This window comes from Myodes glareolus, chromosome 19 (genome assembly GCF_982192425.1).
Source record: "Myodes glareolus chromosome 19, mMyoGla1.1, whole genome shotgun sequence".
Classification (NCBI taxonomy): domain Eukaryota; kingdom Metazoa; phylum Chordata; class Mammalia; order Rodentia; family Cricetidae; genus Myodes; species Myodes glareolus.
In genome coordinates, this window is record NC_142044.1 from 37,047,558 (window position 1) to 37,108,505 (window position 60,948).

At 43.1% G+C, this 60,948-nt stretch overlaps 2 protein-coding genes across 3 annotated transcripts; both read left to right on the forward strand.

Annotated features, from left to right (window-relative positions):
* The first annotated feature begins 25,063 nt into the window (after window positions 1-25,063).
* Window positions 25,064-29,667, forward strand: Gml (glycosylphosphatidylinositol anchored molecule like). The gene is made up of 3 exons (XM_087898686.1): window positions 25,064-25,229; window positions 26,366-26,464; window positions 29,226-29,667. Exons 1-3 carry the CDS (start codon window positions 25,064-25,066, stop codon window positions 29,513-29,515), a joined length of 555 nt encoding a protein of 184 aa, XP_087754812.1. The 3' UTR covers window positions 29,516-29,667.
* Window positions 29,668-56,479: 26,812 nt separating this feature from the next.
* Window positions 56,480-59,382, forward strand: LOC146891055 (lymphocyte antigen 6K-like). 2 transcript variants are annotated; one of them, XM_087898710.1, is made up of 5 exons: window positions 56,480-56,623; window positions 56,926-57,008; window positions 57,803-57,904; window positions 58,986-59,028; window positions 59,131-59,382. In XM_087898710.1, the coding sequence occupies exons 2-5, from the start codon at window positions 56,945-56,947 to the stop codon at window positions 59,291-59,293; spliced, it is 372 nt and encodes a 123-aa protein (XP_087754836.1). In that variant the 5' UTR covers window positions 56,480-56,623; window positions 56,926-56,944; the 3' UTR covers window positions 59,294-59,382. The 2 variants fall into 2 exon arrangements, with proteins under 2 accessions (XP_087754836.1, XP_087754835.1); XM_087898709.1 differs by having other exon boundaries at window positions 58,986-59,382.
* Window positions 59,383-60,948: the final 1,566 nt, after the last annotated feature.

The window sequence follows — 60,948 nt, forward strand, 5'->3', positions numbered from 1 at the left end:
AGTATTCCTAGGAATCTCCCACTTTTTGTCTAATAAAAAGAAAGGTTTTAGCTTTAACATAGTAAAACTATATATAACAAAACAATTGTTGAATAAGAATTGCGGCTCCAATATCCAGTCCAAATGGCAAATTTAGAGAATAAGTATTAGTTTATATTATCTTGTGAGTCTAAACTTTTATGCCTAGTTTACTTTTTATCATAACTAAGGAAAGCTTTAAGTCTAATTATTTAGGTTTTAACTCCAAGAAAGAACCCAGAAGGGTGTAATGTTACCTAGCAATAGGGCCATCTGTCTGCCTAAGCACTTACCCAAAGTTGTTTAGTAAGATTCAGATATCTAACCTTGGCCTACAGGCCTCGTATATCTGAGAGACATTTTTGAATAACAGGGAATTTTGAAGGACTGGCCTACCTTGTCCTGAATATATTTGGCAGAAGATTTGTGTGTGTGTGTGTTGTTCTGATCCAGTTTGGACAGTATATTGTCAGTTGAGACAAGAGCAGTTTTTTTACCCAGATGGCCAGTTTTTGCCAGAGAGAAAGAAATGTCCACAGGGAGGTTTTTTGATGCCCACCATCTTCTTTTGAAATAAATTGTTGGCTGTCAGGTCAAATGTGTTTCTCTGTCATGAAATGACTTAGGTTATTATGCATATCCAATGCCACAGTCTGTTGGTCTTTGAAGTGTTTGAAGATCATTTATCTATCAAAATATATGTGTTTAACCTTGAAAGTATACCTAATAAGACTTCAAGTTTATTATAAATGACTGACTACTAATCTGTTATTTTTAATTATATATTACATTTTAAATGAGTTGTATAAACACAATACCCCAAACAAGAGTAGTAACATACATATCATGTAACACAACTAACTTTAAATTGTATCAATAAACCAAAATACAGACCAATTTAAAATATTTTGAGATTAATAGTTGTTTTTGGACTAAAGTAGATTTAATAACCTACCCATTTTTTTCTATCGTTCCTATTTTGTATCCCCCTTTTCCTTTAGAAAGAGATCTTTCAATTTAGTACTTTTCTTTCTTTTTTTTAGTTCTTTTTTTTTAGTACTTTTTCTATGACCAATAACAACTTGTAACCACCCCCTTTAATGAAAACAAATATCCATAACTCATGTTTTGGTAGTGTGGGCATTATTTTCTCTAGACTGCTTCCTGTTGTCTGGAGGCACTGGCATCATTGGGGGAACCTTGAGAAAATCAGGAAAATTATTAAGTCTTGGCTGGAGTAGTCTGTGAGGTTGGACCATCTCATCAGTAGCCTTGAAACTGTTCTGGATGCAGAATTCTGAGGAAACTGCAAGAGAGGTGATTTGAGATGTTGGGTCATCTGGGCCATTTATTTTTATTTCTGTTTGATCCCCTTGATCTAAAAATATATGAACTTTAAAGGTTACAACACTATCTGTGTTAACTCAAGTATAGACTGTATGTTGTACATAAGTTGGCCAAAGATGATTTTTTTGTTATTTGTTTGAGCAGGTAAAATATATGTAATGTGTTTTGTAGTTTTTCTAGGCTTATTTCTTTATATCTTTGGCCAAGATTTTACAGGGGGTTTTCCATGGTCAAACCTGATCCATATCAACCTGGAATGAATCCACAGCCTCTCATTTCACATTGAAATAAAAGCATAACCTATTCCCCAAAGCAATACCCCTTTTGACTTGCATTTTGAAGTCAAGATATTCTTAAAATACATAGGTTGGTTTAGTCTAACAGCTTCCATAATACAAAGTCTCAAAGACAACAAACAACACACAGGATCCAAACTCCTTGTGTACTTCCCATCTTTGCATGGCTTATTCCATTTTTAAATACTTTATTCATTTTAAAGGCTTCTCTTTATTTTTAAAACTATTTATTTTTAAACTATTTTTAAATCTATGACTGTATATACCAGCTGAACAGATTAAGCGCAGAATCAATCTATCTTGTTGTCTACAAGAAACACCTTCGTTTTAATGGTAAGTATGACCTTAGAGTGAGAAAATGAATAAAAGTACATCCATCAAATGGTATCATAAAGCAAACAGGTACCGTTATCCCAATACTTTACAAAATAGACTTCAAACTACAACAATCCCAAAGAGATAAAGAGGGACCAAGGGGACAGTTAAGGAAGAAGACATTGCTATCCTAAACACGCATGCACCACACTCTGTTTCCAATTTCATAAAAAGTATACTACTGGAGTTAAAGACACAGACCAACATCAGATAAAAACAAGAGGTGACTGCAGTACCTCACTTTCTTCAGTAGACAGGTCTTCTGGTCAAAACCTAAACAGAAAAATCATTAGAACTAAATGGCATTATACATTATATACATGATTATACAACAAATGGATTTAACAGATATATTCCACACACACACACACACACACACACACACACACACACACCCACACACACACCAAACCACCACTACCTCCCCCCAAATGCATTCTACTCAGCAGTACATGAAACTTCTCGAAAACAGACTACATCTTAGGACACAGAAGAAATCTGAACAAGCTCAGAAAGGCTGAAATGACACCAAGTATCCCACTTGGCCACACAGTAATGACACTGAAAACTGACAGCAAACGAATCTCTATTAGATATACAAACTCATGAAGATTAGACAACTCATTACTGAGTGATTACTGTGTCAAAGAAGAAATCAAGAAAGAAATAAAGACTTTTTTTTTCCTAGAACTAAATGAGAAAAAGAAGAACAAAACCTCTGGGACACATTAGAAACAGTCTTATGAGGACACGCCTTTGCTTTTTCCTGTAAAATCATCCCTCCAAATCGATTTTATATAAACAAAATGTTTTTATATAAACAAAAATTATATAAACAAATGTGATACTAGCGTCTACTCTAGCTGCTGATGTACCTAAATGTAGTAGCAGATGCTACTGCTACTCTGGCCACAAGTGCATGCCCAGAAGAGTCTTTCCCCTCCCACAGGTAGGACAGGAGGCCCACAGAGACACTGTCGGTGCCAGGATTTTACACTTGCAGAACTGAGTTTACATGAAAGCAGATACTGGTGACTACCCCTCCAACAGGTGTACCTTGGAAACACTATGTCACTTCAAAGGAATTTTACATATGAATGTATGTGTATGTGAGTGCTATATATTCAATATGTTAATGAAACCAGTTATCAAAGACCAAGCTTCATGTAAGTCCAATCTCAGGTGATATGCAGAACATAAAAATCTGTAGCGACAGGAAGTGCAGTAGTACTGGCTGTAGAGTAAGCACAGGGGTCATGAATGGTTGTAAAGAGAGATCTGACATGTGGTTTCAATTTCGGGGTATTAGCACCTTGGCTTTGAAATGCGTTTTGTGATGCTACCTATTGTAATGCTACCTTTTATTTGAAGTGTTTGATTCTTCTCTGAGTTCTCCTGAAGTATTCAGAGCCGTTGCAAAAACTTAGTTATGAGAGGATGTGGAAAACCAAGATGTTTCACAGCTGAGTATTGCTTGGGTAAATGAATCTTTCAAACAGCTTCAGATAAGAGGATTTGGTACGGAGAAACTGACTTGCTGAGAGGTGTGTAAATTGTATAACAGTAAAGAAGGATTTTTTTCTTTTTCTTTCCTCCTCCTCCTCCTCTCTCTCTCTCTCTCTCTCTCTTTCCTTCTTTTCCCATCTTTCTTTCTTTCTTTCTTTCTTTCTTTCTTTCTTTCTTTCTTTCTCTTTCTCTCTTTCTTCTAGGTCCAAAGGGTAGTCAGTTCACCAGTAGCCACACACCCTGCTGTTTTTCTAAATCTAAACTTCGTCTTTTTGTGACCATTCTCTTCCACAGACCCGTGAAACAGAACACTGATACTTGGCACACAGCATTGTGAGGCTTGGAGAAGGAAGGGATCCAGGGACTCCAGAACTGAAGGTATAAAGGATGCTCTTGGGTAAGAGGACTTCAGGATTGACAGGAACATGGGGAATTTAAATTTCTCATATCAGGAGAGGCAATAAATGGCTCCTGGAAAAAAAAAGAATAAATCAAGATAAAACACCCTTCTCTGTAGAAAAAGGGGGCATGCTAGATCAAGAAAAAAGGAATATTACTGGCAGAAAAAGGCAAAGTGTTTGTGTTCAGATTAGTTGAAAACCTACAGAAAAGATAGGTCTGAAGTGATTTAAAGAACTAATGGTGGTATGTGACATGTATTGACTCTATGTAAGACAGAATTTAAACAACTGGGCTACTCAGAATAGAATTATTTCAAAGGATTGGAAGGAATTAATGGTAGCTGGGACTCAGAACACTCTGGTTACAAACTGCCTGTCAACTCTTTCAGTCAAGGGCCCACCAGTGCAGTGTGTCAGGAGAGACCAGAGCAGGGTGTCAGGAGAGACCAGAGCAGAGTGTCAGTGACTGAATTCCAAAGAGAGAAGGAGGGGTTTCACTGATTCAGCATGACCTAGCACAACCAGCCCAGAACTCAGAATTTTCTTGTTGTTTCCTTAATTTGAGTTTAAATGCTTCTGTTTCTCCCTCAGAGTGCAACTAGCTCATTATCAATGGTCCGTTCCTGGGAGAAAGAGAAAATGGAAACAAGTCCAACTTCTAATACAAAAGAAATCTCAATCAGGGCCCAAAGTTCTAAGCTACTGCTGTTTAGATTCCCAGAGGTGTTAGTCATTCATCACATGGAGGACATTCTCTTCTCCTGATCATCTAGCTGAGGCTTAAACTAACGCTTAGCTCTCAGAGAAATAACCTAGAGGAACCAAATTTATAATTTTCATTGTATCCCTGGTATGCTCTTAACTACTTATCATTACTGAGGATTTGGCTCTTCTCTTTAAGTTGCTTCCTGGAGACTCTTGATTAAATTCTATCAAAATGTAACACCTGAAACAGAACGGGTTATTGACTTATTGGGTAATGTGACTGCTAAGGCAAAAGTTCATGGAAGTAATCTCTCACTCACACACCTTTTTACAAAAGAAAAATGGGCTAGGAGTATTTTTTTTTTTTTTAGAGTATCAGGGACATTCAATTAACCAGGGTCATTTCTTCATCACTAACTCCTGCCTTTAATTCTTCCCAGCATGAAATATTCATCTTCACATCAGGGACACTATTGGAATGCTGTCTTTGGCACCCCAGCATTTGGCACAGTAAGCATTAGGCTCTTATGTACTTCTTTGAAATAATATCTGAGAAATGTAGACAGAGACAATGTCTATGGCTTTCAATACTCAAGTGCAGCATAAGCAGGCATTAGACACATTTTCTCTCTATTTTACTTGATAATATGTTTAATTTCATGAACAGAACCACAGGATCAGGGCTGGGATGCAGCTCGGAGGCAGAGTGTTTGCTTGCCTGGCATGTTCAAGGCCCGGGTCAGTCCTCAGCATTGAAAGAGTTACAGTTCCTAACTAAACCTAGCTGTGGATAAGTCTTTCCCACAGGCTCGTGTAGAACACTTGGTCTCCAGCTGGTGGCGCTGTTTGGGAGGTTATGACACCTTTAGGAAGTGGAGCCTGGATGGAGGAAGTGTTTCACTGAGGTTTGGGCTTAATTATGCAAAAAATCCATCTAATGGAAGAAAGATTTACTTTGGCTTGTTTTCAGAGATTTCAGCCCAACATTGGTAGCTCCATTACTTTGAGCCTGAGCTGAGACAGAGTCTCAGGAAGGGGAGCATGTGACCCAGGAGGCTGTGTAGCTGAAAGTAGTCAAGACACAGAGGGAAAGAGAGAGAATGTTTTCTTTGAAGCACATAATATCAACATAATTGAGTTTTATACATTCTGGGTAAGATGACAGACTAGAAGACTCCTCTGTGCGATTCACTAAAGGAGAAGAGTTGGAATAGGAATAAAGCAGATTCTTCTACAGAGAACCAGAGGGAAAACATTGAGAGTTGTAAAGACGGTGATAAGACACCCAAAAAGTGTAGAGGAAAAACCAGAAACACACGGAAGTAAGCCAAGGACAGCAAAGGACAAGTTTCGTGACAGGAGCAAAGGAGAGTAAGGAAGGCGTCCATCTCGTCCAGCAGTGCACCAGCAAACTCCCTGATACTATCGGCGGGACAGAAGAGAATAGATGACAATCCAACCAATCAGAAAACAGCCACAAATTTATAAGATTCAGGTCAGGTGTGGTGGCACAAGCTTTTAATCCCAGCACTCAGGAGGCAGAGGCAGGAGGATCTCTGTGAGTTTGAGGCCAGCCTGGTTTACATAACTAGCTCCAGGACAGCTAGGGCTACAAGAGAGATAGAAGAAGAAAAAAAGAAGAAGAGGAGGAGGAGGAGGAGGGAGGAGGAGGAGGAGTGGAGGAAGAGGAGGAGGAGAAAGAAAAAGAGGAAGAAGCAGCAGCACACCTTATTGGCGAAGACAGTTGCAAATGAGAGTCAAATGTTGAAAATAATTTTTTGAGACAACAAATGCCTCAAATAAACTGGTGTATTATTTTGATAGTGAATGAAATCAGTCATAAGCAAAAAATTGAAAATATAAAGAAGGTCACTAAATAACAACAAGAGAAAAATTCATGAAGAAGACCTACCAATTATAAATATGTACAATACCAAAATTTGAGTTAGTAACTGCAAAAAACAAATACTAGTGAGCACACAGACCAGGCATTGATACAAAAGCAGGTTGCCTTGCCTTTAACGGCTCACACCCATCTTTAGATAGGTCACAAGCTCAAAATCGAACCAAGACACTTCATGATTAAACTCACCACAAATCATATATATTCAGAATATTCTATGCTACAGATGCAAAATACATGCTCTTCCCTACAGTCCACATTAACATTAGCACTGTTTGACATCTGCACTTAAATCCACATTGTAGAAAAAGCACCTAACAGGTGTCTGTAAAATAGCTGAAGTAGACTCATGCCTTTGGGTGACAGCAAAAGTTATGGCTTTTGAAATCTTAGTATAACAATAGCATAAAAAGAGAAACATTTTGATAGACCTTAAATCACTTTCTTCAGCCTTTATGACCAGCATTTCTGTCTCTAGCAGGAAGTTTTTTTTTCCATTTAACATATTAAATGCCTTGGTCAGCAGATCTCCGAAGAGTTTTTTTTGTTTGTTTGTTTTTTGTTTTTTGTTTTTTGTTTTTTTTTTTTTTTTCATTTTTCGAGACAGGGTTTCTCTGTAGTTTTTGGTGCCTGTCCTGGAACTAGCTCTTGTAGACCAGGTTGGCCTCGAACTCACAGGGATTCGCCTGCCTCTGCCTCCCGAGTGCTGGGATTAAAGGCGTGCGCCACCACCGCCCAGCTCTCCAAAGAGTTTTGAAGGCCATCTATTAAGCATACCTGATTTTAAGTAAACTTTACTTCTTTTCATCTATTTGCCTGAGCCTTAAACATGAAAACATATACAGGAGGATAAATGATGCTTATTTCTGTAAATAAATTACATTTGTGCTTAGTGTGTCTGTAAGTTTAGTTCTGAACACATTAAAGAATTTGGTCATGCAAAAGGTGATAACTAATTTAAATATTCTGATTATATTTTTATCATTCTATTACTAACAACATGTTAGAAGGTTTTATAAGACTAGGACTTGAATTTTTATCCCTGTTAACTTAGCTTTTAAAACATTAACAGCTTTTGAACTGAAACTCTTGCTGCATCATAAGATAGAAACATCCCAGTTTCTCGTGATTAGTGTTTGGTGCTCATAGCGAGGGTACTAACTCTTTAGCCTTTTACTTTCCTTAAGATTACATGCTAAAAAGACATCATAATATACAACATTTAAAAATCTTAATGTGACACATAATATTCTTAAATAATCTTAAATGTTTAAAGAAAATATCAAGTTTCTAAATTTCAATCTTCTGTGAAGCTTCAAAACTTTATTTTTTAAAAAGGTTTAAAATCTCTCAATTGTGGGCTGTGCAATATGAAAAATTAAGTCCCTTTGGTTTATGTATTTGTTTGTTTGTTGATAATCTTCAAGAGAGATGAAATAGGGCACAGCCACAATCTAGACAAGTAAAAATCTAACTCCCAACAGTGTACATGACTCAAAGCTCAATATCAGGGATTCACCCACGGTCTTCTGGGCTCCTTCAAGGGGCCTGGGTAGCCTCTCTGTCCCTGCCCTTGGCAGCACATATAGCCTGTCTGCTGGCACCAGTGGGCTCCATTTCATCGTGACTGTTGTTTCTGATGGCCATAACTAGGCACCGGCATCCACAAAACTGCTGGGGTTCCTCTCCTGGGCTCTCTTTAGGAACTCCAGCCCTGCCTCACAGTGCCACATCTCAGTTCTGCCTACGACACCCCATTTAAAACCGTAAATTTTAACTGTGAACAAAGCTGGGGAACAGAAGAAGACATAAACCACATTTTACATGGGGATCAGTTTAAAGACCTACAATTTTGCTAACTCTGTCCCCTTAAGGTGGTCTCCTCAAATCTTAAGTGGGTCAATAGATGTCAGCCCTTCAAAATATCATCATCTTGGTCAAAGAGACCTCTAGACATGCCCTATGCTCAACCTCCTCACTGCCCAAAGTAAAGGAAGCTATACAGCAATGTGACCACCTGCTTCCAGAGTGCAGGTTGAGCCACCCACTAATTATGTGACCCCAGGTCATGCATGTGTCTCAGAGAAACCACAGGAAGAAGCTGGGATTCACTGTCTTCCCTCCTAAGTGGGCATCTGCTAAGTGTAAGTGGTTATTATTCCCTCAACCTCCAGAGGTAACTGCATGTCTGCCCACTCTGAGGTCCCTGTTCCATTTCAAAGTTTTGCTTCTTGCTCTAATTGTGAAACAACACACAAGCCTCACCCTTAGTCTTGTTAATGATATTCTGCAGTTTAGTTTGATCACTTAAAGGTTTGTTTTTATTGTGTGTGCGCGAATGCATCTTATGCATGTAGGACCCACAGGAGTCAGAAGGGCGAGTGGTATCTCCTGGAGCTAGAGCTATAAATGGATGTAAGCTGCCATGTGGGCACGTGGAATTGAACCTATGTCCTCTGCAAAAACAACCAGTGCCCTTAGGCCCCTTCTGCCCCGCACCTTCATTTCCAGTCTCTCCCCCTCCCACTTTGTCTCTCCCTTATTTCAAAGTGCTTTGATAGGGGAGTTCAGCCAATCACATTCTGTCCGTGGGGCATGTTGCCCTAAGGCAAAAGTTTACCAATAAACCTGGCTGGCGGGTGCACTTCCCTGCTCTCTCTGGCCTGGCTTCGGCATTCAGGACGGTTGGGATTCTGGTGTAAGTTTTCCTTCTGTTTTATTAAAGCTGTATCTTTCGTAAGCTAGTCTGACAGACCATTGATTACCAGTCGCACCGCGTCATCAATGCTTTAATCTCAACAACCCCACAGAGTGAAAATCTTTCTGATTTCTCCCAAATTTTATCTCAATAAAAGGCAAAAGGAGTCAAAGATTATTCTTTTACACGGGGAGCGAGGTTTAGCTTGATGCTCGTTTGTTTTTTGGTCCATTTGAGAATCTGACAGACAGGGCTCACAGCTTTCTATGATAGGTCCCCATCTCCAGCTCTTCACCCACCACACACTACAGGCAAATTGAACACAATACCCAAAAATTAATGAGAAAAGAATTTAAGGAGACCAAGAGCATCTTGACAGGACATACACAATTCCGCATGCGGATTCTTTGTCTTTATGACAAACATTAGATTTCATTATTGTATAAATCAATTAGATACCCAGAAGTATTATTTTAGGATGGATTCTATTAATAAGCAGGTCAAAAGTATTTACACAAGATTTCTCAGAACTGGGGAAAGGATAAAATATTTTACATGGTTTGGGGCAGCCTGCTCACAATGACTTTACAACACCTATCCCGGATTCTGTAGCAATTCCTCAGTTGTCCAGTGCATTCCTGTAAACAGGAGGGCATGAGGTGTGGAAAAAACAAAACAAGATTTGGGGAAGTGAGAGTCAGAGAGACAACACGCACACAAAGGCATGCTGAAGTAAAGGGAAGAGAGGGAAAGGGTTTGGTCTGCAAGAGAGGAGGGTTTGGGAGAGAGAAAATATAGATGGTACTTACAGTAGAATACCTCCAGTGATGTGATCTTTATCGCGCCCAAACAGATGTGTGAGGACTTGCATCATTATCTCACATGGAAACAAAGCAGGTTTCTATCAGGCGCATCAGAAATCCTGGCAGATCCTGACAGAAATATGTGCTATTCCTGAGATGAGATTTTTCAATATTGCAAGATACATGAATGCAGGATTTGGGAAAAGAGGGGGGGCAGAGGTGCTTTCCTCTTGGTAGGCTTGATTTTTGACCTTATTCTCTGCAGTCTCGCTTTAGATCACACTGCACTATGAGGAGCCCGTCCCTGTGGCCTGGGCCTGGAGCTGGACCGGCAATCACCCACACACTCCACCCCACGCTAAGGGCTCGCTGCTCCGCACAGCCCTCACTGCTCCAGCTCCCCTCACTCCAGGATGCTCAAGGCTTCCATGCCTTCTCTCTCCATTCGCCCTGACTCCAGCGTCCCTTTCTCTCAAAGGTCTCTGAAATGTATGGTTCAAGGAAAGAGCGTATTTGTCCGCAACTGAGCAAGGCTCAGGCAGCCTGCACTCCAGAGCAGGGAGTGGGCAATATTTGCTCTGAACTATGGTAACACAGTGTGTAAGACCCCCAAAGCAAACTCCACCTTTCCCTGGGAAGACAGCCGAGGCCTGGAGCCCTCGGTAGGAAATCCCCCATGAGAGACTCTTCCTTATCTCCAGAGAAAATGGTTCTTTTCATGTCTTCTGAGTCTCCTTCTTTACAGCCGTAAATGTCCACACTGCATTCTCTTTCTTGGCCTTCTCTACACAATTTACTTGCTGTGAAGATACTTTTAGGGGAAAACTCTTGTATTAATACACCTTTAACTCTACAACAGAGCAAACCCAGTGGTCTTGCTGCCTGCCATCGTCAGAAGGCAAGCTGAGCACCCCAAGTGTTTCTGTCTGCAAGCTTGTCCTGTCAGCATGTATCCCTTGAGTCTGAGCTGAAGGATAACACAATTGTGTCCTTCAGTTTTCCTTCTTGAGCTCTGATCCTAAACTGGGCATGCTCAGAAATGTGTTACTGCGTGAGCTGAAGAACATGCCCACACTCAAGAGCTTTCACTCATGAATATGCAGAGACTCGACTGCATAAATTCTGTCCACTTCCTTTGTCTGAAGAAGACCTTATACTCCAGTCCCCGGCGGGAGATGAGAAATCTTAGACTTTTAATTATTTTTCTGATCTGCATTGTCTTATATTTCCTGACTTGACTGTCTACACGCTGATGAAGTTGGCCCACTATCTTTGCATTTTGGTACTATCTACACAGACAATGTAGAGAGTGTGTACTGCTAACCTCTCCCTCCCGACACCATTCCCAGGCTCTGGTACCTTCTTAGCTTCCACGTGTAAGTGAGAACACAGGGGATTTGTCTTTCTGTGTTTAGAACAGAGAATGTGTACTGAATGCTCAGTGTGTGCCAGGGACTATTCTGGAACTTTCATTCATTATAAGTAGCCATGGGAGCGAGATGTTTCTAGTTTCCTTCTGTGGAAATGGAGAAATGGGATTACAGAGCAATTGAGGCTGCACCTGATTTTACACAGCCTGTAAGCCGTGGGTGTGTGGTCCCCATGGCTCATCCCTACATAGTGCTAGGGAGGACTCACTGTGCGCTGTGCATGGGATAGAAGAGTATGTATGTGTCACCAGGTGGATGATGCACTGTGGTCACAGGTGGGGGCCATTCAGGAACAAAATTCACGATGCAGAATTCTGAAGCGCATCTCTTCCTCTGCCTGTTCACCCTGTTCAGCCCAGGGACTCGGTTCTCAGAGATGCTATGGCATAGTTTCCAACAACGAGACGTCCCTGGTTCTGAAATCTTGGCTCTGTGTGGTTTGGACTTTGCTTGCCTTCTCTGTGCCTGGTTCCTCACATGGGGAAGACCTGGCAGCACTTCCCTCCTAAGTCCACACAGTGATTGACTGGGATGGTGTGGAATCAAATTCTAGTCGCTCAGAATTGCATTGCACATCACCGCTCTTTCTTTTAGTTTTTCCCATTTGTTTATTTGTTTAGTTTATAAAAGTTTAATTAGTTATGTACTGCCCACATCTTCATGAGAGTTTATGCAGCACTGAATGTATAGTTCAGGCTGGCTTCAAACTCACATAAGTCCTGCCTGGGTTTTAAAGCATATGCCACTACGTAGGCCCCAGGCAGTACCTTCTACACACAGTGCGTGTGTGTGTGTGTGTGTGTGTGTGTGTTTGTATCTCTGTGTGTGTGTGTCTGTGTGTGTATCTGTGTGTGTATCTTTGTGTGTGTCTCTTAGTGTGTCTATTATGTGTGTCTGTTTGTGTATGTGTGTATCTTTGTGTGTGTCTGTGTGTGTCTGTGTGTGTGTATGTGTCTGTGTGTATCTCTGTGTGTGTGTCTCTGTGTGTGTGTTTATGTTTGTTTTTGTATATGTCTCTGTGTGTGTGTGTCTGTGTGTGTTTGTATGTGTGTGTCTGTGTGTGTCTCTATGTGTGTGTGTGTCTGTGTGTTGTCTGTGTGTGTCTGTGTGTGTCTCTGTGTGTGTGTATGTGTGTTGTCTGTGTGTGTCTCTCTGTGTATATGTGTGTCTGTGTGTGCTTACACATTTCTTGTTTTTTTTTCCCACATCACAATTCTTCTCTAGTTTTCTGGGAGTTTTTGTTTATTCTTTTAATGTTTTGAGGTATTTTGCCTGTATGCATGTCTGGACACCAAGGGAATTCCTGGTGTCCATGGAGACTGGAAGAGCATGCTCAATTCTCTGGAACTAGACTTACAGAGAGGTATGAGCTGCCATGTAGGTGCTGGGAATACTCCGACATCATGGAAGTGTAGGCTTTGCTCTTAATCCCTGAGCTGTCTGCAGCCCCTGCTATTATTTCTTCATCTCTTTTTCAGTCATCAAATGTTTCTGAATTCAGGTCCTTCCTACATGTTATGCACTTGGTGCCACTTCTAGAGCACAGATAACATCTACTGGATTAGTTCTTGCCACCGTGAGAGTTTTCTCAGTGTTGCCTCCTTTTCTTTGTCTCTCTCTCTCTCTTTCTCCCTCTCTCTCATACTCTCTCTTTCTCTGTGCGTGTCTGTGTGTGTGTGTGTGTGTGTGTATGTTTGTATGTGTGTTTGGTTTTGAGGCAAACTCTCATGCTGTAGGCTTATTGGCCAGGAACTCACTGTGTGATGAGATTGGTCTTGAACTCCTGGAAATCCTCCTGCCCCAGCCTCCTACATGCTGAGAATACAGGTGTGAGCTACCACATTTGGTTTACAGGACACTTTAAGTGACTCTGAGATAAGTTTCGCACCTATCCTATTCCGAGTTAGTCTCATAGGACTGGTTCATCTAAAGGGGAGCAGTGAGAAAATTGAAGGAGCACACAGGTGAGCCAGGGATACAGCTCCGTAGTAGAGCAGTATGTGAAGACCTGGATTAGCTTCCCCATTAGAACACACATGCTCTTACACGGGCACTCATAGATAACTGCACAGGCAACTTCAAACACCATTACTATTTTCATATTTACTCACATAATTACTTTCCCTATGAACAAATAGATATTAAAATGGCAAAATATAAAAATGTCAAGATCCCATTGCTAGATAAGTCCTAGGTCCTAGGGAGAGTCTACTGCTGTTATTCTGCTAAGTGGAAAGTGTTTGAAAATGACTCCTAATAGCGTATTCCTGTGCCCATAGATTAGTGTGTTTTTCAGTCTTCATCAGAGAAACTCCCTAGTTGGTCACCATTCAGAGAATAACTGACCTGTTTTAAGCACTGAATGGGTGCCTGTCATACCCCTCCCTGCAGGCTCAGGAGTCATCCAGGAAGAAGGGGTGGAGAGACCACAAGAGCAAGAGGTTGTAGATGCCTACAGTGTTCTCTAGACACAGCAGGGCGCATGTGAACTCACAGCGATTCTCACAGCATGCACAAGGCCACAGCAGGGCGCGTGTGAACTCACAGCGATTCTCACAGTGTGCAGAAAGGCCTGTGCAAGCTCCAGCCTGACAAATCCCAGGATGGAGATGGGGAGATGGACACAAAGTCGAGCCCTTACCTGAGGAGCTCGTAGCATTTGGTTGTTGCTGTTAGAGGGAGGGTCAGTTTCCTAAGTATATGACCCCTGGCAGGTCTGCCACTTTCTAGGTCCCACACCCTAGAGTATTTTAGCAACACAAAATAATTTACTCTTACCTGATGGGAAAGAGGAAAGACAGACCGAGAGAGACAGAGAAAGCATAAAGTTGGATGGTGTGGGAAGTGGGGATGGATTTGGGGAGGTTTGGGGGACGTGAGAATATGTTAAAAATACATTATCTGGAATTTTTAAAGAATTAGTAAAAATATTATTAAAAACTCAATAATCAATGCAGACCTTAAGCAGCTGAAGAGCTAAATCTCATCTACATCCCTTACTTTGGGGACTCGGGGAGATGAGGGCCCTGACGTATGGATCCACAACCACCGAGAGCAATGGTTCTCGACCTTCCCAATGCTGTGACCTTTAGTACAGTTCCTCATCTCTTGGGGACCCCAACCCTCAAATTATTTTCAGTGCTACTCCATAACTGTAATTCTGGTACTGTTGTGAATCTTAATATCTGACACACAGATGGTCTTACAGGACCTGTCAAAGAGTCATCAGACCCCAAAAGGGTTATGACACACGGGTTGGGAACTGCCCAGCTAGAGGCTGATTCCTTATCCTCTGGTGTTGCCTCTCTTCTGTTGCATCTTGGGTGATTGAAGGCAGGGTTTCAGAGGAACTTCTCATCACTGAGGGTGCTTTACCCGTCCCAGGACTGGACAATGAATTAATTTCGGGGAAGGGCATTATAATGCACAGTGATTCACTATTGGCTCCAAATGGATGTCTTGGTCGCTGGGATACTGGCAATGAAGCACATGGTCAGAGTGAACCCTCGTTTAGAGGAGTCAGAAGCCACCACTGCAGAACCCTCTACAGACAAAGTCCAATGAGTCGGTGAAGAAGTCATTGAGAGCAGAGGCCGGGGAGAAGGGGCGGAGGACGGTGGGCGCAGGGGCTGGTTGTGTCTCACAGGGCGAGGGGGCGGGGAGATGGGCGGAGGATGGTGGGCGCAGGGGCCGGCTGTGTCTTGTAGAGTAAGGGGAAAAGGCCCTGCAGACCTGGAATCGAGGATGAGTGGTGATGTCTAGACTTTTGACCAAAGCAAAACTCTCATTTAGAAATGAAACAGCTGAGGATGTGTAGCAGGTCTTGACAAGGGCAGCACAGAGTTAGCTGACGAGTCCCCACTGCACATGTGTGTTTGGAGTGATGAGATGGGCAGTAATAGCTGGGTGGTACAAGAGAAAAGATAGAGCTTCCTTTCTGTGGTGGGCCAGAGAAATCCCACAGCTTTGTGGGATACCTACAGGTATATACACATTTCTTCTCCAGAACACTAGATCATATGCTCTTTCTTTAGACTTGAATCCTCACCTGGTTAGTTTTGGGTTTACAGCCCTTGTAGCAATTGGAAGTATTCTGGGATATAAGCAAAGAGGTAAGCCAAAACTTTCCTCCTTTCCCACCCTCCTTCCCTCTCTCTCCCTTCCTCTCTCCCTGCCTCACTTCCCGATACAGTGTCTCATGTAGCACAGGCTGACTTCAAACTCACTGATCTGCCAAGTGCTGGGATTGGAGGTGGGCACCACCATGTCCTGCACAAATTCAACAAAGTTCCTTAGAGGGGGAGTCGGTGACTGTAGTGGGGAGTCGTTGGCTATAGTGGGGAGTTTGTGGCTCTAGTGGGGATTCATTGGCTATAGTGGGGAATCAGTGGCTGTAGTGGGGAGGTTGTGGCTGTAGTGGGGAGTTGGGGAGTTTGTGGCTGTAGTGGGGAATTGGGGAGTTGGTGGCTGTAGTGGGGATTCATTGGCTATAGTAGGGAGTTGGTGGCCATAGTATAGAGTTGGTAGCTGTATTCAGATTTGGTGACTGTAGTGGGGAGTTACCAACTGTAATAGAGAGTCAGTAGCTTTAGTGGGGAGTTGGTGGCTGTAGTCGGGAGGTGATTGCTGTACTGGTGTCTCCTGAAGATATGTGGGCAGGACAAGAAACTGTAGATGTCTTTGTTGTGACTGCGAACCAGCATGCCTTGGTAAAGATTCGTGGAAAGGAGCGAGTTATTTGGGACCAAGCATGGTAGATCCTTCTGCACTTCTGTCTTTCACAAAACTAATTTCACCAGCAATTATGAAGTGCATAAATAATTAACCTTCTTCACGGCAACTTATTCCTCCTGCTTACATAAAAAGAAAACATTTATTTAAGGATACTTAATTGTAAACAAAGAGGCTGGGGAAGCTAGAGTCTTGCCTGAAAATGTTCTCTTTCATAATGTAAGTATTAGTATTATTTTAGGTTTTGTAATAATCTATTATAGACGTACTTTTGTAAGAAAATAAGAATAGATCACTCAGCTTTTGAGGGGCAAATCATAATTTTCCAACCTCATTAAAAATAATAAGGATATAAAGTACTTAGTTCCTTAGGACTTACGGTTATAATTATTTAAGTTTTTCTGAACTTCATAGTCAAACTTTTATTGTATTGTAGATAAATTCTTATTTTATATTAATTTTTTGATTTTTTTATTGATTTTATTGAGCTATGCATTTTTCTCTGCTCCCTTTCTGACTGCTTCTCCTCTCCCCTTCAACCTTCTCCCATGGTCCCCATGCTCAAATTTACTCAGAAGATCTTTGTCTACTTCCCATGTAGATGAGAACCATGTATATCTTTCTTAGGGTCCTCATTGTTTTCTAGGTTCTCTGGGATTGTGATTTGTAGGCTTTTTTTCCCTTTATGTCTAAAAGCCACTTGTGTGTGAGTACATATGATACTTATCTTTGTGGATCTGAGTTACCTCAATCAATATGATGTTTTATAGCTCTATCTATTTGCCTGTAAGTTTCAAGACGTTATTTTTTTTCTCTGCTGTGTAGTTCTCCATTGTGTACATGTACCACATTTTCCTTATTCATTCTTCGATCGAGGGGCATTTAGGTTGTTTCCAGGTTCTGGCTATGACAAACAAAGCTGCTATGAACATAGTTGAGCACATGTCCTTGTGGCACAATTGAGCATCCTTTGGATATATACCCAAAGTGGTATTGCTAGGTGTTGAGGAAGGTTGTTTCCTAATTTTCTGTTACGGTAGTGGGACTGAGTTACATTCAATTGAATTATTGTCTCTGAATATCTCTAAACAACCCAGGCTGATGCTAGAACTTAGGTCACCCTCTGAAAACTGACAATTAGGGCCCCATTACCAAGGACAACTTCCATACAGTTCACTGGATGTAGTTATGTTGAGCTGGTGAGGATTTGGAGCCTTCACCCCTACATTCTAGTGTCTTTGGCACCAAAAGGTACCCTGCAGGCTATGAAAAGAGAGACCTGGACACCAACCCAGTCACAAAAGCCTCAGTGTACAACCTGTCCTGCCTGCAAGATGTGCTGGAGCAATGGTGGCACAGAACTTGTGGGAGTGGCCAAGCAATGACTGGTGTACCCTGAAGCACCACAAGAGGGAGCCCCTGTAGGGACAGTGCTGGATGGCCAGAAGCCAGAAACTGGACAGCCCAGAGACCTATGGCACAGACAAACAAACACAACTGGCAAAGACATGATAAGATTCCTAATTCCTAATGCTGTGTTATACTCATAGATCAGTGTCTTCTCTAACTGTCACCAAAGAGGATTCCTCCTGCAGCCAATGGCAGTGGGCAGACTGTTGCTCCTGCAGCCACTGGCAGTGGGTAGACTGGTACAAGGCCAGATATGAATAGAAGAGAGAGTCTAAACTGGAGTTCTCCATCGCGTCCCACCCTCTAGAGATCAGGAAACACCAGAGAAGAGGAGGAGTAAAGACTTTTGGAGTCAGAAGGCATGGAGGACACAAAGAGAACATAGAGCCCACTGAATCACAAGGGCTCACAGAGACAGAAGTAGCAAACATGGGGCCTACAATGGTCTGCTCCATGTCCTCTGTGTGTTATGGCTGTTAGTTTGGTGAATTTTCTGGGACTCCTAACAGTCAGAGAGGGAGTATCTCTGACTTTTTATAATGCTTTTGGGACTTTTTTTCTCCTATTGAGTTCCCTAGTCCACTCCTGATATGGGGACTTTTGTCTTGCTTATTGTTTCCTATTTTGTCCTGTTTGGCTGTTGTCTCTTAGAGACCTGTTCTTTTCTGAAGAAGAGGCAGAGGAAGAGTGGATCTGGAGGGACTGTTGGGGAGCTAGGGGGAGTGGAGAGAGGGTAATCTGTAGTTGGGATGGATTGTATGAGAGAAGAATCTATTTTCAGTTAAAGAGAGAAAGGGAGAAAGAGAAGTGGATTGTTCAAAAGGAACCTTCTTGCTTGCTTGTATACCTCTACTAATCAAGCACACACACACACACACACACACACACACACACACACACTTCATGCTGTAGTACTTGATTCTACAGAAACACATAAGCATTGAAACCACTGAAATGTCAGATAGGCCCCCAGCTAGCATGCTTTCTTTAAAGTAATGTTGAAAATCTGAAACTAGAATTCCAGAGACAATGCCTCCCTTTCTGCCACTCTCCTTGCCCCCACCATCCAAACATAAAGCAAAATAAGACAAAGACATCTATCTGATGCTGTTTGTGTGGCTAGATACCCTCTGTGAGATTGTTTAAATGAGTTTTAAAATGGGGTGTGATGAAAGCATTCCCATAAAACTCATTCTGAAATAAATTCTCATTGTTAACTACTTAAGAGGGTATAAATGTAACCTGACTATGGTTTTGTGGAAGTCAGACTTCAGGGAATAAGACCATGAGTTAGGACCCTTGTCCCAAGGGACTGGTGGCTTTACAAGAGATCTAAGCTAGAATGAAAGGAAGAGAGAGAGAGAGAGAGAGAGAGAGAGAGAGAGAGAGAGAGAGAAACTGGGCCTGTTGAGATTGAAACCCCAAAGACCGCCTCCAGTGACACACTTCCTCCAACAAGGTCATACCTCCTCATCCCTATCCAGAAACACCACTCCTAAAGACATCACACGTATCCATCATACATCACACGCATCCATTCTCATACTGGATTATCTGGGGCCTGAGCAAATGGAAATGAAGAAAATGACCAGTTATCGAAAGACAAATTTTAAAATATCATAAAAATATCATGTTAATACTAAAGGTTTATGTTATGCAGAGGTGGCACTTGCTTTTAATCCAAGCAATTGGGAGGCAGAACCAGGTAGATTTCTATGAGTTCAAGTTCAGCCTGGTCTACAGAACAACTTCCAGTACACTTAAGGCTACACAAAGAAGCCATGTCTCAAAAGAAAACAAGGCAAAATAAACAAAAATTTCAACAAAAAGAAATAGTAATGGCTTAAATTCTTTTTTTTCCATTACCTGGCAACAAGCCAAAGAAGTAAAAATTTGCCCTCCTTGTTCTTTGTATAATCATGTTCCTTTACTTGCAGAGAGTAATCCTAAAGGTACACAAAAAATAAAAACTGGTAAATGGATGTATTTCATTTACCAAAATTTAAGAAATTAAAATTTATCCATCATACCAGTGATACATACCCTGGATTTCAATGGACATCTGCTTTTGAGTTCTGTAAAAAGGTTGATTCTATAATTACACAGTTACTAGAAGCAATGGCTATAGTGGGAATAGCAATACAAATTAAAACTGAAATGTTCTTACTTAAGTTTTCAAAAATAAAACAATATTTCTGCATGTTATAACATAAAACACATTACAGAAATACTGCATCATTCTACAGGACATCAATTGTTGATAGACCAAATTGTATTCTAAGGAGATCCTTTTTAAATAGAAGGAAGAAATGAGGATCCCAGGATAGGCTGCATAATGCTTTACTAATTTAAGAAAAATTAAATGCTAATTAAACAGGGACAACAGTTGCTGAAAGGCATTGGATTGTGGACTAAACTGCAGAATTGATTAAGCCTTTGTATTACAAGGATGTTTTAACATCATATTGGAAACCAGGGAAGGTGGTATGTTGGGGCCAAGGGTATGCTTGTTTCTTCAGGAGACAAAAAGACAAAAAGGATATCATAAAAACTGACAAAATCTGACGTGAGCAAGAGAAGTCTCTTATATGGCTGACATGACTCTGGGGAAGAAGAGATGCAAAAGCCTTTAAAATGAATGGCTGATCCTCCCACCTGGGGACAACTTACGCATTTGTGTGACAAGGGGACACCATAGTTCAACTTGCATTGCCGAGGAATTTTTAAAGGAACTTTGTTCTTTGCTATGGTGTCTGTGGTAACTGCACAGGTTACGGGTACCAATCATACATATTGGGCCTATAGTCCTAATCCTCCATTTAACATAGGAGTAAGTTGGAGAAATATGGATATCCTTGGGGTAGTTAATGAATTTTCTTGGCTATCTGGTCCTTATGACAACCAAGAACCTGCTAAGTCTATGGAGGAGGGTAAGAAAATCATAAACTATTCTGTGGAAGTACAAGAAATTCCTCTATTTATGGGTATAGGAATTCAAAGTCTAAACAGAACGTTTCCAACATGTACAGGTAGGAATATTTATCCAGGGACCAATACAGATACAGATACTTAAATAGGGCAACAGGTCCTATGTAATTGTCTATCTCCGTTCAAACATGGATTTGTTGCAACTGTATTTATTTATTACAGAACAATGATAGCAATGTTTATCATCTGAAGAATGAAAAAAAATGCGGGTTGGATTTTTCCTCAAGAGTCCTTTTCACCATCCTACTCCCATCCTCCCTCCTCTCACAGCTGCTTCCCAGTGCAGTCTCGGTTCTGACACCTCAGTACTCGCCTCTCTTTGGTCCACTTTGCCCCGCAGCACTCCATCCCTCTCGTGGTGTGCCTGTCTCCAAATGTCTGTTGCTGCCCTTCTATCAGAGTTCAGTATCTCTTGGTGAACTTGCCCTCAGGGTTGGACCCTCTCTTGACTCTCTTGGAGTGTTTCCCTCCGGACTTAGATCCACTCTTGTACTTACTTCAGTGTTCGGAACAATTCAGGGGTTCCAATTGTGGCACTCCTTTTCTTGGCACATCCCTCAGGACTTTCAGGCAGTTCTCACTTGCAGCTTGGACTTCCTTTGCTTGGGACTTCCTTTGATACCATATTTTAGGGATTCACCTCTCTTGACATGTGTCCCTTAGTTCTCAGAGCCTCTCTGGGTATCCTCCCCTCACAAGATTGGAACCTTGAGGGAAAACACAGAGAGAGTCGGAACCGTGAGGGAAGGGCACAAATTCAGGGTCAGAGGTCTACGGAAGTGAGCAAAAAGACCGTTGGAGAGCTGAGGGGTTAGAAGACGGCTTCAGAACTGTGAGGCAAGGGCTTCAAGAAAGTTGGAAATCTGAAGGAGAGGTGCCAACAAAGAAATTGGGACACAAAGGCAGGTCCCAAAACTACGTTATAGCCTCGAGGAAGGAGCCCCAAGAGAGAATTTAAAAGAGAGACTTAAAGGAAGTGCAGAAAGAGATGGTTGGAACCCAGAGGCAAGGTTGACAAAGAATGACATGAAATCTGAGGGAAGGGAGCATGCTACCCCGAAGTAGGGACATCAGGGGAGGGTTAGAGCCTAGATAGAGGGTGTGCCAAGGGAGATTGGGCAGCCGTGAAGAAGAGGTGCCAAGACAAACTTGGATCCCTAGGGAAGGGATCCAGGAGAGGTTTTAGGTACTCACAGAGTTAACCAAGAGAGTTGGAGCCCTAAAAGAAGGGCTCCAAAGAGGTTTCAGAGTCCTGAGGAAGGGCATAAAGAGAGGTTGAGAGAGAGTTGTAGTTTTTAAGTAAGTGCACCAAGACATGCTTTGAGTCCTGAGGGATAAAGAGAGAGAGGAAGAGGATCCGAGGCTTGATAGAGGGGGTACCAAGTAACAGAGTTCTGAGGCTACAGAAGAGAGGATCAGGACCCTGAGGGAAGTGTATCTAGAGAGTTCAGCCTTAAGGAAGGACACCAAAGACTTTTGAAATCCTGAGAGTGGGTCAAAGCCTTCAGAGAGGGGTGGCTAGGGATCCTCAATGCCATGAGGGAGCAGTTGCTATGTCAAGAAAGGGGGAGTCCTGAAAGTGTGGCACTAAGAGAGTCAGATTCCTGAGGGAGTAACTGAAAGAGAGGATAGGAGCCTTGAGATAGAATTGTCAAGGGAGCTTCAGAGCCATAGGGAGAGGGACAAAGACAGGATAGATCAGAAGGTGAGACTGAGAGGTGGTAAAAACAAAAAGGGAAGGGGAGACATACACACAGAGGGAGAGAGAGAGAGAGAGAGAGAGAGAGAGAGAGAGAGAGAGAGAGAGAGAGAGAGAGAGAATGTAGGGCGGTAAGAACCTTAAATACATCAAGAGATGGTTGGAACCCTTAAAAAAAAAGGTTGATGATGATGAGATTTGTGGGGGTCAGAATCTTCAGTGAAGTCCAACAAGTCAATCAGAGCAAAACAGGAGGTACACCAAGAGATATTTAGAGCCCTGAGAAAGGTAAAACAGATGTTGGAAGCTCTGGGGGAGAGGTACCAAGGGAAAGTTGGGGCCTTGGAGGAAGTGGTCCCAGAAAATTTGAGAACTGAAGAAAGGCCTGAGAAAGGCTTGGAACCCTGAGAAAGCTCCAGGATCCTCTAAAAGGACACCCAGAGAGGTTGACAGAGATACACCAAGAAATGGGTGGAGCCCTAAGAAAGAGATGAAAAGGGAGGTGGGAGCCCCTAGGAAATAGTACCAAGTGTCAACACCATGAAAAGGTCAGAGTGAGGGAATCAGGAGTGAGAAATACCTAAAGAAATCCAGAGCACAGAGGATAGGGTGCCTAAGGCTGGAATTCAGAAGTAGTGCCACGAAACAGGAGCTGCAGCCCTGGATGGAATGAGATCAGAACTCAGAGAGAAAGGTGCAAAGAGAGGGTCAGATCCCTTACTAAATTGATCCTAGAGAGTTTCTGAGCTCTGACGGAAGGGTACCAGGAGAAGTTTGGAGACCAAAAAGAATCTTGACAAATGTGTGTGTAGAGAAGTTCCATTAGAAGAGAGGGTTGGAATCCAAAGGAAGTGCACCAAGGGAGAACTGGAATTCTGAAGGAGGGGCCCCAAAAGAGCTTCAGAGTCTGAGAGTAAAGTTCCAAGAGAGGTATTGATAGCTAAATAAGGGGTCCAAGATGGTTAGAGCTCTGGGGACAGAGGAACCTGGGGATTCAGAGCATTGAGACAGGATAGGAGCTCTGAGGAAAGGACCTAAAGTGAGTGTGAGATCATTGAGAAACGGGTGTCAGGAGAGTTTGGGAGACTTCTTGGGAAGGTGCCCTTTGAGATTCAGAACCTGGAGGAGGGTCACAAAGAGAGATGAGGATGAAGAGGGCCAAGAAAGGCTCAGAGCCCTGAGGATGCTAATAGGATGGACACTTAGAGGGAAGCAGGCCAATAGACGTTCCGAAGCCAGAGGGAAGGCCATGAAGAGTAGGAGGCTAGGAGGAAGGCACCAGGAGTTGCTTAGAGCCCTTAAAATGGGCTCCAGGAGAGGCTCCAAGCCCAGCAAGAAGGGCGCCAAAGAGGGCTGGATTGCAGAAAGAGGGGCACCAAGAAAGCATTAGAATCAAAGGTAAGGATCCTAGGCAGTGAGGGAAAGTGAGAGAGAGAGAGAGAGAGAGAGAGAGAGAGAGAGAGAGAGAGAGAGGGGTAGATAGATAGATAGATAGATAGATAGATAGATAGATAGATAGATACGTATGTACGTACATAGATAGATAGATAGATACGTATGTACGTACATAGATAGATAGATAGATAGATAGATAGATACATACATACATACATACATACATACATACATACATAGATGCATAGATACATAATACATAGATAGATAGATACATAGATACATAGAGAAAGAGAGAGTTGGATCCAGGAGGGAAGGACACCAAGAGAGGGTGGGGGTGCTGAGGTAGTGGTGCTAAGATTTGGTCAGAGAATTGAAAGAAAGATCCCATTATGTTCAAGGACTAAGAATAGGGCACCAAGAGATGATCAGAGAAGATCAGAGCCTCAGAGCAGAGCTGCAATAGGAAAGTCTGGAGAAGAGGCACACAGATAGAGGGCCTGGGGCAGGAGCGCCTAGAGAGTGCCAGAGTCTGAGGAATGGCAGTCATAGAGGTTCAGAGCCCTGCAGGAGGAATGCCAAGTGAGGGGTTTCAATCTTGGTTGAACCACTCAGAATAATGATCAGAGCTGTGACTGAGGAATGGCACTCCAGAGCGTGTAACCTGAAGGAAGAAATGAAGGTACAGAGACGCTAGTGTGGGGACAGTCTTCAGGATGGTCTCCAGAAAGAGGATGTCACTCATCTTCCTCAGGAAAGGCCTTCTAGAATGTTCCCCGAGTACAGACATGTCAGTGGGGCCAGCGGCTTGAGAGGTGCTAACAGAGCTTGAGTAACTAACCTGGAACATTCCAGAAGGGCACATTAGATTCCAATTAAGCAGTCAAGTTCCAGCTATGAGATGAGGAGATCAAGCCCAGTGGGACAGTTCTATAAGGAAAACACAGGGGATTCAGCAGGATGATTCTAGAATGGGGGAGCAGGAAGATGAGAAAAGGTTTCTAACAAGGGTAGGGAAACCTTAAATCCACTGTTAGCATAGAAGGGCAGGTTAGGAGAGGAGGATGTGGACTATGCCCATGGGAGGAAAATTGTCTAGAAGGGGGAAGATGGCAGAACCATCAGGACAGTTTCAGAAGTGGGAAGCAAGATCCATATATGCAGTAGAGCAGGGTGGAGTAGGCAAGAGCCTGAAGTTCCTGGGGAAGGAGCATTAGGGTAGGCTGCTGATGCTGAGGCCGTGACCATGGATGCCTCCTCTGTGCATTGATGCTGGGGACATGGACCTGGGTCAAGGATTCTTGCCCTCTCTGATGGTAGTGGACCTCTTCATTTTCAGATCTGCCTGCCTGTTGGAGATGATGCTCACCTTCTTCTTGCTAATTCTCCTGGGGTTCCCAAGTGTGAACACCGTTGTCAACAGTTCCCGTGGATTGGACAACAGTATCAGCGGGTTAGAGAAAAGTACCAGCAGGTTGGACAACAGTACCAGCGGGTTGGACAGTGCCATCCAACCTAGGCAAGGTAAGTTTGCACTCAAAACTCGCAGTGTGTTGGATGGAAAGATACTCAATTTAGAGCTGACTGGGGTTTGAAGGAGATGTTTCGAATTGGACTAGCCAGAAGCAGGTGGCAGACACCTTTACTCACTGAGATCTTATTGGCCGCCTTGTTGGTTTGAGACAAGGTTTCTTTCTCTAGTTCAAACTCCCAGAGATGTCCCTTCCTCAGTCTCAAAATCCTGAGATTATGTGTGACCCAGGACACTGAGCTGCTGCCGCTGTTGCTAATTTAACAAAGGGCCACAATCAAATTACTAAGGAAGAACTCGAGAGCCTGGACATTCCTTATCATGCACTGGGTAAATTGTATTTCTGCAAACATTAGTGTTGCTGGGCACTGGTGGTAGACACCTTTCATCCCAGCACTCTGGAGGCAGAAGCAAGTTCAGAGCCAGCATGATGCACAGAGAGAGATTCAGGACAGTCATGACTATACAGAGAAGCCCTGTCTCAGAAGAACAAAACAAAAATTAAAACAAAAGGGCATTAGTGTCTACACCAGGCAGCTATTTACTACACATGGATCATGAGGTTACAATTACCCTTTTCTGTTTCTAACAGCAAAAACAAGGAGGGAAATTAGTTAGATCTTTATTTTGCCTCATAATAAAGTTTATTTCATCATACACTAACCTGGTTTTAATATGTAAGCATAATTAGATGGGTATCCTGAGATTCAATAGAGTTGGGAAGACTGAAGGCTCCCACAGAGAGCTACTGACCAGGAAAGCCAAGGGAGCAAGTGTCCATAGCACGTCAGAGCAGGGAGAGCAGGTGCTGAGTCCAGAGAAGCCCTGGAGGATTGTGGTGTCCTGGGCGGCCACTGTTCCACAGAGGGATGGACAGCTTTGAAGAGCTCAGCTGTTTGACATGTGACCAGCCTTTTAGGAAAAGAAAAGATTCTTGAAGGGACTGCTGCTATCCTGGGAGCTGGTCTGTCTCTGCCTTAGTCTAGGCCAGGTTCTGAACTCTGCAACCCTGGGGTGGCTTGGGTAGAGAACTGCACTGGGAAGCAGCCATGGGAGGAGGGAGGATGGGAGTAGGATGGCGGAAAGGCTTCTTGGGGAAAAACCCAACTGTAGTTTTTTCTTTCTTCAGGGATGCATTGCTATTTTTGTACCACCAAAAATACTTTCAAATGCCTTGAACAAAAAACATGTGAAAAGGACCATAGATTCTGTTTGACAATTGCCACACGTAAGTATTTACATTCTGAGCACAGGGTGAATAGTCCCTCTAAACACTCTTGGGGGTCAGGGACAGTCTGTTGTCTCTGCAGCCAGACCCAGCACTCTTCAGGCAGCTCCTTGAACTGAAATCCTGTTCACAGGCACTAGGTTTGGCCCACTTATAGGGTAATGTGCGAGGGCTGTTCAAGGAGCCAAGAGCCTGTGGTTGACGGTAGGCTGACAGTCTACACACCCTGAGTATCCAGGGAATGAGACTGCTGTGGCCCCTCCAGGTCTTTGTCCCCAGGTGTCTCTCTATTCATAGGGGCAGACACCCTGGCTTGGCTTTTGCGAATCTTTGTGGTCATGTTGGTTTCTGACCCTGTGTATTCACATCCTCTATTGGTTACTTTTCTATTGCTCTGGTAAAACAGCCTGAGCAAAACAGCTTCCAAAATAAGGCATTCGATTGGGTTTATGACATCAGAGGGTGGGAGTCTTTAATGGTGGAGGAAAGGCATGGTGGCAGGGACAGCTGAGAGCTCACAGCTGGATCTGCAAACAGGAGACAGAGAGAGCTAACAGTCAAAGGTGCTAGTGTTTGGAAATCCCAAAACCTATCCCGCCCCAGTGACATAGTCCAATATGGCCACACATTCTAGTCCTTTCCAAATGATACTACAAACTGGCTACCAGGTATTCAAACATAGGAGCCTAGGGAGGCCAATCTCATTCACACTACCACACACATGAGCTAGCCAGATTCAAGCACTTAGGTGCCCATTTCCTCAGGGTGATGTCTGCCATCAAATATGCAAATGCTTGAGCTGGATCAGGGTACACAGCAGGCAAAATACATATTACTTAAGGAAGCAGTGATCTTTTGTGGAGGAGAAAGGATAGACTGCAAAGAAGATGTAGCAATCTTCAGGCCTGTACATCCAGTAACACAAGATGAAAATAACCACTGGCTGGGGAATGTGCAAGGAAAGGGGAAGCATTTCTAAAATGTAGGCAGTCAGGAGGCTCTGAAGTTCCCACTTTAATCCTACCTGCCATGGTGTCTAGACTGGACAGCACAAAGGCTAAAGTCATCACGGGTCTACATGGGGGATGGAAGAACTTGGCCTGGGAAGGAACAGACAGCAATGGTTCTGATAACACACTGCTGTTGTGTCCCAACAGTGGTTTATTCCGGAACAGGGGAGAGACTGGACTTAAGCTCTAGGCTTTACTTTGCCAATATCAGCACCAGGCAACCTGATAATACTACTAATAGATTGAAATCACCATATGAGAGCAAGGAGAAAATGGCCTAATGCACACATTTTCCAAGGTTCCTGCATGGGTTCATTTAATTAATGGAGTGTGTGATGTTGAGCATTGACAAGGTCCTCATAAATGACGCTCTGTGGAGTTATTTCTCCATCACAGTGCAATTAACCTGTGAATCATAGTGAGGGAAGGGACTGCCATGTCCTTGACAGGAAGGAACTTTGCATGCAGGCCAGTAGACAGGCAACCCACCCTGCAATGAGGAAATATTGTGTGTTGGAGGACTCATGAAGAGAGGACTCATCAAAAACGAGTCGAGATCCCTGACAGAGAGCTGAAGTTCAACTATGGATTGACACAGATTTATGTGGGAGGGGACTACTTGGGTTGTGATCACGAGGTCCTTCTGACGTCAGGGCTGTGGATGCTAAAGCAGTCAGGGTGAGTTCCACAGTGGAGGACCTACATAATGGCTGCAGACTGCCAGGGAACAAGCAGCAGCAAGGCCTCCAGCCTTCAGCCCAGGACTTCCAGCAGGGTGTTGCCAGTGGGGCTCACTTCACACAGCTCTATGTGGTTGAACACAGTGGTGATGACAGTCTTGTTCTCTATGGAGCCTTGCTTGAATGGACCATCTGATCCATGCTGGAGAACTTGTCATCAAGGGCTCCTGAATTTTTACAATGATTCCCAAGTGTAGGAAAGACAGGTCGAGGGTTGGGAAGGAGTTCATCCTGGAGTCATGAATGTGGGCACTCTTTTGTGTCCTTAGTCCTCCCTGGAGTCACAAAGAACATAGCTTCTGGTCACTGTTTCATTTAGACCTTGGTTACTCTTAGGGTAATATTTGAACCAGAACCTGAACAGGACATTTTATCTGCATGGATGAGTGTCCTGAGACTAAATTGTCAACTGGGGAGGGACAGTGACAGATGTAAAGATGGTAGAAACACAGACAGGTAAGTGCGATTGTTACTGGAACAATCAGGCCCTCTGTGTTTTTCTGTCAAAAATTCTCGATACTTTCTTGTGGAATAATCTTTATGTGCAATGTGAAGTAGTGTCTCACTGAATAGTTGGGTTTTGATTCTACTGCATGTGCTAGCTTTGTGGGAGCCTAGTCTGTTTCGAAGCTCTCGTTCCTAGACCTGGATGGAGCGGGGAGGACCTTGGACTTCCCACATGGCAGGGAACCCTGACTGCTCTTTGGACTGGAAAGTGAGAGGGAGGGAGGGAGGGGAGAGGGAGGGAAATGGGAGGAGGTGGAAATTTTTAATAAAAAATAAAAATTTGCTGGAAAAAAAAGCTAATGACCATTGCTAGGCAGAATTTTCAGGACTTAGAGGATGCTAGAAAGTAGATGGATGGACTCACCAGTCAGACTAGGAGGAAGCATGACTTGAAGGATATGCGGTAACAAACCACATGCTCTGTGGCTGGGTGTGTCTGACTGTTAATTTGGATTTACAATGAAGACCTGAAGGTGATAATTCTCCACTTGGCATCTTTTCTAGGTGTGAGCTCTCGGGAACTCTTAGTTTTCAAACATTGCGTTTTCAACTGCCCGTTTCTACAAAGTCCAGCTCCAATGATTATTAGAAGACTTGCAAGCACCAATAGTTTCTACTATACTAACTGCTGCACAGGCATATTTTGCAATGATGGAGGACCTGCTAATATAGAGAGGGACTTGCTACCCCCTCATGTGGTTGAGGAAGTTGAAGTTGCAAGAGCTGTATGTCTGGAGGAGTTCAACCTTCTCCTGAGCCTTGCCTTAATCCTCTCCAGCAGCATACTGACCTGAGAAAGCCTCCTTGGTCTGTACTTACCTTCCCACAGTTGCAATCAACTTTGCTCTTTGTCGTCCTTGTTAAGCAGAGATAATTTTCAGGGCATCTGTTCGGCCCATTCATAGCTTGTTGTAAGAAAGAAATAAAGATTTGTGGGTTGAAAATGCCCCTGGCCATTGTTTTCTTGTTATATGGGACTACTCAGCCTGGGTACTCTACTCAGACAAGCCCCTCCCTCTTCTATATCCTTAAGAGTTCCTTCATGGGATCACAGTTTGACAGTTTGGCACCCTTTCAACACTGTAGTCTGAATACTCATCTCACTAGGTAGGTCCAAGGAACTGGGCAGCCCTGGTTTATGAATGTTTTGAACAAAAGACTGAAGTGTTCTGATGTCAGTCAGTATGTAGGCTGTTATGTCAGGTCCCAGCTAAGTAGCTGTTCTCTAAGCTTTCAGAGGTTACATTTAAAGTTTACTAGAATTAACACAGATATGAAGAGTACAGTGCTCACGAATGATGCTATGTTTATTAGACTGCCATTGTACAGACCTTTCCAGTAACAAATAAAGCACACATGCTACAAAGGGGCCACCGGATTTCATTTAAAAGACAAAATGGCCTTACCATCATTGGTGCTTACCTTTCCTTCCCAGGCTCTATGCAGGCAGAAGACACTTGCTAATTTTCACAAGCTACTCTGAACTGAATTGCCAAATAGAATAGAGGACCCTACGTGCAGTTCCATGTGGTTGAATAGGTTCATTAAGAGTAGAACCGGTTTTGGCAATTCCTTTTGAAGTAAATCTGTGCCATCTCAATTCTGAGTGAGAATATTTTCCTTGAGGGAAGCCTTACAGGCTGCAATCAATGATGTCTTCATGAGAGATATTAGTAAGTGTTCTGGGGGTCTACTCTTACATTGTTGCCAATGTGCCCAGTCAGATTCCTTGTTGGTAACTGATACTTGCAAAATGGCAGATATTTAGAACTAGTGGCATCAATGTCCTGTCCTCTAAAAGCAGATGTATGAAGCACATAAAACTTATTATGATAATCCTGGGTAGACTCAACTGCAGATAACAACATGCAAAAAGCTCTGTTTAGACTTTGAATTCCTACACCCACAAATAGAGGAACTCCTTGTACTTCCACAGAATAATTAATGATTTTCTTACCCTCCTCCATAGACTTAGCAGGTTCTTGGTTGTCATAAGGACCAGATAGCCAAGAAAATTCATTAACTACCCCAAGGATATCCATATTTCTCCAACTTACTCCTATGTTAAATGGAGGATTAGGACTATAGGCCCAATATGTATGATTGGTACCCGTAACCTGTGCAGTTACCACAGACACCATAGCAAAGAACAAAGTTCCTTTAAAAATTCCTCGGCAATGCAAGTTGAACTATGGTGTCCCCTTGTCACACAAATGCGTAAGTTGTCCCCAGGTGGGAGGATCAGCCATTCATTTTAAAGGCTTTTGCATCTCTTCTTCCCCAGAGTCATGTCAGCCATATAAGAGACTTCTCTTGCTCACGTCAGATTTTGTCAGTTTTTATGATATCCTTTTTGTCTTTTTGTCTCCTGAAGAAACAAGCATACCCTTGGCCCCAACATACCACCTTCCCTGGTTTCCAATATGATGTTAAAACATCCTTGTAATACAAAGGCTTAATCAATTCTGCAGTTTAGTCCACAATCCAATGCCTTTCAGCAACTGTTGTCCCTGTTTAATTAGCATTTAATTTTTCTTAAATTAGTAAAGCATTATGTAGCCTATCCTGGGATCCTCATTTCTTCCTTCTATTTAAAAAGGATCTCCTTAGAATACAATTTGGTCTATCAACAATTGATGTCCTGTAGAATGATGCAGTATTTCTGCAATGTGTTTTATGTTATAACATGCAGAAATATTGTTTTATTTTTGAAAACTTAAGTAAGAACATTTCAGTTTTAATTTGTATTGCTATTCCCACTATAGCCATTGCTTCTAGTAACTGTGTAATTATAGAATCAACCTTTTTACAGAACTCAAAAGCAGATGTCCATTGAAATCCAGGGTATGTATCACTGGTATGATGGATAAATTTTAATTTCTTAAATTTTGGTAAATGAAATACATCCATTTACCAGTTTTTATTTTTTGTGTACCTTTAGGATTACTCTCTGCAAGTAAAGGAACATGATTATACAAAGAACAAGGAGGGCAAATTTTTACTTCTTTGGCTTGTTGCCAGGTAATGGAAAAAAAAGAATTTAAGCCATTACTATTTCTTTTTGTTGAAATTTTTGTTTATTTTGCCTTGTTTTCTTTTGAGACATGGCTTCTTTGTGTAGCCTTAAGTGTACTGGAAGTTGTTCTGTAGACCAGGCTGAACTTGAACTCATAGAAATCTACCTGGTTCTGCCTCCCAATTGCTTGGATTAAAAGCAAGTGCCACCTCTGCATAACATAAACCTTTAGTATTAACATGATATTTTTATGATATTTTAAAATTTGTCTTTCGATAACTGGTCATTTTCTTCATTTCCATTTGCTCAGGCCCCAGATAATCCAGTATGAGAATGGATGCGTGTGATGTATGATGGATACGTGTGATGTCTTTAGGAGTGGTGTTTCTGGATAGGGATGAGGAGGTATGACCTTGTTGGAGGAAGTGTGTCACTGGAGGCGGTCTTTGGGGTTTCAATCTCAACAGGCCCAGTTTCTCTCTCTCTCTCTCTCTCTCTCTCTCTCTCTCTCTCTCTCTCTCTTCCTTTCATTCTAGCTTAGATCTCTTGTAAAGCCACCAGTCCCTTGGGACAAGGGTCCTAACTCATGGTCTTATTCCCTGAAGTCTGACTTCCACAAAACCATAGTCAGGTTACATTTATACCCTCTTAAGTAGTTAACAATGAGAATTTATTTCAGAATGAGTTTTATGGGAATGCTTTCATCACACCCCATTTTAAAACTCATTTAAACAATCTCACAGAGGGTATCTAGCCACACAAACAGCATCAGATAGATGTCTTTGTCTTATTTTGCTTTATGTTTGGATGGTGGGGGCAAGGAGAGTGGCAGAAAGGGAGGCATTGTCTCTGGAATTCTAGTTTCAGATTTTCAACATTACTTTAAAGAAAGCATGCTAGCTGGGGGCCTATCTGACATTTCAGTGGTTTCAATGCTTATGTGTTTCTGTAGAATCAAGTACTACAGCATGAAGTGTGTGTGTGTGTGTGTGTGTGTGTGTGTGTGTGTGCTTGATTAGTAGAGGTATACAAGCAAGCAAGAAGGTTCCTTTTGAACAATCCACTTCTCTTTCTCCCTTTCTCTCTTTAACTGAAAATAGATTCTTCTCTCATACAATCCATCCCAACTACAGATTACCCTCTCTCCACTCCCCCTAGCTCCCCAACAGTCCCTCCAGATCCACTCTTCCTCTGCCTCTTCTTCAGAAAAGAACAGGTCTCTAAGAGACAACAGCCAAACAGGACAAAATAGGAAACAATAAGCAAGACAAAAGTCCCCATATCAGGAGTGGACTAGGGAACTCAATAGGAGAAAAAAAGTCCCAAAAGCATTATAAAAAGTCAGAGATACTCCCTCTCTGACTGTTAGGAGTCCCAGAAAATTCACCAAACTAACAGCCATAACACACAGAGGACATGGAGCAGACCATTGTAGGCCCCATGTTTGCTACTTCTGTCTCTGTGAGCCCTTGTGATTCAGTGGGCTCTATGTTCTCTTTGTGTCCTCCATGCCTTCTGACTCCAAAAGTCTTTACTCCTCCTCTTCTCTGGTGTTTCCTGATCTCTAGAGGGTGGGACGCGATGGAGAACTCCAGTTTAGACTCTCTCTTCTATTCATATCTGGCCTTGTACCAGTCTACCCACTGCCAGTGGCTGCAGGAGCAACAGTCTGCCCACTGCCATTGGCTGCAGGAGGAATCCTCTTTGGTGACAGTTAGAGAAGACACTGATCTATGAGTATAACACAGCATTAGGAATTAGGAATCTTATCATGTCTTTGCCAGTTGTGTTTGTTTGTCTGTGCCATAGGTCTCTGGGCTGTCCAGTTTCTGGCTTCTGGCCATCCAGCACTGTCCCTACAGGGGCTCCCTCTTGTGGTGCTTCAGGGTACACCAGTCATTGCTTGGCCACTCCCACAAGTTCTGTGCCACCATTGCTCCAGCACATCTTGCAGGCAGGACAGGTTGTACACTGAGGCTTTTGTGACTGGGTTGGTGTCCAGGTCTCTCTTTTCATAGCCTGCAGGGTACCTTTTGGTGCCAAAGACACTAGAATGTAGGGGTGAAGGCTCCAAATCCTCACCAGCTCAACATAACTACATCCAGTGAACTGTATGGAAGTTGTCCTTGGTAATGGGGCCCTAATTGTCAGTTTTCAGAGGGTGACCTAAGTTCTAGCATCAGCCTGGGTTGTTTAGAGATATTCAGAGACAATAATTCAATTGAATGTAACTCAGTCCCACTACCGTAACAGAAAATTAGGAAACAACCTTCCTCAACACCTAGCAATACCACTTTGGGTATATATCCAAAGGATGCTCAATTGTGCCACAAGGACATGTGCTCAACTATGTTCATAGCAGCTTTGTTTGTCATAGCCAGAACCTGGAAACAACCTAAATGCCCCTCGATCGAAGAATGAATAAGGAAAATGTGGTACATGTACACAATGGAGAACTACACAGCAGAGAAAAAAAATAACGTCTTGAAACTTACAGGCAAATAGATAGAGCTATAAAACATCATATTGATTGAGGTAACTCAGATCCACAAAGATAAGTATCATATGTACTCACACACAAGTGGCTTTTAGACATAAAGGGAAAAAAAGCCTACAAATCACAATCCCAGAGAACCTAGAAAACAATGAGGACCCTAAGAAAGATATACATGGTTCTCATCTACATGGGAAGTAGACAAAGATCTTCTGAGTAAATTTGAGCATGGGGACCATGGGAGAAGGTTGAAGGGGAGAGGAGAAGCAGTCAGAAAGGGAGCAGAGAAAAATGCATAGCTCAATAAAATCAATAAAAAAATCAAAAAATTAATATAAAATAAGAATTTATCTACAATACAATAAAAGTTTGACTATGAAGTTCAGAAAAACTTAAATAATTATAACCGTAAGTCCTAAGGAACTAAGTACTTTATATCCTTATTATTTTTAATGAGGTTGGAAAATTATGATTTGCCCCTCAAAAGCTGAGTGATCTATTCTTATTTTCTTACAAAAGTACGTCTATAATAGATTATTACAAAACCTAAAATAATACTAATACTTACATTATGAAAGAGAACATTTTCAGGCAAGACTCTAGCTTCCCCAGCCTCTTTGTTTACAATTAAGTATCCTTAAATAAATGTTTTCTTTTTATGTAAGCAGGAGGAATAAGTTGCCGTGAAGAAGGTTAATTATTTATGCACTTCATAATTGCTGGTGAAATTAGTTTTGTGAAAGACAGAAGTGCAGAAGGATCTACCATGCTTGGTCCCAAATAACTCGCTCCTTTCCACGAATCTTTACCAAGGCATGCTGGTTCGCAGTCACAACAAAGACATCTACAGTTTCTTGTCCTGCCCACATATCTTCAGGAGACACCAGTACAGCAATCACCTCCCGACTACAGCCACCAACTCCCCACTAAAGCTACTGACTCTCTATTACAGTTGGTAACTCCCCACTACAGTCACCAAATCTGAATACAGCTACCAACTCTATACTATGGCCACCAACTCCCTACTATAGCCAATGAATCCCCACTACAGCCACCAACTCCCCAATTCCCCACTACAGCCACAAACTCCCCAACTCCCCACTACAGCCACAACCTCCCCACTACAGCCACTGATTCCCCACTATAGCCAATGAATCCCCACTAGAGCCACAAACTCCCCACTATAGCCAACGACTCCCCACTACAGTCACCGACTCCCCCTCTAAGGAACTTTGTTGAATTTGTGCAGGACATGGTGGTGCCCACCTCCAATCCCAGCACTTGGCAGATCAGTGAGTTTGAAGTCAGCCTGTGCTACATGAGACACTGTATCGGGAAGTGAGGCAGGGAGAGAGGAAGGGAGAGAGAGGGAAGGAGGGTGGGAAAGGAGGAAAGTTTTGGCTTACCTCTTTGCTTATATCCCAGAATACTTCCAATTGCTACAAGGGCTGTAAACCCAAAACTAACCAGGTGAGGATTCAAGTCTAAAGAAAGAGCATATGATCTAGTGTTCTGGAGAAGAAATGTGTATATACCTGTAGGTATCCCACAAAGCTGTGGGATTTCTCTGGCCCACCACAGAAAGGAAGCTCTATCTTTTCTCTTGTACCACCCAGCTATTACTGCCCATCTCATCACTCCAAACACACATGTGCAGTGGGGACTCGTCAGCTAACTCTGTGCTGCCCTTGTCAAGACCTGCTACACATCCTCAGCTGTTTCATTTCTAAATGAGAGTTTTGCTTTGGTCAAAAGTCTAGACATCACCACTCATCCTCGATTCCAGGTCTGCAGGGCCTTTTCCCCTTACTCTACAAGACACAGCCGGCCCCTGCGCCCACCATCCTCCGCCCATCTCCCCGCCCCCTCGCCCTGTGAGACACAACCAGCCCCTGCGCCCACCGTCCTCCGCCCCTTCTCCCCGGCCTCTGCTCTCAATGACTTCTTCACCGACTCATTGGACTTTGTCTGTAGAGGGTTCTGCAGTGGTGGCTTCTGACTCCTCTAAACGAGGGTTCACTCTGACCATGTGCTTCATTGCCAGTATCCCAGCGACCAAGACATCCATTTGGAGCCAATAGTGAATCACTGTGCATTATAATGCCCTTCCCCGAAATTAATTCATTGTCCAGTCCTGGGACGGGTAAAGCACCCTCAGTGATGAGAAGTTCCTCTGAAACCCTGCCTTCAATCACCCAAGATGCAACAGAAGAGAGGCAACACCAGAGGATAAGGAATCAGCCTCTAGCTGGGCAGTTCCCAACCCGTGTGTCATAACCCTTTTGGGGTCTGATGACTCTTTGACAGGTCCTGTAAGACCATCTGCGTGTCAGATATTAAGATTCACAACAGTACCAGAATTACAGTTATGGAGTAGCACTGAAAATAATTTGAGGGTTGGGGTCCCCAAGAGATGAGGAACTGTACTAAAGGTCACAGCATTGGGAAGGTCGAGAACCATTGCTCTCGGTGGTTGTGGATCCATACGTCAGGGCCCTCATCTCCCCGAGTCCCCAAAGTAAGGGATGTAGATGAGATTTAGCTCTTCAGCTGCTTAAGGTCTGCATTGATTATTGAGTTTTTAATAATATTTTTACTAATTCTTTAAAAATTCCAGATAATGTATTTTTAACATATTCTCACGTCCCCCAAACCTCCCCAAATCCATCCCCACTTCCCACACCATCCAACTTTATGCTTTCTCTGTCTCTCTCGGTCTGTCTTTCCTCTTTCCCATCAGGTAAGAGTAAATTATTTTGTGTTGCTAAAATACTCTAGGGTGTGGGACCTAGAAAGTGGCAGACCTGCCAGGGGTCATATACTTAGGAAACTGACCCTCCCTCTAACAGCAACAACCAAATGCTACGAGCTCCTCAGGTAAGGGCTCGACTTTGTGTCCATCTCCCCATCTCCATCCTGGGATTTGTCAGGCTGGAGCTTGCACAGGCCTTTCTGCACACTGTGAGAATCGCTGTGAGTTCACACGCGCCCTGCTGTGGCCTTGTGCATGCTGTGAGAATCGCTGTGAGTTCACATGCGCCCTGCTGTGTCTAGAGAACACTGTAGGCATCTACAACCTCTTGCTCTTGTGGTCTCTCCACCCCTTCTTCCTGGATGACTCCTGAGCCTGCAGGGAGGGGTATGACAGGCACCCATTCAGTGCTTAAAACAGGTCAGTTATTCTCTGAATGGTGACCAACTAGGGAGTTTCTCTGATGAAGACTGAAAAACACACTAATCTATGGGCACAGGAATACGCTATTAGGAGTCATTTTCAAACACTTTCCACTTAGCAGAATAACAGCAGTAGACTCTCCCTAGGACCTAGGACTTATCTAGCAATGGGATCTTGACATTTTTATATTTTGCCATTTTAATATCTATTTGTTCATAGGGAAAGTAATTATGTGAGTAAATATGAAAATAGTAATGGTGTTTGAAGTTGCCTGTGCAGTTATCTATGAGTGCCCGTGTAAGAGCATGTGTGTTCTAATGGGGAAGCTAATCCAGGTCTTCACATACTGCTCTACTACGGAGCTGTATCCCTGGCTCACCTGTGTGCTCCTTCAATTTTCTCACTGCTCCCCTTTAGATGAACCAGTCCTATGAGACTAACTCGGAATAGGATAGGTGCGAAACTTATCTCAGAGTCACTTAAAGTGTCCTGTAAACCAAATGTGGTAGCTCACACCTGTATTCTCAGCATGTAGGAGGCTGGGGCAGGAGGATTTCCAGGAGTTCAAGACCAATCTCATCACACAGTGAGTTCCTGGCCAATAAGCCTACAGCATGAGAGTTTGCCTCAAAACCAAACACACATACAAACATACACACACACACACACACACACACAGACACGCACAGAGAAAGAGAGAGTATGAGAGAGAGGGAGAAAGAGAGAGAGAGAGACAAAGAAAAGGAGGCAACACTGAGAAAACTCTCACGGTGGCAAGAACTAATCCAGTAGATGTTATCTGTGCTCTAGAAGTGGCACCAAGTGCATAACATGTAGGAAGGACCTGAATTCAGAAACATTTGATGACTGAAAAAGAGATGAAGAAATAATAGCAGGGGCTGCAGACAGCTCAGGGATTAAGAGCAAAGCCTACACTTCCATGATGTCGGAGTATTCCCAGCACCTACATGGCAGCTCATACCTCTCTGTAAGTCTAGTTCCAGAGAATTGAGCATGCTCTTCCAGTCTCCATGGACACCAGGAATTCCCTTGGTGTCCAGACATGCATACAGGCAAAATACCTCAAAACATTAAAAGAATAAACAAAAACTCCCAGAAAACTAGAGAAGAATTGTGATGTGGGAAAAAAAAACAAGAAATGTGTAAGCACACACAGACACACATATACACAGAGAGACACACACAGACAACACACATACACACACACAGAGACACACACAGACACACACAGACAACACACAGACACACACACACATAGAGACACACACAGACACACACATACAAACACAGACACACACACACAGAGACATATACAAAAACAAACATAAACACACACACAGAGACACACACACAGAGATACACACAGACACATACACACACACAGACACACACAGACACACACAAAGATACACACATACACAAACAGACACACATAATAGACACACTAAGAGACACACACAAAGATACACACACAGATACACACACAGACACACACACACAGAGATACAAACACACACACACACACACACACACACACACACACACACACGCACTGTGTGTAGAAGGTACTGCCTGGGGCCTACGTAGTGGCATATGCTTTAAAACCCAGGCAGGACTTATGTGAGTTTGAAGCCAGCCTGAACTATACATTCAGTGCTGCATAAACTCTCATGAAGATGTGGGCAGTACATAACTAATTAAACTTTTATAAACTAAACAAATAAACAAATGGGAAAAACTAAAAGAAAGAGCGGTGATGTGCAATGCAATTCTGAGCGACTAGAATTTGATTCCACACCATCCCAGTCAATCACTGTGTGGACTTAGGAGGGAAGTGCTGCCAGGTCTTCCCCATGTGAGGAACCAGGCACAGAGAAGGCAAGCAAAGTCCAAACCACACAGAGCCAAGATTTCAGAACCAGGGACGTCTCGTTGTTGGAAACTATGCCATAGCATCTCTGAGAACCGAGTCCCTGGGCTGAACAGGGTGAACAGGCAGAGGAAGAGATGCGCTTCAGAATTCTGCATCGTGAATTTTGTTCCTGAATGGCCCCCACCTGTGACCACAGTGCATCATCCACCTGGTGACACATACATACTCTTCTATCCCATGCACAGCGCACAGTGAGTCCTCCCTAGCACTATGTAGGGATGAGCCATGGGGACCACACACCCACGGCTTACAGGCTGTGTAAAATCAGGTGCAGCCTCAATTGCTCTGTAATCCCATTTCTCCATTTCCACAGAAGGAAACTAGAAACATCTCGCTCCCATGGCTACTTATAATGAATGAAAGTTCCAGAATAGTCCCTGGCACACACTGAGCATTCAGTACACATTCTCTGTTCTAAACACAGAAAGACAAATCCCCTGTGTTCTCACTTACACGTGGAAGCTAAGAAGGTACCAGAGCCTGGGAATGGTGTCGGGAGGGAGAGGTTAGCAGTACACACTCTCTACATTGTCTGTGTAGATAGTACCAAAATGCAAAGATAGTGGGCCAACTTCATCAGCGTGTAGACAGTCAAGTCAGGAAATATAAGACAATGCAGATCAGAAAAATAATTAAAAGTCTAAGATTTCTCATCTCCCGCCGGGGACTGGAGTATAAGGTCTTCTTCAGACAAAGGAAGTGGACAGAATTTATGCAGTCGAGTCTCTGCATATTCATGAGTGAAAGCTCTTGAGTGTGGGCATGTTCTTCAGCTCACGCAGTAACACATTTCTGAGCATGCCCAGTTTAGGATCAGAGCTCAAGAAGGAAAACTGAAGGACACAATTGTGTTATCCTTCAGCTCAGACTCAAGGGATACATGCTGACAGGACAAGCTTGCAGACAGAAACACTTGGGGTGCTCAGCTTGCCTTCTGACGATGGCAGGCAGCAAGACCACTGGGTTTGCTCTGTTGTAGAGTTAAAGGTGTATTAATACAAGAGTTTTCCCCTAAAAGTATCTTCACAGCAAGTAAATTGTGTAGAGAAGGCCAAGAAAGAGAATGCAGTGTGGACATTTACGGCTGTAAAGAAGGAGACTCAGAAGACATGAAAAGAACCATTTTCTCTGGAGATAAGGAAGAGTCTCTCATGGGGGATTTCCTACCGAGGGCTCCAGGCCTCGGCTGTCTTCCCAGGGAAAGGTGGAGTTTGCTTTGGGGGTCTTACACACTGTGTTACCATAGTTCAGAGCAAATATTGCCCACTCCCTGCTCTGGAGTGCAGGCTGCCTGAGCCTTGCTCAGTTGCGGACAAATACGCTCTTTCCTTGAACCATACATTTCAGAGACCTTTGAGAGAAAGGGACGCTGGAGTCAGGGCGAATGGAGAGAGAAGGCATGGAAGCCTTGAGCATCCTGGAGTGAGGGGAGCTGGAGCAGTGAGGGCTGTGCGGAGCAGCGAGCCCTTAGCGTGGGGTGGAGTGTGTGGGTGATTGCCGGTCCAGCTCCAGGCCCAGGCCACAGGGACGGGCTCCTCATAGTGCAGTGTGATCTAAAGCGAGACTGCAGAGAATAAGGTCAAAAATCAAGCCTACCAAGAGGAAAGCACCTCTGCCCCCCCTCTTTTCCCAAATCCTGCATTCATGTATCTTGCAATATTGAAAAATCTCATCTCAGGAATAGCACATATTTCTGTCAGGATCTGCCAGGATTTCTGATGCGCCTGATAGAAACCTGCTTTGTTTCCATGTGAGATAATGATGCAAGTCCTCACACATCTGTTTGGGCGCGATAAAGATCACATCACTGGAGGTATTCTACTGTAAGTACCATCTATATTTTCTCTCTCCCAAACCCTCCTCTCTTGCAGACCAAACCCTTTCCCTCTCTTCCCTTTACTTCAGCATGCCTTTGTGTGCGTGTTGTCTCTCTGACTCTCACTTCCCCAAATCTTGTTTTGTTTTTTCCACACCTCATGCCCTCCTGTTTACAGGAATGCACTGGACAACTGAGGAATTGCTACAGAATCCGGGATAGGTGTTGTAAAGTCATTGTGAGCAGGCTGCCCCAAACCATGTAAAATATTTTATCCTTTCCCCAGTTCTGAGAAATCTTGTGTAAATACTTTTGACCTGCTTATTAATAGAATCCATCCTAAAATAATACTTCTGGGTATCTAATTGATTTATACAATAATGAAATCTAATGTTTGTCATAAAGACAAAGAATCCGCATGCGGAATTGTGTATGTCCTGTCAAGATGCTCTTGGTCTCCTTAAATTCTTTTCTCATTAATTTTTGGGTATTGTGTTCAATTTGCCTGTAGTGTGTGGTGGGTGAAGAGCTGGAGATGGGGACCTATCATAGAAAGCTGTGAGCCCTGTCTGTCAGATTCTCAAATGGACCAAAAAACAAACGAGCATCAAGCTAAACCTCGCTCCCCGTGTAAAAGAATAATCTTTGACTCCTTTTGCCTTTTATTGAGATAAAATTTGGGAGAAATCAGAAAGATTTTCACTCTGTGGGGTTGTTGAGATTAAAGCATTGATGACGCGGTGCGACTGGTAATCAATGGTCTGTCAGACTAGCTTACGAAAGATACAGCTTTAATAAAACAGAAGGAAAACTTACACCAGAATCCCAACCGTCCTGAATGCCGAAGCCAGGCCAGAGAGAGCAGGGAAGTGCACCCGCCAGCCAGGTTTATTGGTAAACTTTTGCCTTAGGGCAACATGCCCCACGGACAGAATGTGATTGGCTGAACTCCCCTATCAAAGCACTTTGAAATAAGGGAGAGACAAAGTGGGAGGGGGAGAGACTGGAAATGAAGGTGCGGGGCAGAAGGGGCCTAAGGGCACTGGTTGTTTTTGCAGAGGACATAGGTTCAATTCCACGTGCCCACATGGCAGCTTACATCCATTTATAGCTCTAGCTCCAGGAGATACCACTCGCCCTTCTGACTCCTGTGGGTCCTACATGCATAAGATGCATTCGCGCACACACAATAAAAACAAACCTTTAAGTGATCAAACTAAACTGCAGAATATCATTAACAAGACTAAGGGTGAGGCTTGTGTGTTGTTTCACAATTAGAGCAAGAAGCAAAACTTTGAAATGGAACAGGGACCTCAGAGTGGGCAGACATGCAGTTACCTCTGGAGGTTGAGGGAATAATAACCACTTACACTTAGCAGATGCCCACTTAGGAGGGAAGACAGTGAATCCCAGCTTCTTCCTGTGGTTTCTCTGAGACACATGCATGACCTGGGGTCACATAATTAGTGGGTGGCTCAACCTGCACTCTGGAAGCAGGTGGTCACATTGCTGTATAGCTTCCTTTACTTTGGGCAGTGAGGAGGTTGAGCATAGGGCATGTCTAGAGGTCTCTTTGACCAAGATGATGATATTTTGAAGGGCTGACATCTATTGACCCACTTAAGATTTGAGGAGACCACCTTAAGGGGACAGAGTTAGCAAAATTGTAGGTCTTTAAACTGATCCCCATGTAAAATGTGGTTTATGTCTTCTTCTGTTCCCCAGCTTTGTTCACAGTTAAAATTTACGGTTTTAAATGGGGTGTCGTAGGCAGAACTGAGATGTGGCACTGTGAGGCAGGGCTGGAGTTCCTAAAGAGAGCCCAGGAGAGGAACCCCAGCAGTTTTGTGGATGCCGGTGCCTAGTTATGGCCATCAGAAACAACAGTCACGATGAAATGGAGCCCACTGGTGCCAGCAGACAGGCTATATGTGCTGCCAAGGGCAGGGACAGAGAGGCTACCCAGGCCCCTTGAAGGAGCCCAGAAGACCGTGGGTGAATCCCTGATATTGAGCTTTGAGTCATGTACACTGTTGGGAGTTAGATTTTTACTTGTCTAGATTGTGGCTGTGCCCTATTTCATCTCTCTTGAAGATTATCAACAAACAAACAAATACATAAACCAAAGGGACTTAATTTTTCATATTGCACAGCCCACAATTGAGAGATTTTAAACCTTTTTAAAAAATAAAGTTTTGAAGCTTCACAGAAGATTGAAATTTAGAAACTTGATATTTTCTTTAAACATTTAAGATTATTTAAGAATATTATGTGTCACATTAAGATTTTTAAATGTTGTATATTATGATGTCTTTTTAGCATGTAATCTTAAGGAAAGTAAAAGGCTAAAGAGTTAGTACCCTCGCTATGAGCACCAAACACTAATCACGAGAAACTGGGATGTTTCTATCTTATGATGCAGCAAGAGTTTCAGTTCAAAAGCTGTTAATGTTTTAAAAGCTAAGTTAACAGGGATAAAAATTCAAGTCCTAGTCTTATAAAACCTTCTAACATGTTGTTAGTAATAGAATGATAAAAATATAATCAGAATATTTAAATTAGTTATCACCTTTTGCATGACCAAATTCTTTAATGTGTTCAGAACTAAACTTACAGACACACTAAGCACAAATGTAATTTATTTACAGAAATAAGCATCATTTATCCTCCTGTATATGTTTTCATGTTTAAGGCTCAGGCAAATAGATGAAAAGAAGTAAAGTTTACTTAAAATCAGGTATGCTTAATAGATGGCCTTCAAAACTCTTTGGAGAGCTGGGCGGTGGTGGCGCACGCCTTTAATCCCAGCACTCGGGAGGCAGAGGCAGGCGAATCCCTGTGAGTTCGAGGCCAACCTGGTCTACAAGAGCTAGTTCCAGGACAGGCACCAAAAACTACAGAGAAACCCTGTCTCGAAAAATGAAAAAAAAAAAAAAAACAAAAAACAAAAAACAAAAAACAAACAAACAAAAAAAACTCTTCGGAGATCTGCTGACCAAGGCATTTAATATGTTAAATGGAAAAAAAAACTTCCTGCTAGAGACAGAAATGCTGGTCATAAAGGCTGAAGAAAGTGATTTAAGGTCTATCAAAATGTTTCTCTTTTTATGCTATTGTTATACTAAGATTTCAAAAGCCATAACTTTTGCTGTCACCCAAAGGCATGAGTCTACTTCAGCTATTTTACAGACACCTGTTAGGTGCTTTTTCTACAATGTGGATTTAAGTGCAGATGTCAAACAGTGCTAATGTTAATGTGGACTGTAGGGAAGAGCATGTATTTTGCATCTGTAGCATAGAATATTCTGAATATATATGATTTGTGGTGAGTTTAATCATGAAGTGTCTTGGTTCGATTTTGAGCTTGTGACCTATCTAAAGATGGGTGTGAGCCGTTAAAGGCAAGGCAACCTGCTTTTGTATCAATGCCTGGTCTGTGTGCTCACTAGTATTTGTTTTTTGCAGTTACTAACTCAAATTTTGGTATTGTACATATTTATAATTGGTAGGTCTTCTTCATGAATTTTTCTCTTGTTGTTATTTAGTGACCTTCTTTATATTTTCAATTTTTTGCTTATGACTGATTTCATTCACTATCAAAATAATACACCAGTTTATTTGAGGCATTTGTTGTCTCAAAAAATTATTTTCAACATTTGACTCTCATTTGCAACTGTCTTCGCCAATAAGGTGTGCTGCTGCTTCTTCCTCTTTTTCTTTCTCCTCCTCCTCTTCCTCCACTCCTCCTCCTCCTCCCTCCTCCTCCTCCTCCTCTTCTTCTTTTTTTCTTCTTCTATCTCTCTTGTAGCCCTAGCTGTCCTGGAGCTAGTTATGTAAACCAGGCTGGCCTCAAACTCACAGAGATCCTCCTGCCTCTGCCTCCTGAGTGCTGGGATTAAAAGCTTGTGCCACCACACCTGACCTGAATCTTATAAATTTGTGGCTGTTTTCTGATTGGTTGGATTGTCATCTATTCTCTTCTGTCCCGCCGATAGTATCAGGGAGTTTGCTGGTGCACTGCTGGACGAGATGGACGCCTTCCTTACTCTCCTTTGCTCCTGTCACGAAACTTGTCCTTTGCTGTCCTTGGCTTACTTCCGTGTGTTTCTGGTTTTTCCTCTACACTTTTTGGGTGTCTTATCACCGTCTTTACAACTCTCAATGTTTTCCCTCTGGTTCTCTGTAGAAGAATCTGCTTTATTCCTATTCCAACTCTTCTCCTTTAGTGAATCGCACAGAGGAGTCTTCTAGTCTGTCATCTTACCCAGAATGTATAAAACTCAATTATGTTGATATTATGTGCTTCAAAGAAAACATTCTCTCTCTTTCCCTCTGTGTCTTGACTACTTTCAGCTACACAGCCTCCTGGGTCACATGCTCCCCTTCCTGAGACTCTGTCTCAGCTCAGGCTCAAAGTAATGGAGCTACCAATGTTGGGCTGAAATCTCTGAAAACAAGCCAAAGTAAATCTTTCTTCCATTAGATGGATTTTTTGCATAATTAAGCCCAAACCTCAGTGAAACACTTCCTCCATCCAGGCTCCACTTCCTAAAGGTGTCATAACCTCCCAAACAGCGCCACCAGCTGGAGACCAAGTGTTCTACACGAGCCTGTGGGAAAGACTTATCCACAGCTAGGTTTAGTTAGGAACTGTAACTCTTTCAATGCTGAGGACTGACCCGGGCCTTGAACATGCCAGGCAAGCAAACACTCTGCCTCCGAGCTGCATCCCAGCCCTGATCCTGTGGTTCTGTTCATGAAATTAAACATATTATCAAGTAAAATAGAGAGAAAATGTGTCTAATGCCTGCTTATGCTGCACTTGAGTATTGAAAGCCATAGACATTGTCTCTGTCTACATTTCTCAGATATTATTTCAAAGAAGTACATAAGAGCCTAATGCTTACTGTGCCAAATGCTGGGGTGCCAAAGACAGCATTCCAATAGTGTCCCTGATGTGAAGATGAATATTTCATGCTGGGAAGAATTAAAGGCAGGAGTTAGTGATGAAGAAATGACCCTGGTTAATTGAATGTCCCTGATACTCTAAAAAAAAAATACTCCTAGCCCATTTTTCTTTTGTAAAAAGGTGTGTGAGTGAGAGATTACTTCCATGAACTTTTGCCTTAGCAGTCACATTACCCAATAAGTCAATAACCCGTTCTGTTTCAGGTGTTACATTTTGATAGAATTTAATCAAGAGTCTCCAGGAAGCAACTTAAAGAGAAGAGCCAAATCCTCAGTAATGATAAATAGTTAAGAGCATACCAGGGATACAATGAAAATTATAAATTTGGTTCCTCTAGGTTATTTCTCTGAGAGCTAAGCGTTAGTTTAAGCCTCAGCTAGATGATCAGGAGAAGAGAATGTCCTCCATGTGATGAATGACTAACACCTCTGGGAATCTAAACAGCAGTAGCTTAGAACTTTGGGCCCTGATTGAGATTTCTTTTGTATTAGAAGTTGGACTTGTTTCCATTTTCTCTTTCTCCCAGGAACGGACCATTGATAATGAGCTAGTCGCACTCTGAGGGAGAAACAGAAGCATTTAAACTCAAATTAAGGAAACAACAAGAAAATTCTGAGTTCTGGGCTGGTTGTGCTAGGTCATGCTGAATCAGTGAAACCCCTCCTTCTCTCTTTGGAATTCAGTCACTGACACTCTGCTCTGGTCTCTCCTGACACCCTGCTCTGGTCTCTCCTGACACACTGCACTGGTGGGCCCTTGACTGAAAGAGTTGACAGGCAGTTTGTAACCAGAGTGTTCTGAGTCCCAGCTACCATTAATTCCTTCCAATCCTTTGAAATAATTCTATTCTGAGTAGCCCAGTTGTTTAAATTCTGTCTTACATAGAGTCAATACATGTCACATACCACCATTAGTTCTTTAAATCACTTCAGACCTATCTTTTCTGTAGGTTTTCAACTAATCTGAACACAAACACTTTGCCTTTTTCTGCCAGGAATATTCCTTTTTTCTTGATCTAGCATGCCCCCTTTTTCTACAGAGAAGGGTGTTTTATCTTGATTTATTCTTTTTTTTTTCCAGGAGCCATTTATTGCCTCTCCTGATATGAGAAATTTAAATTCCCCATGTTCCTGTCAATCCTGAAGTCCTCTTACCCAAGAGCATCCTTTATACCTTCAGTTCTGGAGTCCCTGGATCCCTTCCTTCTCCAAGCCTCACAATGCTGTGTGCCAAGTATCAGTGTTCTGTTTCACGGGTCTGTGGAAGAGAATGGTCACAAAAAGACGAAGTTTAGATTTAGAAAAACAGCAGGGTGTGTGGCTACTGGTGAACTGACTACCCTTTGGACCTAGAAGAAAGAGAGAAAGAGAAAGAAAGAAAGAAAGAAAGAAAGAAAGAAAGAAAGAAAGAAAGAAAGAAAGAAAGAAAGAAAGAAAGATGGGAAAAGAAGGAAAGAGAGAGAGAGAGAGAGAGAGAGGAGGAGGAGGAGGAAAGAAAAAGAAAAAAATCCTTCTTTACTGTTATACAATTTACACACCTCTCAGCAAGTCAGTTTCTCCGTACCAAATCCTCTTATCTGAAGCTGTTTGAAAGATTCATTTACCCAAGCAATACTCAGCTGTGAAACATCTTGGTTTTCCACATCCTCTCATAACTAAGTTTTTGCAACGGCTCTGAATACTTCAGGAGAACTCAGAGAAGAATCAAACACTTCAAATAAAAGGTAGCATTACAATAGGTAGCATCACAAAACGCATTTCAAAGCCAAGGTGCTAATACCCCGAAATTGAAACCACATGTCAGATCTCTCTTTACAACCATTCATGACCCCTGTGCTTACTCTACAGCCAGCACTACTGCACTTCCTGTCGCTACAGATTTTTATGTTCTGCATATCACCTGAGATTGGACTTACATGAAGCTTGGTCTTTGATAACTGGTTTCATTAACATATTGAATATATAGCACTCACATACACATACATTCATATGTAAAATTCCTTTGAAGTGACATAGTGTTTCCAAGGTACACCTGTTGGAGGGGTAGTCACCAGTATCTGCTTTCATGTAAACTCAGTTCTGCAAGTGTAAAATCCTGGCACCGACAGTGTCTCTGTGGGCCTCCTGTCCTACCTGTGGGAGGGGAAAGACTCTTCTGGGCATGCACTTGTGGCCAGAGTAGCAGTAGCATCTGCTACTACATTTAGGTACATCAGCAGCTAGAGTAGACGCTAGTATCACATTTGTTTATATAATTTTTGTTTATATAAAAACATTTTGTTTATATAAAATCGATTTGGAGGGATGATTTTACAGGAAAAAGCAAAGGCGTGTCCTCATAAGACTGTTTCTAATGTGTCCCAGAGGTTTTGTTCTTCTTTTTCTCATTTAGTTCTAGGAAAAAAAAAGTCTTTATTTCTTTCTTGATTTCTTCTTTGACACAGTAATCACTCAGTAATGAGTTGTCTAATCTTCATGAGTTTGTATATCTAATAGAGATTCGTTTGCTGTCAGTTTTCAGTGTCATTACTGTGTGGCCAAGTGGGATACTTGGTGTCATTTCAGCCTTTCTGAGCTTGTTCAGATTTCTTCTGTGTCCTAAGATGTAGTCTGTTTTCGAGAAGTTTCATGTACTGCTGAGTAGAATGCATTTGGGGGGAGGTAGTGGTGGTTTGGTGTGTGTGTGTGTGTGTGTGTGTGTGTGTGTGTGTGTGTGTGTGTGGAATATATCTGTTAAATCCATTTGTTGTATAATCATGTATATAATGTATAATGCCATTTAGTTCTAATGATTTTTCTGTTTAGGTTTTGACCAGAAGACCTGTCTACTGAAGAAAGTGAGGTACTGCAGTCACCTCTTGTTTTTATCTGATGTTGGTCTGTGTCTTTAACTCCAGTAGTATACTTTTTATGAAATTGGAAACAGAGTGTGGTGCATGCGTGTTTAGGATAGCAATGTCTTCTTCCTTAACTGTCCCCTTGGTCCCTCTTTATCTCTTTGGGATTGTTGTAGTTTGAAGTCTATTTTGTAAAGTATTGGGATAACGGTACCTGTTTGCTTTATGATACCATTTGATGGATGTACTTTTATTCATTTTCTCACTCTAAGGTCATACTTACCATTAAAACGAAGGTGTTTCTTGTAGACAACAAGATAGATTGATTCTGCGCTTAATCTGTTCAGCTGGTATATACAGTCATAGATTTAAAAATAGTTTAAAAATAAATAGTTTTAAAAATAAAGAGAAGCCTTTAAAATGAATAAAGTATTTAAAAATGGAATAAGCCATGCAAAGATGGGAAGTACACAAGGAGTTTGGATCCTGTGTGTTGTTTGTTGTCTTTGAGACTTTGTATTATGGAAGCTGTTAGACTAAACCAACCTATGTATTTTAAGAATATCTTGACTTCAAAATGCAAGTCAAAAGGGGTATTGCTTTGGGGAATAGGTTATGCTTTTATTTCAATGTGAAATGAGAGGCTGTGGATTCATTCCAGGTTGATATGGATCAGGTTTGACCATGGAAAACCCCCTGTAAAATCTTGGCCAAAGATATAAAGAAATAAGCCTAGAAAAACTACAAAACACATTACATATATTTTACCTGCTCAAACAAATAACAAAAAAATCATCTTTGGCCAACTTATGTACAACATACAGTCTATACTTGAGTTAACACAGATAGTGTTGTAACCTTTAAAGTTCATATATTTTTAGATCAAGGGGATCAAACAGAAATAAAAATAAATGGCCCAGATGACCCAACATCTCAAATCACCTCTCTTGCAGTTTCCTCAGAATTCTGCATCCAGAACAGTTTCAAGGCTACTGATGAGATGGTCCAACCTCACAGACTACTCCAGCCAAGACTTAATAATTTTCCTGATTTTCTCAAGGTTCCCCCAATGATGCCAGTGCCTCCAGACAACAGGAAGCAGTCTAGAGAAAATAATGCCCACACTACCAAAACATGAGTTATGGATATTTGTTTTCATTAAAGGGGGTGGTTACAAGTTGTTATTGGTCATAGAAAAAGTACTAAAAAAAAAGAACTAAAAAAAAGAAAGAAAAGTACTAAATTGAAAGATCTCTTTCTAAAGGAAAAGGGGGATACAAAATAGGAACGATAGAAAAAATGGGTAGGTTATTAAATCTACTTTAGTCCAAAAACAACTATTAATCTCAAAATATTTTAAATTGGTCTGTATTTTGGTTTATTGATACAATTTAAAGTTAGTTGTGTTACATGATATGTATGTTACTACTCTTGTTTGGGGTATTGTGTTTATACAACTCATTTAAAATGTAATATATAATTAAAAATAACAGATTAGTAGTCAGTCATTTATAATAAACTTGAAGTCTTATTAGGTATACTTTCAAGGTTAAACACATATATTTTGATAGATAAATGATCTTCAAACACTTCAAAGACCAACAGACTGTGGCATTGGATATGCATAATAACCTAAGTCATTTCATGACAGAGAAACACATTTGACCTGACAGCCAACAATTTATTTCAAAAGAAGATGGTGGGCATCAAAAAACCTCCCTGTGGACATTTCTTTCTCTCTGGCAAAAACTGGCCATCTGGGTAAAAAAACTGCTCTTGTCTCAACTGACAATATACTGTCCAAACTGGATCAGAACAACACACACACACACAAATCTTCTGCCAAATATATTCAGGACAAGGTAGGCCAGTCCTTCAAAATTCCCTGTTATTCAAAAATGTCTCTCAGATATACGAGGCCTGTAGGCCAAGGTTAGATATCTGAATCTTACTAAACAACTTTGGGTAAGTGCTTAGGCAGACAGATGGCCCTATTGCTAGGTAACATTACACCCTTCTGGGTTCTTTCTTGGAGTTAAAACCTAAATAATTAGACTTAAAGCTTTCCTTAGTTATGATAAAAAGTAAACTAGGCATAAAAGTTTAGACTCACAAGATAATATAAACTAATACTTATTCTCTAAATTTGCCATTTGGACTGGATATTGGAGCCGCAATTCTTATTCAACAATTGTTTTGTTATATATAGTTTTACTATGTTAAAGCTAAAACCTTTCTTTTTATTAGACAAAAAGTGGGAGATTCCTAGGAATACTCTTTGTATACTGTAAATATGTATTACTCTCACTGGTTAATAAAGAGCCGAGTGACCTATAGCTGGGCAGGAAGAATCGGAGTGGGAGAGGCAGAGTAGGAAGACGCTGGGGAAAAGAAGGGCAGAATTTCAAGAGACACAGAATGAGCAGAATGGGAAGTATGTAGATGAGGTAAGCAAGCCTTAGGGCAGCACATTAATTAGTAGAGAAAAATTAATTTAAGTTATTAGAGCTAACTATAATCAGGCCTCACCTATTGGCCAAGCATTCACAATTAATAATAAGACTCCATGTGGTTGTTTAGTAACTGGCAGTCGGAACAGAGAAAATATGATTACAGCCCTGTATCTTTTGCTTGGAAACTGAGGTCATTAATATTTAAAATTATTACTGAAAGTGAGTATTGATTGCAGTCATTGTGTTGTTGACTTTTGGTGGTGTTGCTTGTGTTCTCAGCAGTATTTTGTGTGTCTGTAATTATAGATTCATTGTCTTTCTGCAATCTCTTAGTTATGCTTCCTTCAAGAGAGCTTCAGCTTGAAGGATTGCTTCTAATGTTTTCCTTAGGTTTGATCTTACATAATATTTTAGGCTTTTTACATCAGAGAATGTTTTTCTCTCTACTTCAACTATGGCAGATAGTTTTGCTGAATATGGTAGTATAGGTTTCCAGTCATGGTCTTTGAGGACTTGGAATGCATTGCTCCAGCCTATTCTGGCTTTTAAATGCCATTAAGAGATCCGATGTTATTTGAAGGGTTTTCCTTTACATACGTCTTTTGCTTGCAGATTTCAATTCTCCTCCTCTGTTCTGTATACTTATTTGAACTATTATAAGGTTTTCATTGAGGTCTTGCTGGTTGGGGTTCTGTGTGTTTCATGTTACCTGCACGGGGTGTCTTTTCTTTGGGGGAGGGGACATTTTTCTTTAATCTTTTTAAACATCTGTCTATGCCCTTGACTATGCCCTCATCTATTCCTATAATTTGAAGGTTTGGTCTTTTCGTGGTACCTCATATTTCCTGTCTGTTTCTTTCCTATTTCTCTTATTTTTTTCATATTCTTTGCTTACTCCGTCTAGATTCTCTACTTTATCTTCAAGCCCTGATATACCATCATCTGGTTGGCTTATTTATTCTACTTGAAAGGCTGTCCCTTGAGTTTTCTAGTTGAAAATTCAAGTTTTAGTTTCTAGTTATTGGAACTTTTGATTACATATTCATTTCAGTTTGAGGTCTCCTCAATGTTTATGTCTCTTTATTGAATTTTGTTTTCAATTCCTGGACTTTCTTTGTCATTTAAATCAGTCCTATGCTTTCATTTTCTTGGGATTCATTCAGCTGTTTATTCTCTTTAATTTCATGAACTGTTTATCTGTGTCTCTCTTAAATTCCTTGAATTCTCTGATGAAGTTTATGATTTCTCTTTCCAATTCTGTGTCCTAGGTCATCTAGATAATTCTCATTGGTAGCTATTTACACAGAAGTGGTGGATTTTACAGGGAAGATTCTGTCTTGATTCTTCACAGTTATTATATTTTTATCACGAAATTTAATTTAGACATAGGGACTTCTTTTGTTAGTTCTGTGTCTGATATGGACAGAACAGCTTGGGTCAGGACACAGGATGTGTGGATCAGGTTGGCTTAAAGTTAGTAAAGTGAGACACAGGGGGCTGGGCTGGTGTTTAATGTGCATCCTGGTCCAAGTCTAAATTTGGGGGGTAAATCTGGGGCTTAGGGACGGTGAATGGAGGAGAGGCTCAAGAGAACTCACTCAGTTAGACCATGGTGCAAGATGCACCGCGTCTGGCTGCCCAGAGAGATTGAAATACAGTGCAAGAGGGGCCTGTGTGTTGAGGGTGGACCGGGTGTGTCTTTGCCCATGCCTGGAGGTTGAGGACCATGCAAGCATGTGTGACTAGACTAAGCCAGGGTGCTGGCTGAGGGACCAGGCTAGAGCAGGTAGTCTGAGAAGTTGTCAGCACTATGGAGATCTCTTTCCTCACAGGCAACTTCCTCCTTTGTTTGCCACTAAGCTTCAGTCTTTTCTTTTGTTCAGCATGAGGTTCTTGGGGGGTATTCTAGTTTCTTGGGGTCACCTGATGCAAGGGTCTGCTAACCAAAAGGAGGGACATGGGTGTTTCTCCGATTTATCTTCATTCCTGCCAGGCAGGTTACAAGGGCAGGAAGCAGTTTGAAAAGCCATATGCTAGAGTGCTTCACAAGCTGTCTCCTGGGTCCTGAGTAAATGAATAGTCGACACTGATCCGTTTTCTGAGCTGTAGACACCTGAGCTGAGCAGACTTGAAACAGCCGGGAATCTCCACACCAGGGCTGTGCTCTTTCTGATCCTGGAAGTGAGGACAACCTAAGGCCGAGATGAAGGAACAGCGAAGGGAAGCTTCAAATCTGGTGTCTGTGACCTGCCTGACCTTGATCCTTGGAAGCACTCGAGGAGAGCTGGTTGGGCACATATACCATCGTGGCTGTGATTGGCTGACAAGAATCCCATGGAGGAGCTGTGGCCTGGCTGACCTGTGAGCAGAACCAACTGCTGCTCCTGCTCTCTTCCCTGTCCTCTCAGGGAAGTGACACAAAAGTCTGAGCATGTCAACAGAGCTTCTGACAGGGCTTCCGGCCTACAGCCTCCTGACAGCACTCAGGGCAACTGCAGGTGGATGATGGGGTCAGAGGCCTGAGGGGAACACCTGGCTATGCTTTCTTATCTCTGCTCAGGGTGTCATTAACATTCCAAGCGGCAGGACCAGTGTTCAGGGTTAGATGTGAAACACCTGAGACACCGCCATGGCCTGAGACACCGCCATGGGCTGACGAGTCCTCAGCTGGGGATGCTGGTTGGGGAGGTTTGAGATTCTTTGTGAGGGAGACTTTCCATGAAGGAAGTAAGTTGCTTCAGAAGAAGGGGCTTGAGTTTTAGAGCCTGGGCCTAGTTCTTGTTCTTTCTCTGAACTCCACAGCCTGTTCCTTGGAGCTGTGAGTCTCAGAGCCTCGCCGTCGTCATCCACCAGCATCCATCCACCTGCTCCTGCCATGCCTTCACTGCACCTCAGTCAGCTGGGACCCAAACTAAATTCTTCCTTCCTTTAGTTCAGTGGTTCTCAACCTGTGGTTTGCAACCCCTTTGTGGACTGAAGGACCCTTTCATAAGGGTTGCATAAAACCAACAGAAGCATCAGATATTTGCATTACAATTCAAAATAGTAGCAAAATCACAGTTATGAAGTGCTAAGGAAAATAATGCTATGGTTGGGCCCAGTACAACATGAGGAACCATAGAAAAGGATCGCAGCATTAGGAAGGCTGAGAACCACTGTTCTGAAAATAACTGCATTTGCCACGGGTTCTGTTATAGTAACAAGGAAACACATTATCACAGGAAGGGCATTTGCGATCTCTGAATCTTGAATTGATCTACATCAGTAGTCATCAACCTTCTTAATGCTTTGAGACTTTGCTACAGTCTCTCATATTGTGCTGGCCCCAACCATAAAATTATTTTTGCTGTTGCTTCATAACTTTATATCTGATATGCAACATGTATTCTTATTGCTGTACACTGACCCAAAGAGGGCAACCCACAGGTTGAACCAGCAGGTCGACATCCTTCTGTTCCTTGCTGATTGAAGGAATCTGTAAGAGAGAATTATTTCCCACTGTTCGAGCAAGGTTTGTGATTACATGAATTTGGGGGATATCAGAGAATTCAATGGGCAGCCCTGGATCTCAAAGTCAAGCTGGAGATGTTCATCAGGATCCATCCTTCAAGATGGTGAGCATGGTAGCATCCATATCCTGCAGTGGCTTCAGTGTGGGTGTCCCTCAATACACACACATACACACACACACACACACACACACACACACACACACACACACACGGAGAGAGAGAGAGAGAGAGACAGAGTGAGAGACAGAGACAAAGAGAGAGAGAGAGCGCGCCTTTGTGGTGGTATTGAGATGGGGAGTCTTTGGAGACAGGTTGGCCATGATGAGCTAGCTGTCCTTATGAAAAGGATGCTGGATGCGAGTTCAATCCTTCCTCCCTTCTACTATGCAACCATAGGCAGAGCCAGCTAAAAGCAACAAGCCCTCAGCAGACATAGGAACTCATGGCACCTTGATCTTGGGACTTCTCAGTCTCCACAGCTGTGAGACATAACTCTCTCTTGTTCATAGCCTCATTTTTCCAGCATTTGCTAGAGATGCCCAAGGAGCCTGGGACACATGCATCCAAACCTATATCCAGTTGAAAGTATTGGGAGTCAATGGTCAAAGGAGGAGAAGTGAATTTCTATTATTAACCACAACAAAGTAATCTCTTCATAAAGAAATTAATAGGAAAATGGACCACAGACACACACGGATGGATGGATGGATGGATATATAGAAAAATAGATAGATTGAAAAAAGATATTGCTAATATCCACTAGAAAAAAAGATACTTCTTCAGCCTAGTTCATTCAAAATGGAGAATAAAAATTACACCAGGCTCTATTCGAATCTTAAGATAGTGAGAATTCAAAGGATGGGTAAGAATGCTATTTGCTTCAAAAAAAATTAGAGATCCTGAACTCAGGCATTCGTTTATGATAACAGACCGATAAAGTCACCCACTGATCGATGCAGCAACTGTAGAAAACTGGTCTAAGCTGCATATGCAACTAACCCTCTGACTTTGTACCTCATTGCTAGCAATGCTGCCCTTGTGGATACTTTCATACACTGAGAGTGACATTCGAGATACTTCAGTACTGCAGATAACATTTAAAATACTGTTATTTTAAAGGACACACCGTGTTAAATTTTGGATACAGGAAACATGTAGCTGTGACAAAAATAAGGAACATTATCACAGGCTTGTGAGGAGAAAGTAAAGTAAAAAGGGAGCAAGAGAAACGGGAATGAGTTTGGCTGGAATTCTCTAAGGGACATCTGGCTGACAAATCCCCAGTAGCGCTTCTTGTGCCAAACCCAGTCCCTCCTGCAGGTTATGCGTGGATATTCACTCATGGAACTAATCTGAACACAGACTCTGGCACCACATCTGCCCCAGGTGGCATAGGAAGGTCAGAGTGGGGCTCTCTGGGGCCCAGCTCCCAGGGGAGCAGGGTCCTCCCGCGTGAAGAACGATTGCAGTGGGTTCCTGCAGAGGGCGCTGTTTGCCAGGTTTCACACAGACCCTGAGTCGCCCCCTCTGGTTGAACCTCTCTGGCGGGACTGGCTGGAATGTTCCAGAAGGAGCACCAGTGGCACCTGTAGGGGGCAGTGTGTGAGGAGAGCGGCCCCAAACCAGCTGCTTCTCAGACCTCTCCAGTCAGAAGCCAAGACTCCTGGACACACTGAGGTAAGGACTGCTGAGGAGGGGAGTGTGATTGGGGCTGTAGACTAATTAACCGCTCATCTCTCAGATCAGCAAGTGGTCCAGAGCATAGACTCTGTGGGGCAAAAAGTGTGAGGAAGTTTCTCTGAGGTGTGAGTGCATGGGGCGCAGGGGTGGGGGTGGGGCGAGAGAACACGGGGTGAGGGCAGCAGGAGTCCGGAGGGTGGGGAGGTGGGAGCAGATTCTGGACCAGGAGACTGGAGGCTTCTGTGACAGGCAGACCGGGGACATCAGGGAGCAGAGCTAGCCACTCCTCTCCTCGACAGGACCAGGCACCCTCTGGAGATGGTGGTCCTACTGGCCTTGCTCATAGCCATGGGCTTGTCATTGGTGCAGACCCAAGAAGCAAGTAAGTGCTGCGTCCCTGTGCCCCTAGAAGAGCCAAGATGATGAAGCTTACTGACACCAGAGGGAGCCCACTGTGATAGATCACACTAAAGTCCAGGAAGGAGAGACCCAATGTTATGAAGGCTACAGTGGGGAGTGGGGGGGCTAGAGTGGGGGAGGGGGCGGGAGTAGGCCTACTGGGGATGGAGGGGTTGAGGTGTGCTGGTGAAGGCCAGCAAGGGTGTGCTTCTGATTAGGAACTTCCCCTAGGGGCAAGAGTTGTGCACTCATTCCCTGGGGCTCCTGGTCTGCCTCTCCCACCTCTCCTACTTGGAAGGTAGTTTGGAAAACCGAGGCCACCCTAACCTTGGAACTTCAGCACTGCCCGAGGATGGGGAATTAGTGGAGAGGGTGCCTCCACTGTCTTCCCCAAGCTGGACCTGTGCTAGTCCGTCTGACGCAGGAGAGTTTATAGTGCCCACCTAGGAAGGGACCTGGAAACAAGGCGGGTGGGACAGGAGAAAGGGTGGCTGTGGAAATGGATGTCCTTTGGTATTTCTGGACACTCAGGAGTGTCTGTTTGAGAACGTGGGTTCATGCAGTGTGCCCAGATGTGAAGGACCAAGTGAAATAGCCAGTGGACAAGTGGGGGAGCCTCCACAGGGAGGCTGAGAACTTAGGTGGCCTGCACAGACAGTGGGCATGGGGAGAGTTAGGAGCTCACTGGACTTGGCCGCCGCTTGAAATTGGGTGACGGGTTTGGTGCTGCAGGAGGAACAATGGTCCCATTCTCTCTTTTCCAATCCCTCACTTCAGAGAAACTCTCCTGTCACTCCTGTGAGGCAGAGAACAGCTTTAACTGCACAAATCCAACGGAGTGTAAACCTGAGGAACCTTTCTGTATGATGGCTGCCGTCAGTAAGTGTTGCTTCATTCTGGGTTCGTCCTAGGATCCTGTGGGCAGGACACATGCTGTTGGGAATAGGAGCTGTCAATCAAACGTACCTTTAAAAACAAAAACAACAGTTAACAATGATAACACACACACACACACACACACACACACACACACCAAAAAAAAAAAAAACAGGCAAAAATGATGAAAAGAAAGTCATGAGCAGAAGGTGCAGGCTGAGTGCCGGGGAAGCACGAGCCAGGCAGGAACAATGGAGTCAGCCATGGACACTAGAGAGCTGGGAGAAGAATAGAGATTTGTCTGCTTCTATTTCTCTTTAAAAGAAACGGAACTCTAATGATGTCAAAGGCCATACTGATACCAGCATCTAGGTAGGCTTGATGAGGGTCAGTTACAGCTTTATCCACTTGAAGAAGTGGCCATTGCTTAGGTGTTTGCAGACTGACTCAGCCCCCCACTCCTCACGCCTTGATTCACTACAGAAATTCTGGATACTAGAAGGGCTTCCTTCCCAAAGTGGATCTAGGGAACCCATCCCATTCTACCTACATGAGGGTTTTCAGCACATGAGCATTCAAATTCAGTCCCCATCACCACCAGCACACACACACATCCCTGTGTGTCTCTCTGTGTTCTGGGAAGTTTGTAGGATGGGGGAGCAGTAGACAGGACTGGATTCAGCTAATTGGAACTTTATTCCTTAATATGAAGAAAACTCTTGTGTGCAGTGCAAGATGATGTTCAAAGACTAGCCTCTCAGCTGGATCTCACTCAGCACGGCCAGAGCTCCTTCTGATCTGCTTGTCTGTTTCAGTTGCGGGAGTCAATTCTGTGTTTTAAAAAAGTTGAGGATCAAGGATCCTCTGTTTCCAAATAGAGGCACAAACCCCCATAGCACGTGGAGCCCCACACAGTCCACCCTGGAACAGCCTGGACTTCTTCCCGAGCGGTGGCTCCGATCCTCCGACTGATGCTCTCGTTAAGTGAGGATTTCTGACGGGGTCTCGCGTGTGCAGAAAACCCCGAGAGACTCCGGTATCAGGACCTCGGGCTCATCATATCTTTTCCTTTCTTTCCTATTAGAAATCTATGAACGTTTCTACCTGTCTTCAAAGCAGTGCAGCAGGTACTGTCCAGTACATCTAGATGAAACTCCTATCTCTCGTGCTGGACCGCCACAGCCGAAGCCCTTTGTGGTCCAAAAGCCCTTGCCCTTCTTATTTTCAAGGTGCTGCAAATGGAACTTGTGTAACGAGTTTGGGCCGCATATTGGGCTGTTCAAGGAGCAGCCCGGGAAAGCCAGTGAGAGAAGACACAGATACACTGGGCTGTTCCTGCCTGGCTTCATGGTCCTTGCTGCTCCTGGGCTTGCAGACCTCAGCCTGCTGTAAGCTGCAGATGGCCCTAGAGCGTGCCTGTGGGCCACGAATTCCCTGGACCCTGATGGACCCTTCTGATTAAATTTGTTTTCCTTCATTAACCTGCTGGCTTGAGTCCTGTGATCTCTGGATGGGCAGGTGGGAAGCCAGGCTCCATAGCTGTCAGCCCAACAGCTCCTTGCCTTCCATAAGAGCCAGTTGCTGGTCAGTGCCTCTGAAATTAACCCTCCCTTTTCCATCCACTACCTCTGAGTGTCTTTGAGTGCCTCTGAGCTGGTGCAGAGGGAACCCTCACCTCCTCCACAAACACAACATGCACCGGGACCCAGGATCAAAGGGAAAGATGGAATAACAGGAGCAAACATCCTCAAGTTAAATCTCCTCTCTGCCATCTATGCAACTGTCTGACACTGTGCATCCATTTGTAAATTTGCACCCATGGATCGATCTGGCATCAGAAGATTGGGCCAGACAGATGGCAGCAGGAATAGGTCCTCTGTGTTCCTAGTGAGCTACAGCCATCCATAGGAGCTGACCTCTACCAAACAAGGACTTCTCACCCTGCATTTTAGCTCCTGTCAGGGCAGGGGTGCCTGCCTATATACTCCATCTTCTTTCTGGTCTTAGGCAGCTGGGAGGGAGAGCACTGGAGAACCTTCTAGAAAATCTCTGTACTGATTCCGTGGCATCTCTGTCATAGGAGTCAAAGTCTATTTGGGGGACAGGGATCAGGAAGGGTCCTCGAGGGATGGACATTATCTTCAGGACTGGAGTTGACCTCTAACATCATCTGTCCATCACAGGCTCTGAGTTCACACCCTGCCCTTGACCACCTGCTAACAACAGCCAGGCCATTTCTACACCCCTGGGGTGAAGTTTAGGTGTACTTTTGTGAGGGCAGAGAAAAGTTGAGTACCCTGAAGTAACAGGTGGGGGAGGGTGAACATATATGAAGAATTAATATAATGGCCTATGGAGGGTTTTTGTTTCTTTAGCTGATTGGATTTTTTTTTTTTTTTGTCTATGTGTCAACCTGGAAGAGGGACATATATTGAGAAAATGCCTCCATCAGATTGACTAATGACCGATTACTTAGAGACATTTTCTTGATTAGTGACTGACGTGGAAAAGCCCATCCCACTGTGCGTGGTGCGGCACATGGGGTCCTGGGTTGTATCAGCAAAATGGGCAAGCTACAGGCAGCAAGCTAGGAAGCCGGCATCCTTCGCGCTTTCTGTTTGGGCTCCTTCCTCTAGAGGTTATTGCCCTGATTCCCATATTTTCTACATGGTGTTACAGCCAAGTTCTGGGCCAACCTTGGTATCCAAAGCCACCCCTCTAGACAGGCTGCTGCTACCTAACAAAAGGCTCAGCAAGTACTGCTCCTTCTCTTTTGATATTATGTAGATCGCCTGGGAAGAGGTGTGAATTCCAAGCTAGTGACTAAGTTGTGGGCATGACTGCAGTCCCCCTACACCCCCTTCCCCCGGAAAAGAATATTAATGAGCTTCCACCTTGGTTTACCTGGGGGAATAAAAGGTGTTTGAATAATAAACGCAGGTGATCCTCAGGGATGAATGAAGCCTGAGACTCCCTCTCCTTATTGCTGTGTGAACTGTGTCTCAATTTTTCCCGCGCCTCCACACAGGTCCAGAGTGGGAAAAGTA

What these genes read in the sequence shown, in the direction of transcription:
- Gml (XM_087898686.1), top strand. Translation starts at nt 25,064, where the DNA reads ATGATGCTCACCTTCTTCTTGCTAATTCTCCTGGGGTTCCCAAGTGTG. An exon ending in TGCCATCCAACCTAGGCAAG is followed by an intron (nt 25,230 to 26,365) that starts GTAAGTTTGCAC and finishes TTCTTTCTTCAG; the next exon opens with GGATGCATTGCTATTTTTGT. An exon ending in CTGTTTGACAATTGCCACAC is followed by an intron (nt 26,465 to 29,225) that starts GTAAGTATTTAC and finishes CATCTTTTCTAG; the next exon opens with GTGTGAGCTCTCGGGAACTC.
- LOC146891055 (XM_087898709.1), top strand. Translation starts at nt 56,945, where the DNA reads ATGGTGGTCCTACTGGCCTTGCTCATAGCCATGGGCTTGTCATTGGTG. An exon ending in GGTGCAGACCCAAGAAGCAA is followed by an intron (nt 57,009 to 57,802) that starts GTAAGTGCTGCG and finishes CCCTCACTTCAG; the next exon opens with AGAAACTCTCCTGTCACTCC. An exon ending in CTGTATGATGGCTGCCGTCA is followed by an intron (nt 57,905 to 58,985) that starts GTAAGTGTTGCT and finishes CTTTCCTATTAG; the next exon opens with AAATCTATGAACGTTTCTAC.